The following is a 63728-nucleotide window of genomic DNA, read 5'->3' as shown; positions in this document are numbered from 1 at the left end:
AATATAAGATCTAAATATTGTGCTTTTTCGAGAGCATTCATACAAATATAATAATATTTTTTTTCTCTACCTTGATGAGAGCACTCTTGCTGATAACGTGTTATAAATTTAGTTGGGGGAAAGGAGGAAGAGAATGAAATACTAGAGAAATGTAATAGAGAAAGAAGAGTCTACAATATATAAACTAAACACCTCTATTTATAGGGTAGAGAGATTAGTATAAAGAAAGAAAAATCCCAATCAAATCAATCAACTACAAATCATCTATATATAACATTGCTTGTTTTTTTAGAATTATAATGTGGTACAAATGAGATTACAAATTGGATCACAAAAAAATCCTAAATACACTTTTGAAATATATTTTTTTCAAATAAAGTGTAGGGATAATTTTGTAATTTCAATTGTATTTTGTAATCAAATTTGCAATCTCGTTGTACATATAACATTTTTTTCCTTTTTTTATTGGGGTAATTGCCTACATTACCTCTGTGAAATAACGAGATTGTTAAAAATCATCTATGAAAAAATAATGATCTACTAGCTCTCTGTGTTTTTTAATCTTGAGTGCATACCTCCCGTGTTTTTAAAATTTGAGCATATAACTCCTTGTCCTTGCGTATTTTTAGGGGTATTTGTGCACAAAATTTGAAAACACCGGGGGTTTATAGTCTTAGGGGGTTTTAGCAATCTCATGATTTCACAGGGATAGTATATGCAATTATCCTTTTTTATTTTGTTTCTCTAAGCCTTTGGTACGGTGTGAGATATCTTTTTGGTATGTTGCGATCATCCAAGAATATATGAAATCACTGGAATTAGTAGATTTTGGGCGATGGTAAGACTCTTGGACGAGAATATAGGGTTACTTTAATTGTAAACGGGTCAACAACCAGACTCCTGATCCGCCGTCATGACCATGATTTTCTTAGGTCATTGACGTGCGTTTTCACGTCATTAAAAAAATTTTAATTTAGGTTTAAAATTCGTGTTTTCCCTATATTTGGTTTTTTTTTGGTCAATAAATCGAACTATGAAACTCGGAATTTCATTATGTTAATTGCTTCTTCTTCTTTTTTTTCTTTTTTCGTTCATTTTGGTAAATATTTCCCTTTTTTTATTAATGTATGTAAATTTGTTCTATAATACGGGCATAATTTTGATGTAAAGAGTAAAGACCATTAATCATATCAAATAAAATATATTGAGTGTTTTTTCGATAATTTTCGAGATTTCCTAACATTTTTGTATAAATCATCATGGTAATTCTTTTACTATGTCTCTTCTTTTTTCTTTTTTTTTGTGTAAGTTTAGCCCTTTTTCTAACATGCATGATGCTGATGTGGAGCTGTCGTGTAGTAGCCCGGTTCCATTTTACAAGATTAAGTGATTTTAAACATGTTAGAAAATGATATATTTTTTTTAAAAGTGTCAAAACATGTTTAAGGAGTCCTTATTTGGTAAAAATAAGTGGAAAATCATATCCGGAACGTCCGAAAATGGTCGGTAGGTCCCGGGGGTCCAAAAATGACTTCGGAAGGACCAAAACAGTTCGGAGCACACGGACCACTTTGGGCCCTCCGAACCACTTCGGGTCGTCCGAACCCGAGTTCGGACCGTCCGAACTCCGCAGGGTCCAGGTGTCTAAACGGCTTGGACAAGTGGCAGTTCGGACCGTCCGAACTCCGCCTATAAATAGGCCCTCCGAAATTCAGAATTTTCACACCAATTTCCAACTTCTCTCTCGATCTTTAGTGTATTCTAGGGGTTTTTGGGTGTTTCCAGCCTTCCTAGGTTTGGTCCGGAGGTTGGCCAGGCGCTCCGGGGTTGCGGCGGAGCGGTGCCCAAGTTCTGGGGCAGTCGTCATCAGCAGGCTGACGACGGACGCAGGTATAACTCTGGCTCCTTATAGTAAATAGGAAGTATATTATAGCGTAGTTAAGGCTTTTAGAATAAGATTATAATGCATGAGTACTTTGCATTGTAGTGCGGATTATAGGCTTGGACATAGTGCTGGTCTAGCTTGAATAGTTTATGAGGTACAGAAGTATTATTCGAGATATCCAGATTGAGTATGCATGTATTATGTGTTTGCATGGATTATGTGATTGCATGTTTTATATGTCTTCATATACAGCATGTCATGACTGTATGTTGCATACATGAGCATATTGAGCCTTTATCTTAGAGGTATCCTATAGTAGGGCGCTCACCCTACAAGTTTGTGTGGATGGTTGGATACGTAAGTCTTGTGTTAGGTCACCTTTATGGTTGGACACTTGTACTAGTATCAAGTCACCATTATCCACTAGGTATATGAGCCACCTCCTGATGCGACGGCGCAGTGTGCTATATACCCTGAGCCCAATCTATGAGCTAGTTTCTTGACCTGAGAGTCTTGGTACCCTGTACACTTGCATACATGCACACATAATACCATATACTCATACTCTTGTACTGAGCTTATCATGCTCACGTCCCGTACTTTGTTGTATCTGGACACCCTATTCCATGGGGCAGATCTGCGGTTGGACGATGCGGGTGGTTCCAGGAGAGCTTAGGCGATGGAGGACCAGCAGGGTTATTGTCTAGGCTTTTGTTTTCTGATGTTTTTGGGTTAATACGCTGGTTTATTCGATATGGTTGTAAACAATATTTTATTGTAGTTTAAGTTTTCTGCTGTTTAATTTTTGATTTATTTAATTAAGTTAAATGCATGTTTAAGCTTCTGATTAGTAGGTGATCACGGTGCGGGTCACTACATTTATGGTATCAGAGCATGCATAGTAATCTTGGGATTTAGATTGTTGGAATTGGGTTTAACCTTTGATCATCATGTAGATGACGGGTCATGGTGACGAGAGTAGTCACGGTAGCATAGGTGGACGCTGGGGTGATCAGGACGATCGAGAACATCGTCGGGGCCGTCATCACCATCGCCATGATGATCGTAGGCGTTTCAGCATGCATAGGTTTATGCAGATGGGTCCAAAACCCTTGGTCGGAGGAGAGTCACCGGAGGATGCGGGAAACTGGATACGACGTATGGAAGTTTGTTTTCGGGAGTTCCGATGCAATGAGGAGCAGCGGATGGAGACTCTTGATTTCCTGGTCAAAGGACGAGCTCGGAAGTGGTGGGATTCTACTTCTGCGCCTTTTATTGCAGCCCAAGGAGTTGCTACCTGGGATGAGTTCCGCACGGCTTTTCATAAGCTATATTTTTCTCCTGCTCTCCGACAGGCGAAGGCAAGCGAGTTGCTGGGTTTGCGTCAGGGATCAATGTCGATCGAAGAGTACCAATTGAAGTTCTTTGAGTTGCTGCCTTATTGCCCCCAGATTTCCGATAGCTCGGAGGCAAAGTATAATCTGTTCCTTCAGGGCCTTAATCCGGAGATTCATGACTGAGTTGTTGTGGGAGATGACATGACTTACGAGGTATTAGTGAGTCGATGTCACCAGGCAGAGGACAACATCCGCCGTAACAGATCCTTCTACTCATCTAGACCCGCGAGTTCTTTGGGTCCCCGTGCTCAGTCGTTCAAGAAGTCTGGTTCTACTTCTTCTTCCTCAGGATCCAGAGATGTGATGCGTTTCGGAAGAAAGAATCAAGGTCCTTGTAAGCATTGTGGTGGGAATCATCCTGCCAACAGGTGCCGGAAGGTTTCAGGGGCGTGCTTTCGATGCGGAGAGATTGGCCACCTGAAGAAGGATTGTCCACAGGCCGGGGAAGCTGGTTCTGGCTCAGGTTCTGGTTATCAGGCTTTAGTGCAGCAGAGGCCACAGGGACAGTCGACAGGGGGTTCTAATTTGAAACCGCGTACTTCCAGCCAAGTGTTCTCCTTGAGGCATGATCAGGCAGTGGATGAGAATGAGAAAGTTATAGCGGGTACGTTCTTGTTATTTGATATACCTGCTTTTTCACTCATTGACACTGGTGCATCTCATTCTTTCATATCTGCACATTTTGTTAAGAGATATAAGTTGCCATATATTTCACTAGACACAGTGGTTATTGTTTCTACCCCGACGGGTCAGTCTGCGTCAGCTAAGCGTCTAGTGATGGGTTGCCCTTTAGAGTTCGAAGGGAATGTCTTGATGGTGAATCTCATGATATTAGCAATGGAGGATTTTGATTGCATTTTGGGAATTGATGTGTTAACTACATACCGAGCTTCAGTGGATTGTTACCAGAGATTGGTGAAATTTCATCCGATTGGCGATGATAGCTGGTTCTTTTACGGTGAGGGAGCGCGACCTCAGATGCCATTGGTATCAGCTTTGAAAGCTTGTCGAACTTTGGAATCTGGCACGGAAGGCTACCTCATCTATGCAGTTGATACATTCGCCGAAAGTATTGGTATAGAAGCTACTCCTATTGTGAATGAATTTCCAGATGTATTTCCAGATGAGATTCCAGGATTTCCTCCAGTGCGCGAAGTTGAGTTTGGCATAGAACTGATGCCAGGGAATTCGCCTATTTATCGAGCACCGTATCGTCTGCTCCGTCAGAGATGCGTGAGTTGAAGCAGCAGCTTCAGGATCTGTTGTACAAGGGTTACATTCGTCCTAATGTTTCTTCTTGGGGAGCACCTTTTCTGTTCATGAAGAAAAAGGATGGGTCTATGCGTCTGTGCATTGACTATCGCCAGTTGAATAGAGTAACAATCAAGAATAAGTATCCTTTGCCTCGTATAGATGATCTGTTTGATCAATTGCAGGGTACTTCGATTTACTCGAAGATTGATTTGAGATCTGGATATTATCAGATGAGAGTCTGAGATCAAGATATAGCCAAGACATCATTTAGAACCAGGTACGGACATTATGAGTTCTTAGTAATGTCATTTGAGTTGACTAATGCACCGGCTGTATTCATGGATCTGATGAATCGAGTATTCCGAGAATTTTTGGACAAGTTCGTCGTTGTATTTATTGATGATATATTGGTGTATTCACATGATGTGAATGAGCACGCATATCATCTGAGACTGGTGTTGCAGACTCTAAGGGATAGACAGTTGTACGCCAAATTGAGTAAGTGCGAATTTTGGCAGGATCGGGTGGTATTTCTTGGCCACATTATATCCAAGGATGGAGTGTCTGTAGATCCGAGCAAGATTGAGGTTGTAATGAATTGGTCACGTCCGACGACGGTAGCTGAGATCCGTAGTTTTCTGGGTCTAGCAGGATATTATCGTCGTTTTATCACAAATTTCTCGCAGCTAGCTCGACCTTTCACACAACTTACTCGAAAGGGCGTAAATTTTGAGTGGTCCTTAGAATGTGAAGAAAATTTTTGTGAACTTCGTAGACGGTTGACTTCTGCGCCTATGTTGGCTTTATCGTCTGGGTCTGGAGGGTATGTAGTGTACACGGATGCTTCTCTTCAGGGACTGGGATGTGTCCTGACTCAAAATGGGTATGTGATTGCATACGCCTCTAGACAATTAAAAGTTCATGAAAATAACTACCCAGTGCATGATCTTGAGTTAGCAGCTATTGTATTTGCGTTGAAGATCTGACGTCATTATCTTTATGGAGAAAGATTTGAGATCTTCACAGACCACAAAAGTCTCAAGTATTTGTTTACTCAGGCAGAATTGAACATGAGACAGAGATGTTGGATGGATTTTCTTAAAGATTATGACTGTGAAATTAAGTACCATCCAGGAGCTGCTAATCTCACTGCTGATGCTTTAAGTCGCAAGGTGCGAGTGTCTGCACTACAGACTTGTTCTGTGGCAAGTGCAATTGAAGATTGTTGTTCTTCAGGATATACCTTCAAGCATAAAAAAGGTATGCAGAGTATCCAGATGTTTGCTATCTTATCTGAGCCTGCTTTGTACTCTCAGATTCGAGACGCTCAGATGGCTGATCCGAAGACCCAGCGTTTGGCTCGTTTAGCCAAGGATGATAGTTCGTCTGGATTCCACTATCATTCAGATTGTTTTCTTTGTTTATCTGGTCGTATTGTTGTTCCGGAGGATGATACTCTGAGGGAGGAGATTTTATCCCAGGCTCATCATTCTAAGTTGAGTATTCATTCGGGGAGCAACAAGATGTACAAGGATTTGCGTACTAGGTTCTGGTGGAAAGGAATGAAAATGAGTGTGTATCAATATGTTTCTAGATGTTTGGTGTGTCAGCAGGTCAAGGCAGAGCACCGACCTGGAGGGTTGCTTCACAGTTTACCTATTCTTGAGTGGAAATGGGAGTTGATCACGATGGACTTCGTGACCCATTTACCGGTGAGCTCGAGAAATTGTGATGCTATCTGGGTTGTGGTGGACCGACTCACCAATTCAGCACATTTCATTCCTTATAATCGGGACTACAGTTTTGACAGGATAGCACGATTGTACATCCAGGAGATTATTCGATTGCACGGAGTGCCTGTGAGCATTGTCAGTGATCGAGACCCCAGGTTTACTTCCAGGTTTTGGGGGAGTCTTCAGCTCGTTATGGGTACTACTCTTAGCTTGAGTACAGCAAATCACCCAGAGACTGACGGACAGTCAGAGCGCACGATCCGTACTCTTGAAGACATGTTGCGAGCATGTTCTATGGATTTTGGTCCAGCATGGCAAGATCAGTTGCCATTGATTGAGTTCGCGTACAACAACAGTTACCATCGCAGTATTGGGATGTCTCCGTTTGAAGCTTTGTACGGGCGACGATGTCGTACTCCACTGTTCTGGGAAGAAGTGGGGGAGCGACAAGTTGAGGGACCAGAGTTAGTCCAGCAGGATATTGATATTGTTGGACAGATCAAGAAGAGAATTAAGGTTGCGCAGGATCGACAGGCTAGCTATGCAAATGTTAAGCGCAGACCTTTGTAGTTTGAGGTGGGTGAGAAAGTATTCTTAAAAGTCTCGCCATTTCGCAGGATTTTGAGATTTGGTTTCAAGGGTAAGCTATCTCCTAGGTATATTGGTCCATTCAAGATTCTGGAAAGTGTTGGAGATCTGGCTTACAGGTTGGCGTTACCGCCGTATTTGTCAAGTATCCACGACGTGTTCCTTGTTTCACTGTTGCGACGATATGTGGCAGATGAGTCTAATATCTTACAGCCGTCTGAAGTACAATTGGACTCGAATTTGACCTACGTGGAGAGACCTTTGCGTATCATAGGTCATAAGGATAAGGTGTTACGCAAAAAAACTATTCCTCTTGTTCTAGTTCAGTGGCAGCACCGAGGCACTGAGGAGACTACTTGGGAACTTGAGAGTTGTATGCGTACAGATTATCCAGAGTTATTTTGAATTGTCGTATTTTCATATTGTAACTTGTAAAATGAATCAGTTTGAATAAAAGATGCTTATTCAGTATTTTACTGCATTCAATACTTAATATTGTTCGAGGATGAAATATCTTAAGTAGGGGGAGAATGTAGTAGCCCGGTTCCATTTTACAAGATTAAGTGATTTTAAACATGTTAGAAAATGACATATTTTTTTAAAAGTGTCAAAACATGTTTAAGGAGTCCTTATTTGGTAAAAATAAGTGGAAAATCAGATCCGAAACGTCCGAAAATGGTCGGGTAGGTCCCGGGGTTCCAAAAATGACTTTGGAAGGACCAAAACAGTTCGGAGCACACGGACAACTTCGGGCCCTCCGAACCCGAGTTCGGACCGTCCGAACTCCGCAGGGTCCAGGTGTCTAAACGACTCGGACAAGTGGCAGTTCGGACCGTCCGAACCCAGTTCGGACCGTCCGAACTCCGCCTTTAAATAGGCCCTCCGAAATTCAGAATTTTCACACCAATTTCCAACTTCTCTCTCGGTATTTAGTGTATTCTAGGGGTTTTGGGATGTTTCCAGCCTTCCTAGGCTTGGTCCGGAGGTTGGCCAGGCGCTCCGGGGTTGCGGCGGAGCGGTGCCCAAGTTCTGGGGCAGTCGTCATCAGCGGGCTGACGACGGACGCAGGTATAACTCTGGCTCCTTATAGTAAATAGGGAGTATGTTATAACGTAGTTAAGGCTTTTAGAATAAGATTATAATTCATGAGTACTTTGCATTGTAGTGCGGATTATAGGCTTGGACATAGTGCTGGTCTAGCTTGCCTAGTTTATGAGGTACGGAAGTATTATTCGAGATATCCAGATTGAGTATTCATGTATTATGTGTTTGCATGGATTATGTGATTGCATGTTTTATATGTCTTTATATACAGCATGTCATGACTGTATGTTGCATACATGAGCATATTGAGCCTTTATCTTAGAAGTATCCTGTAGTAGGGCGCTCACCCTACAAGTTTGTGTGGATGATTGGATACGTAAGTCTTGTGTTAGGTCATCTTTATGGTTGGACACTTGTACTAGTATCAGGTCACCATTATCCACTGGGTATATGAGCCACCTCCTGATGCGACGGCGCAACGTGCTATATACCCTAGGCCCAGTCTATGAGCTAGTTTCTTGACCTGAGAGTCTTGGTACCTTGTACACTTGCATACATGCACACATAACACCGTATACTCATACTCTCGTACTGAGCTTATCATGCTCACGTCCCGTACTTTGTTGTATCTGGACACCCTATTCCATGGGGCAGGTCTGCGGTTGGACGATGCGGGTGGTTCCAGGAGAGCTTAGGCGATGGAGGACCAGCAGAGTTATTGTCTAGGCTTTTGTTTTCTGATGTTTTTGGGTTAATACGCTGGTTTATTCGATATGGTTGTAAACAATATTTTATTGTAGTTTAAGTTTTCCGCTGTTTAATTTTTGATTTATTTAATTAAGTTAAATTCATGTTTAAGCTTCTGATTAGTAAGTGATCATGGTGCGGGTCACTACATGTCGTCATGTATAGTGTCACATCAGCATTTTTGATCAAAAAAAATTATTAAAATTGTCCAAAATCATAAAATGTATGACTAAAACTAAAATTTGGAAGCATAGAGATCGAAATCACAAAAAAAAAAAAACAAAAACAAAAACAAATATATTAGACCAAAAATGTTGTTGTCCCTCCTATTTACGAGCTAAACACAATCGATAATGAGTGTATATTTTTTTGGTGCTTTTTGTAAAAGTAGCAACGGGACAGAGTTCTTTTGGAGAATAAAATTGTGGTATGAAATATAAGCGTCGAGTAATTATTATCTCGATTTTATTTGAGGTGATAAAAATATTGTTTCTGACAACCATGTGTATACTTGTGTGTGTATATAGGGAAAAGTGTATTTTGATCCTGTAATTTTTTTAATTTGTAATTTTAGTTTTTTATATTTTCAAATCCAAATTTTAGTCCTGTGTATATAAATTTTTGGCAATCTTAATCTTTTTTCATAGAAACACTGACGTGGCACAATATAAGTTAGCTCCACATCAGCACCGCATGATTGCCACATCAGCGTCACTTCGAAAAAGACAAAAAATTTCAAAGAAAAAACAAAGATAGCAAACTAAAATTTAAATTTGACAATATAGGAGATCAAAATCGCAAAGAGATAAACATATAGGACCAAAAAAACAATTTTCCATATATATATATATATTCAAGTTTTTGATAAAAGACAAAAACTCATATGAGACGGTTTTCATGGGTCAATTTTTTGAGACGAATCTTCTATTTATGTCATTCATAAAAAAATATTATTTTTTATTGTAAATATGAGCAAAGTTCACCCGTCTCACGAATAAATATATGTGAAATCATCTCGCAAAATACATACTCTGGATAAGTAGATGGAAACAATGCAAGGCAATAAAAATGATTTATCTCTAAATACAGGTAATTAATCATATTAATTTACAACCGTGACAACCTATGTCCGTAGGATTTTTTAAATAATTATTATATATTTAAAAACAATTTAAAGAAATATAACAAATATAAATATTTTAAAAAAAGACAAAAACTCCTATGAGACGGTCTCAAGGATCATTTTTTTAGAGTAGTCTCTTATATGAGTTATCAATTAAAAAGTATTACATTTTATGTCAAAATTATTACTTATTATTATACATATATATGGATAGGGTTAAACCGTTTCACATGAGTGTTACTCTTAAAAAAAAAAAAAAAAGTGGGGTTATAGACCCGCTTTATAAGAGGAGTCGGGGTCTCAAACTTGTGTCAGATCGAGTAAGAGCACCCACAATGGATGTTAAATGGGTGATATTAACACCCACCCAAGAGAGAGAAGGACTGGGCGTAAGTTTTTTGAATGCTCGGCCCTCTTTTTTTTTTCAAATGGCACGTGCTTGCACGCGCCGAAAGTCGCGTGCAGCAAGTGCAAACACAGGCCCCACGCGTCTACACCTGCATAATTTTATTTTTTTAATTTTTTTAAAATTTAAATATTATAAATTAAATTAATTTTATTATTATTATTTTGTGTTAATAAAATTAAAACTAAAAAAATAAGATTAATATTTAAAAATAAATATAAATTTTAATATTTTAAAATATATTTAAAATGTATTTATTTAATATAAAATAATTTTAAATTATTTAGTGAACTGTGAGATCCATAAATAATGAGTATTAATGTTAAAAGGATTGTGAGTGAAAAAATTATGTGTTATTAACAATGAAACTCATGCATTTAAATGATGTGGAAGGTGTTATTGGGTGTTATTAACATGCTGCATTGCGTATGTCTTAATTACAACCTTTTTATTGATGCAAATCTCAACTTTTAAGACACAATTTAAATATAAAAAATCCACTATTATCGATACAAAAATAATTTTATATATAATAATATTAAATAGTAGTAATATTAAATTTTAAAATAAGAATATAATAAATTAATAATCAATGTTTTCATAATTAGTTCGATGATTAAAGATGGAGCCAACGGGAGGTCAGTAGTTTCAATCGTCACCCTTCAACTTTGTCTTATTTATAGTATTCTATCTTTTATATTTACAACAATAGTTCATTTTTTAAATAATTTATTGACGCAGTCCCTATCATCGAATAAAAAATCAATTTTGATATATCTGAATTGAATTTCCTGGCTCCGTCCTTGTCGATAATCGTATCGATTAATCTTTCAACAACATTTCAAGCGTTTCGACAGGTTCAATTGGACAGTTCGATCGATAAATTAATATATTAAATTAAATTATAATATAATATAATAGATAAATATATTAAAAATTTTAAAGATCTTAAATATGTTTATAAATAATAAATATATATATTTTACAAGTATAAATTCAAACAATAACATACATATAATCAAAATATGAAATATAATTATATATTTGTTTAGAAAACATATAAATCAAAATACACTTAGATACTACTATAAAACAACATTTCTAACAAATTTTAAAATCCAAACAATCACATATTTAATAAAAATAAAATTTTAGATAAAATAAATAAGTTTTTTTTAAACAATAAAAAATAAATACTCTATTCGTCCCAATAATATTGTCCATTTTTTCTTTTTTGTTGTCCCAAATATATAGCCATCTACCATATTTAGTAATATTTTTTTACACTTTTTTACTAACTAGTAAAAGTCACGTGTGTTGCACGTGGAAACACTTTTTATTATTGATAAATATTGTTAAATAAATGAGTTGAGATGAGAAGAGAAGAGATAAACATGCAATTAGTTAATAATCTTCATGATATTTTAGTAAATATTAAATTCAAAGTAATATGATATTTACAACATTTTTTTATAAAATGAATGTGAAAAATCTTTATTTAAAGAGTTTATATGTTACAAGTCTAATTGAATTCATAGACGTTATTGCAAATAATGGTTGTAACAAATACTATAATTTTGTATAAATTAGACATTGAGAAAATTTTATAATTTGATGTCATGAAATATTTAATAAATAAAATTTAAGAAAAAAATATAACAATAAATACATAGTGTTGAAAAATCATTTTGCCACTACTGATTTTGAAAAAAATAATATAATAATACAGATAATGCATTCTAAACTTTAAATTAAATTACACCGTTTTTTCTTTTTTTACATAACCATTTTTTCTTCTTTCACGATTTTTTCGTTTGTCATCCATTATTTATTCTTTAAAAAATAATTTTCTTATTTTTTCGATAATAATTCTTGTGATGTTTTCTCTATCAATTATTTTTATTTTTATATCTTTATTCTTTGATTCTTTTGTTGAAAATGCTGAAATAATTTTTTGCAAGAGTATAAATAATTTCATTGTCTCCAACCTCCATTCTTGTGGTATGATCTTCTATTACTTGTAAGTCAATATCGTTAATAATCAATGTGTTATTGGACGGTTTTTTTATTTTTAATTTCATGCTAAGTTGTTCGAAATCTACTATTACAATAATTTTTGTTACTAAATTTTTGCTCGAATTTTGAATGCTTTTGATTAAAAATGTTAACATTTCGTCTTGTATTTCAATCGTCTTATCCATTTTGAGAATAAATGTATATATATTTTTATTTAGTGTCTCTAAATCTTGTAATATATTGAAGCGATGTTGTCCTATAAATAAAAAAGATTTTATTAATAATTTGTAACAATATACAGGACCGAGCGCTTGCTGCTTTATCAAAAGCTATAACTGGTGGTAATAATGCAACTCAAATCTTTTAAACCGCACATCAGCCAAGCGTCATGATTCGATTATTTTACCCAACAAGGACAATTATTGCACTCAAAAATCTCAATTGCATTGTACTCAATGAAAATCAAACTCATAAACTTAGCTATGATACCAATTGTAGGACCGATCGCTTGTCACTTTACCAAAAGCTTACAGTTTTAATGTTCATCACTTACAGACATCGTTAATTCCTTATTATATAGATATATATATTAACAGTTTAAAATAATATATTATCAATAACTCATGTTAGCCTATAGATATAATGATTAATATAGTTTTATTTTGGCACAATATTGATATTGATTCTTATGCAATTATTAACTCGAGTTTTCATCATTTGGTTGATTAATATTGAGCAAATATGACATGTTTGGTACCATGCATTTGTTTTATTTTCTTTCTTATGTATTTATGCTCTGAATCGATATGATTTATTATGTATTTGCTAATAAGTGAGATATGTTAATCAAATTAAATAAAATATTTATTTTGTAATGTTCTAATTTATGTGTTAATTACTTGTTTTACGAGTATTGATTTATGTTTATATAATAATAATAATAATAATAATAATAATAATAATAATAATAATAATAATAATAATAATAATAATAATAATAATTAATAATGATGCATTCTAAACCTTAATTTAAATTATTAATAAATATTTTTTCCTCTATATGTTGAATTTTTATCTCTTTTACGAATTTTTTTTTCATTTATCATGTATTATTTTTTCTCTATGAAAAAATCAATATTCTTATCATTTTTATTAATAGAAATTTATATGGTGGGTCTAGCCAAACATGAAGACTCATCCGGACCTGTTTGTGAACACGTTTGGGCGAGTCTAAACTCGTCTCTTCGGGGCGGGTTTAATACTAAGCTAAGTTTAGACCTGGTCCATTATCATCTCTTTATTTAAGTGTTGTTGTTCTTTAAATAAAATATATTTTATAATAATTGGTAATATATATATATATATATATATATATATATATATATATATATATATATATATATATATACTATTTGAAAGAAAACTATTACATGTTTAGTTATGAAATCAATATAATATTTAACATTGCAACTAATAAAAAAATTTGCAATATTTTTGAACAATATAAACCTCGAGTTTCAATATTAACAGTTTAGAATAATACATTATCAATAATTCATGTAAGCTTATAAATATAGTATTTAATGTAGCTTTATTTTGTCACAATGTTGATATTGAAACATATACAATTATTACAGTTAGTGTTTTTTATTGTTTTCTTGATTAATTTTGAGCAATTATAGTTTGTTTCGTATATTGAATTCGTCTTATTTTCTAACTCATGTATGCATTCTTTCAAACAATATTATTTATTTTGTATTTGTTAATATGTGAGATAAGTTAATTAAATTAAATATTTATTTTTTAATTTCTTATCTTTTGTGTTGATTATTTATTTTGTGACTATTGATTTATGGAAAACAAATGTAATATGGAAAATGCATTGTAAACCTTAATTTAAATTATTGCGCAATTATTATTTTTTTTTATATTTTGAATTTTTCTCTCTCACTTTTTTTTTCATTTACCATACGTTTTTTATTTCTCTGTGAAAGAATCAATTATTAACTCGAGTTTCCATCATTTGGTTGATTAATATTGAGCAAGTATGATATGTTTGGTACCATGCATTTGTTTTTTTCTCTTTCTTATGTATGTATGCTCTGAATAGATATGATTTATTATGTATTTGATAATAAGTGAGATATGTTAATCAAATTAAATTAAATATTTAGTTTGTAATGTTTTAATTTATGTGTTAATTACTTGTTTTACGAGTATTGATTTACAAAATAATAATAATAATAAAAACAACAACATATATAATGCATTCTAAACATATATTTAAATTATTAATAAATATTTTTTCTTCTATATGTTGAATTTTTTTTATCTAATTCGCGATTTTTTTATTTATCATGCACTATTTTTTTTTCTATGAAAAATCAATATTCTTGTCATCTTTATTAATAGAAATTTCTATGGTGGGCCTCGCCAAACGCGAAGATCCACTCGGACCTGTTTGTGAACATGTTTGGGGGAGTCTAAACTCGTCTCTCCGGGGCAGGTTTAATACAAGGCTAAGTTTAGACCCGGTCTATTATCATCCTTTTATTGAAGTGTTTTCGTTCTTTAAATAAAGTATAATATTTTATAATAATTGATAATATATATACTATTTGAAAGAAATTAAAAACTATAACATTTTTAGTTATGAAATCAATATAATATTTAACATTGCACCTTATAAAAAAATTTACAATATTTTCGAATAATGTAACCCCCGAGTTTTAATATTTTCATCATTTATGGTCATCATTATTTTATATCTACATTAACAGTTTAGAATAAGATATTATCAATAACTCATATAAGCTTATAAATATAGTAATTTAATGTAGTTTTACCTTGTCATAATGTTGATATTGAAACATATGCAATTATTACAGCTAGTTTTTCTATTGTTTTCTTGATTATTTTTGAGCAATTATGGTATGTTTTTTTTTTAAATCATGAATTCGTCTTATTTTTTAACTCATGTATGTATGCTTTCAAGCAATATTATTTAGTTTGTATTTGTTAATAAATGAGATAAGTTAATTAAATTAAATATTTATTTTGTAATTTCATACCTTATGTGTTGATTATTTATTTTGTGACTATTGATTTATGAAAAATGAATGTAATATAGATAATTCATTCTAAACCTTAATTTAAATTATTGCGCAATTATTTTTTTCTTTTATATTTTGAATTTTTTCTCTCACTTTTTTTTTCCATTTAGCATCCGTTTTTTTATTTTTTTATGAAAGATTCAATATACACATCATCTTAATAGAAATTTTGTGATGATGTCTTTCTCCATCAATCATTTACATTTTGATATCGTTATTATTTTATTTTTTCGTTGGACATAATTTTTTTATTACTAAAAATTTTTAGTTACAAAATAGCAATAATTTCATCGTTCCCAACTACATTCTGCTATGTATCGTTTTCTATTACTTGTATGTCAATATCGTTAATGATTGATGTAATTGTTGGACATCATCTTTTCTTTTAAATTTATTGTTTTTTAAAATCTAATTATTTCCTTTTGCTTTTAATATTTTCGTTGCTGAAATTTTTGATTGAATTTTAAATGTCATTAATTAAAAACGCTTATATTTCATATTTTACTTCAAATTTTTTTTCTATTTGAGAGTAAATGGATATTCTTATTTATTTTGGTATATTTAATATTCTTTCATTAATTGCAAGACTATCTCATAATTTTTTTAATGGTTTTAGCTTTTATGAGGAGGAAAATTAGTTAACTTTTTTTAATATCAACTTATATATATATATATATATATATATATATATATATTGAGTCTACTTGAATTGATTTATTTCAACATGAGTATGTAATTTAATTAACACACGCATATATATATATATATATATATATATATATTAATAACTTTAAAAATTTAATATTTTTTTATATTTAAATATGATCTAATGATATAATTATTTATCTCAATAGGTCCTTACACAAATTAAAATATATAAGATTTTTTTTAAAAATATATATGTTTATACAGTCTACAAACAAATAAAAATCAAATATCTGTGTTTCAATCTTTTAGTATTTAATTAAGATTTTTGTGAAATTTTTTTAAAAATATTTTTGGAAAAATATATACACTTTATCTACAAGAAAATAGAAAATAAAGTATTTTGATATTTCAATTTTTTTGAAAACTAAATCCTTATCTAATATGCACACACTTTGAATTTTGACCTTATCATAAAGAAAATAGAAAATAAAGTATTTTGATATTTTAATTTTTTTGAAAAAAGAATCCTTATCTAATATGAACACACTTTGTCAATTTTGAACTTATTATAATAATCAATTTTATATATAATATAAATATTGATTTACGTTTATGCCCTGCCTAAAATGTTGTTTTTACTATTATAACTCTATATATTTTTATATGGTTTTGCTTATAGTATAAATAAAAGGAAAAAGTTGTTATTTCACAATTGTAAACTTTGACTCTTTATTCACACTTTTATATAGGTATAGATATAGATAGATAGATATACCTATATTAACTACACCTTGAAAATTGTGCAATCATTTTTTAATACATTAAATAGGGATAAAATAAGAAGTTTATATAAAATTTGTTTTTCCAATAAATTTTTCTTAATCTGTGTGAAAAATAAAATATGACTATGTAATCGGGACGGAGGAAGTATTTATAAGACAATTAAGTTTGATCGTTAAAATACTTTATGACTTGATTGGATCGGACTATCACAAGTTCTCAGTCTAAATCGATTGGTACGATGTAGTTTAAAAATACTGCTGACAATAACGCGTTCACGATAATTTTATCTGAAATTTTATTTAATGAATTTAAAACATTAAATAAGTTTATAATAAAATCACCCAAATTAATACCTTCAATTTGTCAGAGTTTTGAGGTGTGAAACCCCAAATTCTCACAATAATTTGTGAGAATTCAACTTTGAGAACTCAAAATTTCTTCGTGCAATTTTTTTATTGTTTGAATTCAACGATTGTAATTTGATTTCATTCAGATTAACAAACAAATTGTATTTAAAAAAAGTTCGACCTATTCACCTTTTTTTAAAAAAATAATTTGTTTAGAATTTGATATTTTCTTATATATTTTCCAAACAAAATATTTATTTTATTTGAAATTTGAAATTTTATTTTTAGTTATATATATATATATATGATTATTTGGATTTAAAATTTGTTTTTGACAGAAACCTTGTAATTTTATTTTATTAATGAAGAATGTCATTCATTACAAAATTAATCTGTAAAATGATGTAAGTCATTACATAATCAGCCAATTATGGAAAATCTCAGGCACCGAACAAAGAGATGTAGGGGATGAACAAGCAAATTTTGTCATGGAGTGAACCACAACATTGAAAGATCTTCGAACATTAAAAAATGAGACTATATTAATAATATTTAAGTTTATTTGATTTATTTGTTGTTGCTTAAATTTTAACTTTGTTAAATTTTTTTTTATTTTTATACATTTTTAAAATATTTAAAATTTTAAATATTTTATCTACTATATAATATAGTAATTTCTGGTCGGACTGTTCAATTGAATCAGACAGACTGATTGAATGTTTTTTGAAAAATCAAGGGTAAATTAACATTCCCTGAACCCAAACACATATACATGTTCAGTTCCTTGTCAGAAAAAATATAGTTTAAATTTCCTAGGCCAACATAATTTTTTCGGATAAAATTCGGTAAAAAAACGTTGAAAATATGATACGAATACATGATATTCGATGACTAATTATACTCAAAATCTTATTTTTATACTCGATCTTGAACAATTAGTGCTCAAATATCATGTATTTGTACCATATTTTCAAAATTTTGTACCGAATTTCATTCGAAAAAATTATGTGGGCCCAGAGAGTTTAAACGATATTTTTTCTGACAAGAAACTGAGAATGAATTTGTGTTTGGGTTTAGGGACTGATATCTAATATGCAGAAAAATCAACCGATTTGATTATCAATATGATTATGAAAATATATAAATTAATTTATTAGTTTCTTATTTTAAAATTTAAATATTATTACTATTATTTAAAAATATTTTATATATTTATATTTTTTGTGCAAATTGCTCAAAAATCCCCAATGCAAACATGTTTTGCTCTGCACTCCTTAGCCACTTTTTTGTACCGCATTTTTTGTTAATTTGTACCACATCTTATATGGTTTTGTACCACATCTTGTATTGTTTTGTACCACATTTTATGACTAGAGACCTCAAAACAAAATATGTTTGCATTTGGGGATTTTTGAGCAAATTGTCCATATTTTTTTCGATATTAGCATGTTTTTTAGTTTAATTATTCCTTAAGATATACAATTGTATTAAATTATAAAATATTGTTTTGTCTTGTTACTTTTTCTGACACAGGGTGATGATTCGGAAAATGTAATTAATATGTACTCTCAATTTATTGTCTAAAAGGTTTTTAGTTTGTTGAGTAAATATTTTGAGGTGATTGCTAATTTGTGTGTAGGAGGGTTTTCATTAGACATCCATCTTCTCTAATGCAAATCATGCCACAGGTGACAATCCCTAAATTCATCGGTGTGGGTATTGAAAGAGCACATCATGTCACCCAAATTGAAATGTTTATTTTTTTGTAGTGATTTGTTCACCCAAATTCTCTAATTTCAGAGGTAACGCGAATTTTCTTACGGCATCATCAGTATTATTTATTTACAAATTTAATATGTTGGTGGTGATGATGAAGATTGTCACAATAAATGGTGATGGAATAGATAGTTGTGCGTGTGGCAGGGGAAACTAGTGCAGGGCAGCGGGCAGCCACTGGTCAGTGCGTTTCATAGCCACAAAAATTTAGTGAGGACCAAAATAATTATGACCTCTATACTAGTGCTGTCCATTTTTCACACTACTATATATATATATATATATATATATATGACATATAATCCTTTCATGAAATCTCAATATTTTTAAAATTGATGACATATAATCCTTTCATGAAATCTCAATATTTTTAAAATTTTTCTATCTCGGTATACCTAATTAAACTCAAAAATCAAAATACAAATTGTAGATATTTTTAGTTTCATCACATACATTATCATTATTATTTTTATGAAATGATTTGTGTAAAATTGTTTTGGTCAACAAAAATGGCATTTCAGAGCTTTGGTTATTATTTATTCAACAAGTTGTTCACTGGTTCAAGTTGCAAGAAATAAATACTCCACGAAAAGGGGATCACATAACTAGCAACTATAAATGATTTTGTCGTTTTAGTGTAAAATAATTCAAATGTACAACGAAAAAAAAGGTTGATGGCGTCAAATTGTTAGACGCTCGAAAAAGATATCAATTGAGTACTTAAACAAAATAAGAGAGAAAGCAAAGAAAAGAAAAGAAAAGAAAAAAGGCATGCATAGCGTCGAAAAATTGTTGGTTATGCTACCATATGGATAAAAATTGGAAAAATATCGAATTTTCGGCATATCGAGATACGTTATCGAAAAAATACTAAGTTTATCGAATTTTTGGTATAACGAAGATTTCGGTACAGTACGGTAATTGTATGAAATTTAAAATTTTCGATATATACCGGTGTACCGAAATATCAAAATAATATAAACAAAATTAAAAATATATAATATTTATAAACAATAAATTTTAAAAATATAAGGGTTTTTTCGGTATACCGTAAAATTTTGATACGATCAGTTGTTTAATGTGTGCAAAGTGATCCGAAAATTTATGGCCCGTAATATTTAATAAATTATAGTCCAATCACTAAGTTTTTAAACTTAAACACAAATGAATTTTAAGTTTTTTAAATCTAAAAACAAATTGTTGAAGCAAAAATTGTTAACTTACAAGCTTGTGATTTTGAATTTTATTTTATCATTCGCAACAACTGCATTGAAGAAAAAAAAATTTGCTGAGAAGATTATTACGAATATTAATTAATTATACTGAAATATTTATATATATATATGTATATATTAGTTTATCGATGAAGTTATTATTAATTGTTTTCAGAAATAAAATGTCGTATATTATTTAAATAAAAGTACTATATTTAAATTTTGTTATGTGATGATTGTGTGTATATATATATATAATCTTTTATTATGTCCGGCCGCTCCCCTTCATAAAATTCATGGATCCGCCACTGATACCACCCCTACAGATAATGACCCGACTCTTGATTCAAGGATTATAAAGGGACACATTTGTTTTTGTTTTTTGTTTTTTTTGTCTTTATTTATGTGGAGGTTACGTTCGGGGTCATGTGGAAAAATAATTGTAATTGAACCCATTGATGAAGAGTTGTGATATTATTCATGTGGTAGCCGTAGCATCGATACAGTTGAAAGAAAGATTTGGAACGACATGCCAATCTTTAATGTGGATATTGATTAAATTGCATGAACACAAATGAAATTTAAATGATTATCAAATTTTGTAATATCTTTTGGGAAAAATAAATTAGAGTTTTAATGTTTATTGAATCATAGAGTTATATTCAATGATAACTATGTAACCCAAATTTTATTTGATGAAATATAAAACATCTCAAACTTCATCTTCTGATGTTGAAAAAACACAATACAACGTGAAATTGTTGTTACCTAATATTCCTCTTAAAATATATGAATGATCGACCTAACTTAGTCTTTATAAAAATCATGGTAAGAATTACGAGAACTGAACAACTTACATATTATCGAAAATAATAATTATTGTTAATGATATATATAACTCATTTTTCTAAACTAAAAAATATTAGCAAAGATGTAGCTTTAATTTAAAAATAATCAAAATTGTACATAAAAACTAAGGAGAAATAATTAACTCAAACCTGTTAAAACATAACGTCATTTGGCGTTTCATTTCATTACATATCAATGATATCATATATCAATTCATAAGATAAACAATTAGAATTTAAACTCCCTCATGCTTGATGTGTATTCACATTGACAGAGTATGCGATCGTTTAATCAATAATCATAAGTTCGATTTCTTCTAGCAATTAACACTTTATCATATGAGTTTGTTGCTCCAAGAGTACTCTCGGTAGCACTATAATTTACTAAGTGTACTAGCATCCATGAGTTCTATCGTAAAAATATATAATTGTATTTAAATAATTATAAAATGAGACATAAAATAGCTCATTTTCATGTCATGATATGTATTTTTTTTTAAAAAAAAAACCAAAAATACATTTTTTTCCCTCAAATGACAAATATTATATTTTTATTGATATTATAATATAGACATAAAGCATGTTTTAGTAAATTTGTATTATATCCATATTTACAATATTCTAATAAAATATTTATTTAATTATCTTTATCTATATTTTTGGAATTTTAAATTATATAATCATATAACTTATAACATAAAACAACATTATAAATGTTTCTAAATTTTAAATTTTATTATATTTCGAAATTTTAAAAAAATTATTTTACATAATTTTTTTAATATGTATGTGTGAAAATGCACTAGTCTAAATAAGAGATTTTTTTTTTTTTTCCATTAACTTGTCAATTTTTTTGTTTTTGTCAATTAACTTTTTACAGTTTGATTTTGGTATACTAAATTTTTATTTTCGGAGATTTTGGTCCAATTGATGGCATGAAAACGTGAAACTCATCATTTTCTCGTACCACGTCAGCATTTTCTCGTGTCAAGTCAGCGGTTACTAACAGTTAGTGTACCAAAACCAAAAAAAAAAAAGATAAGTTAATGAACCAAAAAAACTATTTTTTCGTCTAAATAATATACTTACGTGGGAATTGAGACAATAAGCACGAAAAAAAAGTATCTTATAAAATAATATCATAGATTTGTATCAATGAGAAATGTACTTCATACTTATAGTAAAAAATAATATATTTGACATAAAAAGTAATATTTTTTTATGGATCGGATTGGATATTCATCTTACAAGATTGACTTATAAGACGTTTTTATAAGAGTTTTTGTGAAAAAAATATATGAAAAATTGTTTGTTTAAAGTAAATTAATTAATGTGACACTAAATTCAATTTATTTTGCATAAAGGAGCATCTGTTTCTTCCATCTGTGAACTTTAAATAACTTTGTGGGTTAAAAAACAATATAAATAAAATGAATGTCCTGAAACATTAAAACAGCGAGTTTCCATCAGTTAAACCACCATCAAACCAATAACACCACATGTAACATACAAATACATGCAAATTTAAGCTCTTGAATTGGTGTTTGACTGTCTGAGTTAGTAGAATAGATGAACGTTTGATCAATATTAATGTGTTCGACCTTCAAACATTTTTCAGATGTGTCTGTCGCATAGAACTTGTCCAATATGATTTACAAGACTAACGCGATTTTCATGCTATTGCGTAACTCGTGAGATTTTACCTGTCACACCACTAGGGGGTTCCAAGTAAAAAAAAATTACAAATTTCTCTCTTTAATTCATCACCAACCGACCCATTTATAAACTGGGATCCCATTTGCATCAATTTATTTTCTAAAAAATTTAAAATTTTCGAAATATTTTTTATATAATTAATTATTTAACCCATTTAGGTAGTGTTTTGTAGAGTTTCTGGTAAGCATTTCTCAGTTTTTTTTAACAAAATTTGTTTGTAGAGCTTTTAAGAAACATTTCTCAGCTTTTACTTAACAAAATTTTAGAAATAACTTTTCCTTAACAAAATTTTGTAAAATTGCTTAGAAATGCTTTCTAAAAGCTCTACAAAATACCACCTTAAACCACGGAGATTCGAGTCCGAGTTAAAATTGAATATATAGGACAGCATGCCCAGGCCCTAGTTCATATAATTCTCAGACATAAGAAGCCAACCTGTGGCTGTAACTGCTGAAATTATGTTGTTCGCAATTATGCGGACACATCGTGGATTTACAGAAGAGTACGTTTGAGTTTCGACTACGAGGTAGGGGGAGGCTTCTTGTCCCACTACTATATTTGCCTTGCACTTTAACCGAAAAAAACTCTGGTGAAAACCATTTTAATTTGAGTCAGGTATCTTGTTTTATTCAATTTTAAAAATATTATATTTTATATAAAAATATCATTTTTAAGTCTATATAAATCGAATCGACTCGTGTCACGTGTAAAACCATACCTACCCATAAGAACACTAGTCATTTTTTCCTCCGAAAATACTCGAATTCATGAAAGAAAACACCCGCTCTCCAGGAGTCACATCACATGTGGTCCGAAGGGCAGAGAACATGTGTCCAAAACTTATATTTCATGACTGCTCATGGATGCTTCAAAAAGATGAAACTTTTGAAATTAAACAAGTATCTCAATTACAAAGTAAAGTACGTGTAATCTTCATTTGTACTTGTAAAGTAACTCGAGATGCAAAGTGACACAATACATACGCGTTTGAAACTAGGCCAAACAATGAGAAAAGAAGAGTAGAAACAAGAGAATTACATGGGGTTGCATTAATGCATTCCCCTTGTGAGAATGCATGTGGTGGTGACTGGTGAATGTATTTTTGATTAGGCCAATAAAGAAAGAAAGAGAGAAAGAAAGAAAATGAGTCACATGGGAGGAGTCTGACAGATTGAACTCCTATGTGTGTTCCCTATCAATGGAAAGGGATATTGAACTGCTGGTGAACTGAAGGGCTGAGACTGAATCGATTTGAATTGCCTAGCAAAAGGATGCTCTCCATTTGTTCACTAGTCAAGACTTCTCGCTATCGTCTTCATTTCGTGGGGTCGGTGTCTCTGAGTCAAACCAAATAATAGAGATGGTTTCTTGTTTCTTAAATTAAAAACCTTGGTTTTAGCATGTTTTTCTAGAGGGAGCAATGATTCTGTTCACCACCTATCTTGTACACTGCTCCCTACGGGGGAATTCTTGAAGTAGGATTCGATCTATATCTCAAGGGCAGTTGCTCTGTTATTCGAGCATTTAAGTTTAATAACTTAAATCATCCGTTTTGCCCGGTGCATTATTCGACGGTGTTAAATGTGCTTAAAGACTCCGACCTAGATAGAATTCAAGAGCTGCTGCAGTCTTTACTGCCACTGATTCAATGCGTTTTTCGATCGGGAATCATCACCTTCAAGAGGGAGATGCTTGGACATTCTGAGGGTTGTTTCTGTCATGGAAAGGTTTTCAGAAAGTTCGAGGGGGTGGGAGAGGGAAAATATAGCTCTGCCTAGTGAGAAGTCTGATGAAATCCCAGAAAAATATGGCCATTCTGCATGCTCATCTGACTGTAATTTCTGTCTATACGGTAATGAATTAGGAATCTGCTCGTTTTCTATGCGTCCCAAGTCCGAATTCGCCGCTGTCGATTCCACGGATGGTTACTGGAGACTTAGTTCTTTGCCTCTGCACAGCAGGAAGATAGATGGTACTGTTTCAGATTATTCTGAGGCGCGGGTCTTCTCTACTGAGCCAATGCATATTGGTTTAAATCTTGGAAGACCAAAAGAATGTGGGGATAATTTTTCTTCTCTTATGAGTAGTCAAAGTTTGGTTTCTACAATTCCTGTATCGGTTACAGCCTCGAAAAGATCGAGGGTCTATTACCCAAACGTGCAGAATCCTTTCTGTCAAGTTGATGGGTGTAATATTGACTTGACCTCGGCAAAAGACTACCATCGTCGCCATAGAATCTGCGGAAGCCATTCCAAATGCCCGTCAGTAATCGTTTCCGGGAGGGAACGGCGCTTTTGTCAACAATGCAGCAGGCAAGTATATATGATAGATATCGTAGTGGCGACGTTGGAAATTTCAAAAAAATATTTAGTATAAAAATTTATACTTTCAAGATTCGGGGGTACCGGTGATACGAATTTCTCGATCCATATTTGATTTCTGACAGTTGCTGTTTTAATGTCTTTCAAAGGTTGCACGACTTGTCTGAATTTGATGAGAAGAAGAGGAGTTGTCGGAGGCGACTCTCGGACCATAATGCCAGAAGGCGAAGGCTGCCACCAGAATCTACTAAGCTCAGTTCACCTGGAGTAGTATATGGTGTTCTTTCAACCCTTTCAAACACATATCTTGCTAACTTCACATTTCTTGAATCCTCACCAAACACCGTTTCTTCGTTGAAATTAGCAGATCAAAGGCCACATGATGTTTTAGCGGACAGGCCTTCAGTCCCAGACCCAGTTTTGAATCAAACATGGGAAAATAATAGCTTTTCCGCAGCAGCTCCCTCAAAAGTTGGTGGACTCGAAGAGACAATATGTTTTTCTGGCAACAAGATTCATGATTCTGATCCCAGTATGCGAATTGACCAAGGGATGCTATGGGCCATCCAGATTGCTAGTCCTCAGAATCTTGATCAATGTATGTCAAATTCTACTCCTCGTCTGTTATTTGTTTATGCTCTGTTCCCTCTGCTCCTTTGTAACCGTCACAGCTCGTGTAACATAAAAAACATCAAAGTTGTTAACTGGATAAGCAACCATAGTCCACAAAGTACCTACTTTGAATGACTTTTCTTTACACCTGATTTGCATGAATTGTATTAGAAACCATTTTTCCCAAAAGCTCGGAAAGTGGTCCAAACAATAACTTGATGTTTCGATAATACTTCCCTTCAGCTGAAAACTTTCAATCATATCAAGTTAGTTGACACATGAGTTATGGAATCTGTTCAATAAACTTAAATGTCCCAGGTTCGAATGTACCTCCGGCGAATCCTCAGGCAACACCAGATCTTCCGAGCGTTCACTCTCTTCTGTCGTGTAATCCTTGGATATCAAACGAAGCCATTCCCGTTCCTACAGCGCATTCTTCGAATCATTACAATCCAGAAAGACACATAGATCCACATCAGTGGGCGGCGCTGGTTCACTCGAGCAACAACTTTTCCACAGAACAAGGCCGGATTCAGGTTTCCGATCGGTTGCAAGGATTTCAATTGTTGAGTGCCGATTATGAATCTGGCTGCTATCACTCCGATCAAAGGGTTTTGTGAGTCGATTCGAAACTCGTTTCAACGGGAAGAAAATAATAGTTTTCGTTTTTAAATTGTTCTTCCCACCTTGTATTCGCCTCTGTTTTTTTCAGGTAACCTAGCTAATGAAAAATTTAAAATGTAGGTTTAATTTGATCAGTATTTCAATATTTTAATTTTTATATATAACAATAATAATTATTATTAAGGGTGATTTATATATAATATGACTACGATTTATATCAATACAAATTTTTTTAAGTGTGTTTATTTTTCACACGTATCATGAGAAGTTTTTCGATAGGTCATCAATTCCAAAATTACTCGATCAATTAGTCAGACACACATAATTTTGAAGTTTTTAAGTTATGGTTTACCGAAACGAAAATGATACTGATACATCTTGTTTATATAATTTGAGAGTCTACTTCCTTCAAAAAGGATGATAGACTCTTGGCTCGGTAGATAAGAACTTTAGCTTCTTAGCACCGGATCCTCTTTTTTTCCCCTCGGAATACTGAGGCAATCACTCTTCCTTGCTTGAAAAAGGAAAAGACCGAGTGATTTTTTCCGACTCTTTTCGCATTCAATAAATGTTGGTTGATTATATATTTTCAGTGTACTTATATATTTTAGGTAATCTCCAACTGATCTTTATTTTGGTTTTTCACTCCATTCTGATGCAAAACATCACTAAAATCGAGCGTCATTTCCTTCGCTAGTTTGGTACACAACTACAATGCTGCACCAAATTTGGCACAACACTATAGCTACGCCATCTTCTTTTATTTTTTCTTTTTTTTTATTGTTTCTTTTCTTTGTCAATTAAATTTTATTATATTTTTTAAAACACTTAAATAATAATTAAATTTGATTATTTATTTATTTTTAAATAACCAATATTTATACTTTAAAAAAATTATAAAAAAGACCGGGGATCGATAATTATACTAATTATTATTAAAAATAAATTTATTAATTAAAAAAATTATTTATCCAATAAACAAACACAAACGATATCAAACATAGAGAATATAAAATGATATGCCTTCAACATAACATAAATTAAAATAAAAACAACTATATTAATGCAACACACATAAGTTAAAATAAAATAACATTAAACATCTAAAAATCCGGTAAGTCGAGCGCAGATCCTCAGATATCTCCAAAAAAATTTATAAAATTATTATCATTTTTTCACGTTCAATTTCTTCTCTTTTTCTCAAAACCATGGCCTGTTCCAACCGAAATTGCTCACATAGAGATGGATCTTCGATAGATATCAGATCAAACATCAAGATTTGTGTAGGGTCATTATATATACCTCGTTCCATTTCTTTATTCTTCATTCCCATTTTTTTCTTCTTAATTTCAATTTTTTTCTCTTTCGTTTTGTAGACGTCCCAGTTAGATCTGATTACTATGATGCTTGCCAATAGATCCATGCTTCAACCCATCCAAAATTTCTTGTCGTTCTGATCTCAATGTTTCAATCATGTGTGAATAATTATTATCTTTTTTTTTCATTTTTTTATTTCTTCACTCCAAGTGGTCTCTGCGATGAACCATTAATATTTTCATCACTTAGATTTAATTGAAAAGAAGACAAACCAGGTGATGTAAAAATTGGTGAATTCATTTATTGTGCATCTGATTGTGATGAATTTAGAGAAATAACACCATGTTCAACATTTTTTCTTGAAGGGTTGACCTTGGCTGTAAATTTCTCCATGCCTTTCATAACAAACCACAAATGATCAAATTTGAATTTTTTTTGTAAACGATTAATCTTGCGCCATTAATTGCCTTGCTCGATTCATCTGTATCACATTATCAAACAAATATTAGAATTTTAAAGGTCATATTCTAATTTAAATATTTAATGAATATATATACTCACAATATATTCTTCTAAAGCTCAGCTTGGATTTAGTTGTTTCACTTGTCGGATGCAAGATATGAATTTACTAACAACTGACATTATAACACTCATTCGGCATTGTAGGATCTTTTGTTACGTTTGAAGTAAAGTTTGAAGTAGGTGGATTGTAGTTGAGTTTTGATTTTGATGCAAAAATTACACTATTTTGTTGTAAAATTTGTGCTAAAATAGTGCAATGAGTTGGAGATACCTTATTGTTAAATAAATTGTTCAAAATCTTTTGTCCTTACTAGGACTCAATGAAAAACAACTTTTAATAATATCAGCCCAAGTATTAATTACACGACCTTGACTATCAACTACCGATTGGTTGAAATTGAATCGTTTAGGTGAAGCCATAGTGCTGGCTAATACATAAAGCAATAAATAAGATACTCGTCACTTAAATTGTTGATCATGTATATTGGTGTTACAGTAACTTAACTAAATAAACATTTCAAACTAAAATCTCATGTAGCGGGTGATAATATATTTGAATTCAAGATCATTAGAATCTAATCCTTGTCACTAGAGCAAGAGAAACTTGGGGCTATCAACTAGTTTATTAAGGTTGAGCTAGAGTAACTAATTTTGATAAGAGGTTATCAAATCATGAATTTCAATTGTATATGGTTAACTAGAAAGATATGAAGTAATTGTTTGCATTATAGACATGATTTGAGCGTGCTTGAACTTGAGACATGTTTATCTCAAGTTAGGAAAACTACCTGCAACCAGCGTAAATTGAACCTGAGACCAACTGATCTCAGTGCCTCAAACTTAGCCATTGAGCTAAGTTAGCTATTGAGTGTGCGTGGACTCGAGACATGCTATCTCGAAGTTAAGAAAACTATCCGCAACCAACGAGAATCGAACCTGAGACCAGTTGGTTTCAGTGCCTTAAACTTAGTCATTGGGCTAAGACCTCATCGATTACTTATTTACACATTAGCTATAAAAAGTATAATGAATTTCAATGACACGATTATTAGGTGGACATGAAATCGATTTAAATTAATATGAAATATTATATAAACATAAAAATAATGGATTTGAAGTTTATATTGTTACGTTTTTAAACGACAAAATTATTATACTTAAATATATTTGAAATTCACTCAAACACAATCTAATTTCATTTCATAAAAAACTTATTTCATTGAATTTTTGTCATATATATATATATATATATATATATAACTAGAAAGGCTAAAACCCAACAAAAATGTAAATGCTAAACTCCATGTCGCGACAAAAAATATATTCGGGATTTAGTATTTGGGCCTATATACAAATTAATATTATTTTCAAAAATATAGGTTAAAGTACTAAAAAAAAATATAGGTTAAAACTATTAACCGATTTTTTAGAATAAAAAACTTAAACTGGACCAATTTAATTGATATTACCAGAAAAATAAACCAAAATTTCAAATTAATTCAGTTGATTGGTTAATTCGGTTTGAATGAGTTAATACTTATTCAGTATTTATACTTGCACCTTAGTAACATGTATTTTCTATTTGATATACTGAAACAAAAAATTACAATTTTGAACTTGTAAATATATAATTTTTTCACTTTTGGTTATTTTAATAATAAATTTGCATTATCAATCTCATAACTCATATTGTTTTTTAATTTTGGCTGTTTTTTTAAACTAAAATATAGTCTGTCAGCCGACGATTACTTATGTAGCGGCTATGGATTCTGACATTCATTTTTGAAAGTCACATAATATTTTAAAAAATATATGGCATGTGTAATTTTTCTCCCAAAAATCCTTATCAGCATCCACGTTCGCCACAAACAATATTTAGCATACACGAAATATCCCAATAAAAAAAATGAAAATAAAAATACAAGTTACATGATTATAAATAAAATTCAAAATTAATAAAATCAAAAATGAAAAAAAAAAACATGCATGTTACATGAGTAAAAACACAAATTTTCTATTAACATTACAAAGGAATTACAAATTACAGAATAAAAATATAATTATTTATGAGTTGAAAATAATATAATAATATATGTACTTTAAAAATATCCGAAAACATGTTTTGACATCTCGAGTAGGGGGCACTATGATCCACCAGGTGTGCTTAACTCGATGAAATTTTGGCCATTCTTTGGGCTTGGAATCCACACAAATTGTGTGGATCCCGGGCCCAATGAAAGGCAGATGCTGCACCGGGTGAAGCACACCCGGTGTAGCATAGCCCGGGCCCCTCGAGCATGGGGAGCTTAGTAAAATATATCAATATTTATTATTAAAATTATTTATACATATACATTATTTATACATTAAAATATATTAGGGATTTATACATATACATTACTAAGTATATAATTAATTTTGATTTGAATTTTTGAATTTTTTATTTTTGGAAATGAAATTGATTTGATTTTAAAAAGCCTAAAATCACAGTTTTTTTGTCGCGGTATGAGTGAGCTAATCTGAAACCCATTGGTGTCCGTTAATTTTCAAACCCTCTCCCGCGAACATTTTTGTTTTGGGTTCCAAAATTTCCTCGCTACTTCAAGAACACACCAATTCTTTGTGAGTAATTGCGAATTTTCACAAGCGTGTGCATGATTTCAGTTCTGCCCTTTGAATTGGGTTTCTGGTTGGGTCTCAAATTTCTCGCCTATTCTACTTCTTTTGATTCGAGCTCACTTTAATTGGTTGATTTTGATTCGTCTGATGGAAGATTCTAAGCAACAGAGACTCGATCGATTCACCCCCCTTTCATCTCCTGGTTTGTTCTTATTGTACATGCATTGATTGTTGTACTTGTGTGTTTTTATTTCTTTATGCGTGTTCAAAACCAAGAATCAGTCTTTCTATTCTTGAATGTGATTGAGAATGGGGATGTAGTTGAATGTTTAATATGGAAGATTTCTTTCTGCGAGGAATTGGATAACTCGAGTCTGGAAATTAAGGATAACTTTTCTGAACTTGCTTTTCTTTTCTGAAAATAAAGAAATTTGTTTGAACCAGTTTCGTGTAAAATATTTAGGCAGGGTAGTTTTCTGAAGCTTTCGTATTTATTGTATGTTAAATTCCTGATTGTTTGAACGTTTGAAGCCTTATTAATGTTTGTAATGGCGGATTTCTTCATGGTGGTCGAGTTATCTGCATAAGCAGGAACACTCATCCCGTGGTCCCATTTTGTTGATTCAGTCTTCTGAATTTTGTACTTCTTAAAGTTTATAAAGTGGCATTGTCACCCCTGTGTCAATTTATGCAGTGAAGGTTTCACCGATTTATTTTAATTGGAAGGCATTTCTGAAATTTATTTCCTTGTTTCATTCGTCCAATTCTTGCTTGCTCTGACCTAATCATGTAATGTGTATTAGAATTGCCGAGTCTTCTGCCTCATTGTTGGTCAATATGTCCATTTGTTGACAGCAAATGATTAGGTCTTTACTCCACGACTTGAAAGAAGAGCAATCTCGACCGAGTTTATGTACAACATGTAGCAATTAAAACTTGAGCTACAAATTTCACGTACAAATATTAAAGTGGCTGGTTGACGTATTGGGTGGCACCAAGGTGTCCTCGACAAATTTATGGTATAGAGCATTAAGCTGTGAAGTGAAGAAATCATGTTAGGCATTCTGTAGTGAAGAAATCATGTTTGTTATTATTTATAATTTTATATTATTGATGTTTCTGCTTCATGTTGTTTTTATTCCTGATGATCTTGCTTTGGGCCAGGTTTTGGTAACGGTAGGGGTAACTGGGTTGAGCATTCAAATTATTACGATGCCAAAAATTTGTGTGTCATCCCGGTGGGTATCGATAATTGTCTCGGATCTGGATAATATTTCCTCAATAGAGAATATTCATAGACTTAACTGTTTCTTGTCTTGTTTAAGGCAATGTGCAATGATAGGTCTTCGATGTTCTTTCTTCCTGAGTATGTCTCTGACAACCAGGCAGCATATAAACAGTTTACCCTACTGACTAACCCTCAATATAGAAGAACAAATGGTGGTCAGCTATTCTCTCCACATCAAACACCTGGTACTCCTCCTTACAATTAAGCTGCAGTATCACCTGGCCCGCTCTATGTTACTTCTGTGCTAACAGCTTCACATGCTGAATTGATTCCATCAGGAAGTGGTAGTCAAGAAAACTTTATCGACGGTAAATATTTCGGACCAGGACCTTTCGGCAGAGGGAATCGCTCTCGAAATAGTGTCCGCGATCGTTATAAATTCACTAGAGAATATGGACCTAAAGAAGCTTTGCCAAGTTGCCCATGTTCCTTAGGTACCAGCAGGTTCATATCACCATCGAGTTCTGGATCTGCATATGCTCAACCAATTGACATGAGATCAAATGAACAAAATGTTGCAAAGGTTTGTTTAATGTTTCCTACGAGCACATAAATTACACAGTTCATGGAACTTGATTACAGCTCACTGCTAGATAAATAACATATTTTTTCTCATTGCTGTTGATAATGATTGAAGCTTCCTTTAAGTATGATATTTGCTTAAAAACTTGAATGTATTTTCCACTCATGCAGCTATTACCTTGGCCTGTGGCAGTATCCAATAACAAGCATTCACAAAATTACCGTGGTGCCATCTCACTTTTCTGCGCAGAACATATAATTTGCACAGTCACAGCATAGGGAAGAATAAAAGGGATAACAATAGCACCCTTCGATTTTTATGTGAAAAATTTATTGGCCTTTGCTTTCAGTTCACATGTTATTGAATATGGGCTTGATTGGGATCAATTATAACACGCTAAATATGAAAATGTTTTAATTTTACAATGTCAAACTGTACAACTTTTTGTTACTTCTGCCCGTTCAGTTTTTTCTCCTGTTCTATTTTATTTTTCTTTGGATATATAATGCATGCATAGCATCTGTATGGCTAGGAAATGATGTTGAATAATGAAAATTTAATATATCTAGAACCAATTTAAGGCATTCACTCACAAATCCTTTCACATTCCTTGAATTCTAATATTGTACTGGAGGGCTCAATTTCAGGGCTTTGGATTGACTGCGAACTCCTCACCCTGGCACCAGGCTAACCAAAGAAAAGTTGTATCTAGTTTTAATCGAAATCAATTTGCTCAAGACAAAGGTGGAAGACGTAATAGGGATATGAATTCTGTCAGTGTTTCTGCTGATGCACTTGGTTGCTCAGGTAAATGGAACTGCAAATCAATGGCTTGGAAGCCAAAAGGCAGGAGTTTGCTTGACAAGGACTCTTTATCAGAGATTAAAGATGTCAAATCTCCTTCTGCAATTTGTGACGACATGTTTAACTTAGAAGATTTCAAGACTGACTACAAACATGCGAAGTTTTTTGTCATCAAGTCTTTCAACGAAGATAACATCCATAAAAGCATAAAATATGGTGTTTGGGCTAGCACAAAACTCGGAAACAGGAAGCTAGATGCTGCCTACAGAGATGCAAAGGAAATGGAAGGAAGTTGTCCACTCTTCTTATTTTTCTCAGTAAGTTAATTGAACTTCTTATCGGACAATTGTTGCATGGGAGACCCTATTTAATCTCTCTCAAATGAAAGTAGGTATTCCAAAGAACCAGAGGTTGACATGATGAATAACTAGTTATCAATGTGCGCTGATAAGCTCAATGCCGTTGTCTTGGTCTGGAAACTGTTTCAGTGATTGAAAATAGCCATCAATGGCTGTATAATAGTTGTTCCCCTTTCCTTAGCACCACTAGGTGAATTGTAGGTTATTTCTGGAGTTGAACAGCGGCCCATAACTAGATATGCAAAATATCAGTTTTTGGGTGATAATTTGATATTTTAATTTTTTAACTGTTGGGACCAAATCATTTTCTGAATGCCAGTTTTAATGTGATGCAATTGACAAATCATCAGCTGATCATAGAAAATTAAGGAATGGAGATGAAATTATTATTTTTTTTTTACCTCAATCATTATTTTTTTCTCAACAGAGCATTTAACATTTTGATGCATGTTTTAATCGCATCAATTCTGATTTTTTTCCAGATGTTTATGCGAATGAAGATGCCACAGATTTAGTAGTTAGTAATGTTATGGTGAAAGGAAGGGAGCGTGTTGAAAATATTTCTGCATTTGTAGCTTTTGCTGAACTAAGAGATGTACCTTGAAATTTTTTCCTGCAAGTAGTGATGCTACATTCGAGAAAAAAAATACCTTGGAGTTATTTTCTATGCGGAGACTGGAGAGGTAGATGATGCCATGTTTCTTTGGGGGCTCCTTCAACCTTTCCCCATGGGTTGCAGTATTATGCTTTAGTCATGCCAGTCATCTAAAAATGCTACTTTGTGTGGTAAAATTTTAGCATGTGACGTCATTTTGAAAATTTAACAATTACTTTGGTGGTATTAATCAGGTTGCAAACTGGTGATTTTGGTGTATGATTATCTTATCCACCCGTTTGAAATGACATTGTACCTATTTTCAGGTAAATGGCAGTGGACAATTTTATGGGGTGGCTGAGATGGTTGGACCTCTTGACTTCGAGAATGATGCTGATTACTGGAATTGGGGTAGTTGGGGTGGGCAGTTTCCTGTAAAATGGCATATTGTCAAGGATGTACCCAGTAGTCTCTTCCATAGCATATGTCTGGAAAATAATGACAATAACTATGTTACGCAGAGTCGAGATTCACAAGAGGTACTGGAACCACTGTCATCTATTTTTTTTGCCAGGCTGAAAGCAGTTGCTTCCCAAGTTTTGCTAACTGATAAAATTCAATTCAATTCAGAAACCACAGGATTTTCATACCCATGCTGCCCAAAATGACTTTCATTCTTGATTTGTTTCAATTCTTCCAAGTTCAACCTTTCAGTTGTATTTGGTCTGCAGTTCCTATTCTAATAAGTAAAGCAGCCACTTAATATAAAATGGCGGTTGAATTTAATAATTGGATGAGTGATTGTGTTCGACTCAAGCTGCATACTATGAGGCAAGTATGCAAGAAAAATACTTCAATGAAGCCATATTTCATGCAGGATGGTTGTCAAATGGCATAATTAGATTAATCATTAATTTTTACTTCAGCATATATCGATGTTCCGTTTTCCTAATTCATTTTTAGCATTGAATTCTTGCTTACTTCTTTTATATTCATTTGAGTCCTTAACGTAAGTTTACTACTGAATTCTCTGCATCTCCTGTTCACACTCCATATACTTCCATTTTCTGCCACACTCAGTGGTTGTGAGTTCATATACCTTTCATATTATCTTCTCTGTTAAAGTGTTGAACCGCGAACATGCTAAAGAGTTCTTCATTCTCGACTCATCCACCCATGATTCCTGATTTCAGGTGGACCTGGAACAGGGAATTAAAATGATCAAAATTTTCAAGAAATATGATGCCGAAACGTCCATCCTCGACGATTTCAACTTTTTCGAAGGACGGGAGAAAGTGATGCAGGAGAGGAAGGACAAACAGCGATCTAGTTCAACTGCAAAGACATCAGCTTATCCTGCCACCAAACAGATAAATCAACGATCCGATTATTTGGCTGACACCCTGAATCGTAGACTCGTATTGCAGTGAAAACCTGTCGTAGATTGATTTGGAGTGAATGCCGTGTATCTCACGTGTAGTACACAGACTGAAATTGCATTTAGGATCTGGGATTCTCAAATGGAAGCCACTGACTATATAATCACTGAGGTGATGGTTTCATACATCTCATTAGTATTCAATGCCCTCAGTAGTTTTGTTTTGTTTTTTTCCCCTTATAAAGGTGGGTGGCGCTAGGCACCGGAGGATTGAGCATTTGAGAGCCATTCTATTTACATACAATTTTGTAACTACCAATACATGATTTGCGGAAATGAGATAAAAAAAACTTAGCAACATCTTGAAATATGGATGCTTTGTTTTCATTTATTTCTCGTTTTAGAACATGAATCAGTATTTAAGACTAAAAATTTGAACGATGTATTGGTATGGTCGATGAGATACCACAGTGAGGTATTGTATCGTTTGCAGATCAATGCTCGTCACTTGACACGTCCTCAAGGTAGATTGAACTAAACATATTACTCTAAACAATTCTGGGGGAAAAAAAAAATTGTGTGCGTTTGGGATACTGTCGGTTGCACTAAAGGGTGTCTGGTTTCAGGTTTGATTGTTGTTGGATAATGTTGAATGATACAAGACATACGTAAAATTCAGAATCATAATTAAAGTTTTGAAACAAATACTAATACTATATTACATAGCATATATATTTAATTTTTCTAAATTGAAGCCGACAAAACTTGCTGCGTGTTTAATCGATGGGATTGATTTGCCAATTATAGTAATGTGGATTAAAGGAGCAATTCATGAAGCACATGCATCGTTTACTGGGGTGGTTAAGAAAAATAGTTTTTTCTTTTAAATACATTAATTTGACTAAACAAATGCTTCAACAATCTTTGCTCTTCTAAACCTGACCAAGGGTCAATGTTTGATCCACCCTGACTCGTGGTTCATGTGGGTCAAAGGAGCCGACCCGTCCAACAACGGGTAGTACTTCATCGGCTTGGTCGATTACAACTCGTGGAAAGATTTTGACCCGGAAACCGATGGTTTCGACCCATGCTTGCATCTACTCTTCTTAATTCAGGAGATGCATGGTCTAATCTTCTTAATTTGAATGAATTTATTTACTGATGAAGAATGTCCAATCTTGCATTATTTGGTTAAATACATTTTAAATTAAGCATAAAACTTAAAATCTTTGAATGAATAAATATGGAATTATATAAATATTTTTATTTACTTAATTTGAAGCACGACAATAGCATTAGGTGTGCCCTTCATTTATTATTTCGTTCACCAACTTCATTTTTCAGAAGTCGGAGATAGAATGATTCCTTTTGTGACCAATGAATGAAGTTCAAATTTGAGAATTACGAGAAATTCCTCACTAGATATCACATTTACACTTGCATTTTATTTATAAACTTGGCCAATTTTTCTTTGATACAAATAAATTTTACTATATAACAATATTCAGTTGTTCATAATTACGCTTGAAAAATGATCAAGTTATATGTTCTATGATATCCATATCACACAAACGTAAGAGAGGGCTGTTGGAATAATTAGTTTCAAGAATGTGTAAAGATCATTTAAATGATAAATTATTATTCTTTACAATATTTATTTCTCTCTTACCTCAAAATTTTTACAAGTTTTGTTAATCCTATCTCGTAATACATATATATGTGTGTATTTATGTTTGTGTTTTGTATTTTTAATTTTATTGTATCACTAATTATGCAATTCTATTATTAAAAAAATATGTAATATAATTAGGGATAATCACGATGCAATTTTGCAGATTTATAAGAAATTCAATTCGAATAGCCATGTTCGATCGATTAATTTTATTTCATTTTTTTTCCAAAAAACACGGTTTACATTTAGAGTTACATTTGCACTCGATATATTATGGTACAATTTTAATTATTTTCCTTAATCATAGTTCTTTCAAAGTTATACATAAAAAATCGACGCGGTGCATTTTGACAATAATTTAGAGGCTAAATAAATTAAATTTGTAATAAAAAATTCAAATTAATATTAATTAATTAATTAGTTATTAAAATTAAAATTAAAATTAAAATTAAAATTAAAATTAAAATTAAAAATTTGGGTAATATAATTAACACAAGGGTTCGTTTCCATTTTCCCATTCCATTTCCAGCTCCCTTCATTTCATCTCTTTCTCTCTCTCTCTCTCCGTTGTCTGGTTGCTCTCTCTAAAACGGTCTCTCTCAAGGCATCGTTCTTTCTACTACATCTTTGATTCTTACCGTGTACAGCTGAAGTTTTGTGTGGACGAGGGGCAAACTTGTCAATTCGCCAGTCTTCTGCGGTATTGCATCGCCTTTGGCTGACCCAAGCCGACGAAAAAGTGAAGTCAAGCCCTCTTGATCGAGCTGTATTTTTCTATTTCTCGTGTATTTTACCATCGGATCACTGAAATTTTAGCGTATTCGGAGGTTTTGTGGGCTTGTTCTTTTGTTTATGTGTGATTGTCTGGGGTTTAATTTTGGTATGTTTTTAGCTGGATTGAATTTGGGTGTTGATTTTTGCGTGTGATGATTTCATCTTTTGTGGGGTTTATTGCTAAAGTTTGAATCTTGGTTCTATTTTTTTGGTTTTGGGGAGGGGAAATTTGGAGGTGGGATTTCTAGTTCTGTTGTCTGGAACGAGTCTTCTACTCAAGAAAATGGGAGGCGAATGAGTATCTATAGCATGAGCATTTCGATTATGTTGAATATCAAACTAGATGTATCTTAGGAATTATATTTTGAGCTCAACGAAGCTAGTTTAGCTTTGCTTGTGTACAGTTATACGGATTTTGGCGCTTATTATATAATCTTGGTTTGTGTTTTTGGGTTTTACTAGAGCCTCTTTGGTGGTTTTGAAGGTGTTATTAAAGTTTTGATGATATAAATAATTTTGGTGTTGTCAATTGGATCGACTATCCTCTATTGTCATGAATTACTTTTTTATAATAAAAAAGATATAGATGGAGCCATGGAACACTATTTGAAGTTATCAGTTTTTTTTTCATGTGTTCTTTATAGGTATTTGGTGAGAGAGGTTGAGTTGGAAATGCTTAAGCATAAAGGATAAAGGGGTTTCAAGGTTCTGTTTGGTTGAAAATACTGATAAGAAATTCGAGAAAATGTTGGAGGGTCCGAAATTTACTGGAATCATAAACCTAAACCATAACCACGATTATTACGATTTTTCTCAAAATTTCTATCGCAAGCTCAATGAGGGATCAAATATGTCGGTAGATAGTTATGGGAGCTTGCAGTTGAGCAACGGTGGAGGCTCTGTTGCCATGTCGATGGACAGCAGTACTGGATCGAATGGTTCCAACACTCGTATCTTGGGCCACCAAGGCCTCAAGCATGTACACAACTATTCAGGCGCTGCTAGTGTCAATCATGGGAGAGCATCTCATGGGCTGAGTAATGATGCGCTGGCTCAAGCTTTAATGAACCCTCGGTATCCAACACAAGGACTTGGTGACTATGATGAGTGGACCATTGACCTGCGGAAGCTGAACATGGGGCCAGCTTTTGCTCAAGGGGCTTTTGGAAAGTTGTACAGAGGCACGTATAATGGTGAGGATGTTGCAATTAAGCTTCTCGAGAAACCAGAGAATGATACAGAGAGGGCACACTTGATGGAGCAGCAGTTTCAACAAGAGGTAATGATGTTAGCGACTCTGAAGCATCCAAATATCGTTCGCTTCATTGGTGCATGCCGCAAACCCATGGTCTGGTGTATTGTGACTGAATATGCCAAGGGAGGTTCAGTGCGGCAGTTCTTGATGAAGCGGCAGAACCGTGCTGTACCCCTTAAATTGGCTGTAAAGCAGGCCTTGGATGTGGCAAGAGGTATGGCATATGTGCATGGGTTGAATTTAATCCATCGAGACTTGAAGTCAGATAATCTTTTAATATCAGCGGACAAATCCATCAAGATTGCGGATTTTGGTGTAGCTCGCATTGAGGTACAGACTGAAGGAATGACACCAGAGACGGGCACTTATCGTTGGATGGCACCGTAAGTTAATTATTATTGTTTTGTTTCTCTTCTTTTATGTTTTCATACATTTTCAATCTATTTGGTCGTAACAGTTGTGTGCTAATCGATTGTATTTTATTTCTCTTAACATACAAATTCCCCGTCCATTAGTACTCACTATTTTTGCTGCCTAAATTAATTATTTAAGACATTCCATTTCATCATACATTCAAGCTGTTTGAAACACTGAAAGCCTGTAGCATGCTTGTTCTGCATGATTTTTTTTTTTTTTTTTTTTGTTGAGCTCTCATCTCTTATCTAAAAATCTTTAGGTAGTGTTTGAGAGAGCTTTTAGGAAACTCTTCTCAATTTTTCTTTCACAAAATTTCACAAGAAACTCTCCCAAACACTACCTTAGTTTTCTCTAAATTCAATCATTGATGTTGCTGTTAAAATAGTTCAATTGTGTTTGATACAGATGATTTGAGACTCCAAGCTGTTTCTGTGATTATTCTTTTTGTTTTGATTTTCTTGTGGTAGTAGATTTTTTTAATTGTCTTTTGGTGGGATATTTGTGGAATTGTTCTTAAATTTCAGGGAGATGATTCAGCATCGGCCATACACACAAAAAGTCGATGTATACAGCTTTGGAATTGTGCTATGGGAGCTCATAACTGGGATGCTTCCATTCCAGAACATGACTGCCGTTCAGGCTGCCTTTGCAGTCGTCAATAAAGGTGTTCGACCGACAATCCCCAACGATTGCCTTCCGGCCCTTGGTCAGATCATGACTCTTTGCTGGGATGTTAATCCAGACGTGAGGCCATCTTTCAGTGAGGTGGTCAGAATGCTCGAGGCTGCAGAGAACGAGATCATGACGACTGTTAGAAAGGCTCGTTTCAGGTGCTGCTTGACTCAACCGATGACTACAGATTAGCAAGCGGTAAGAAAATAGCAAAGAAAATGAAAAGGAAAAAAGGTGATTCTGAGTCCGTCGTGTGTATGTATCTAGGTTTAATTTCTTGAATCTTGCCCGCGGACAGACATGGGGAGGATGCTTATTACTATGAAAACTGTTGTTTTGTGGTTTTGTTTTTCGTGTTTCTGGATTTAAATTCCAAACGATCTATAATAGTTGAGATGCTATCTATGTGTATTCATGCGTTCGCATTGTCCAAAATATTAATCACTTTGATCAATATAGCAGGTGACATTGAAGTCACTCGAGTCCAGTGCGAATCGAGGTCCGTGCCTGTGTCCGGTTCATCTAGCTATGTACCGTCGCGTAGAGTTGGTTCATACATTTTGATTTTCTTGGATTATGATATACGATATGACATTTGTGATCTATTGTGTTCTTGGTTCATGGAGTCTGGAAATCTGAAAATATTTGCAGCAAAGATTTTAATATTTTTTTGCAACTTCTTTGGCCTTGTAGTGTTATGCGAGTGAAGTTGTTCAAAGGTTGAGTTCTGAGGATAATTTTAATTTTTAAATATTATTTATCTTAATATTATTTAATTAATACTTTCTCGAAAAGTTGAGATGTATTATTTAAAAACCAACAAACACTTGCAAATTCAAAAATTTTGGTTCCGGTTTGGCTCTTATTTCATTTATCAATTAATAAGAATCAAAACGTAAGAATTAGTTTCGATTTCGGTTCTCATTTCTAGTATTCGAAAGATTACTTCACTTTTAGTTTGCGATTCGATCGGTGTTGAAATTAAACGTAAAACATAAAATTTGAGTAAATAATTTGTGAGACGAATTGATGCTATCAATATTTAAAATAAAAATAATATTTTTCATAAGTAGATTAGAATAATACATTATCATACATACAATTATACGTGACAAGACAATTCTTGTCTTTATATTTATATTATAAACGAAGAAACAGCAGATGTTTCTTGATTTTTGTGGGGTTCTCTTTTATTTAGTTTTATCCAATAAATATAATCATGACCTTCAAATATTTTAGTTTGCGATTCCATCGGTGTTGAAATTAAACGTAAAATATAATATTTGAGTAAGTGTTGTGAGACGAATTGATGTGATTAATATTAACAATAAAAAATAATATTTTGAATAAGTCGAGTAGAATAGAAGATTTTTTTTTAAAAAAAATGACCCATGATACCGTCTGTCTTATAGAATTTTTGTGATAAATCTTTTGGCTATCTTAATTTTCCGTTTATTTGCTCATGTTATATACTTTAATTTTATTGAGAAATTTATGAAATGAACGACTTCAATGTTTATAATTACGTTTGGAAGATGACCAAATTATTTGGTTGATCGTATAATATCACACAAATGCCCGTTACTATACTGCAAGGAGCTGACCTTGTTATAGCTAATTAAAATTTTAAATAGTAGTATAAAATGTACAGGAAACTAGGGGTGACAAAATTTCCGAAATCTCGACCCTTCGCGAATCTTATTACATTTTCGTCCCGAAAAAATTTCATCCCGGCATTTTCCTAATCCGAATTTTCGGGATTTTTTCCATCCAGATTAATATCGGAAAAGGGATCGAAAATAAATCCTTATCCCGATGGGATTCCGAACCTGTCCCGAATTAATATTATAATATATTTTATTAATAATTTTATTAATATATTGAGCTAAATATTATTGTGTTTCAACTCATATAATAATTAAGCTATAACTTAATTCACGTAATTGTTTGTTGTTGAAACTATCGAATAGTAGAATCATGAAATGTCATTTTATTTTTGTGTATTTTTTAAAAATTAAATTAATAATTTAATTAATTCATATTTATAATTATCTAGTTAGAACAAATATGAATAAGAGATGTAATTTGACAATTTATTTAATAATATATTTTTTTTGTTTTTTTAACGAAATTTTAAAAATAAAAAAAAAATCGGGATTTTCTCTCCCTATCCGACGGGATCCCGAATATTTGGGTCCCGAAATGTGTCAGATATAGGATCGAGAGAAAAAAAATTTCTCGATTGTTTTTCGAGACGGGGATTGGGTAGGAGAGGTACGAACGGATCCCGACCCTATTCCAAGCCTATACAAAACACACATATATGCATATTTGGTATACACATGTACTTATAAATAAACATAAGAAAATATGCGGATGATTTGTTGCTCTTCTGTCATTAAGATCTCAAATTTAGGAAAAAGTCTCGGGTACGAGATCCAATTATAACAATATCCTTTCTCAACAAAAAATAATAATGAAATATTTTTAAAAGAAAGCTTTTGGAATAATTAATTTTAATATTTTGAGTATGTGAAAATAAAAAATTAATAAATTTATGAGTTGTTAATCTCATCACCTATATTAATTTTCAAAAAAACTCATAGGACATTGTCTTATATATCAATTTTGTTAGACGGATCTTCTACCTAATACGTTCCATAAAAACTAGTTTTTTTTTTTTTTACATCTAAAGTATTATTTATGTGAGTTATAGTGTGAAGAAATATTGTATAATATATGTATATTTGAATGAAAGGTATTCGACTTGTGAAAAATATTGTTTTTTATATCCAAATTATTTTTTTTCATTATAAATGTATCATTTTTTTATTGGTTTAAATATTGATTTTTATGGCAAAAATATTAATTTTAACGTAAAAATACTATCTTTCACATGTTTGGCACAAGATAGACACATCTCATAATTATATAGATCCGCGAGATCATTCCACAGAAAATTAAATTCTATTTTTGTGTATTTTAAATTTGATTATAAAAACAATAAACTATATAACTGTGCAATTATATATTACATAATATGAGACACTATTTCGTATGAATGATAAAGAAATTAAATTACTGTATATCATTATTACGCCCAACATTTGACTTAAAAATATATAATTAATTTGAATCACGCATCATTCTATTATTTACATATATATGTATTTACATATATATGTATTTCTATTATTATTATTATTATTATTATTATTATTATTATTATATATATAAACTTTCTCTACCACGATAAAAGCACTCAATTGTTGTACTTCAACATGTTAAATCGACATGTTAAATAAACAAAATTTCATGATAATATAATAACGTATAAATCACGCTAACTAATAAAAGTATACTAATTTTGTGGGACAAACATCAAACTCGTTTCGGAAAATATATGCAGAGGAATGGGCAAACTCTATTTTTGGCATTAGTTTAGTAAGTATAATAAGAAAAAAACTTTAGGTAACAATATATATTTTTTTCTTTTGAAGTAAACTTTAGGCAACATAATTAATTAACACAACACAAGGGTTCATTTTCCATTTCATGTCCGTTCATCTCTCTCTCTCTCTCCATTGTCTGGTTTCTCTCTCTAAAACGGTCTCTCTCAAGGCACCGTTCTTCCTACTCTATCTTTGATTCTTACTGTGTGCAGCTGAAGTTTTGTGGGGACGAGGGCAAACTTGTGAATTCGCCAGTCTCCTGCGGGATTGCATCGTCTTTGGCTGACCCAAGACGTGGAAAAGGTGAAGTCAAGCCCTCTTGATCGAGCTGTTTTTTTTTCTATTTCTTGTGTATTTTACCATCGGATCACCGAAATTTTTACCTACTCGGAGGGTTTGTGGGTTCGTGCTTTTGTTTTTTTTTGTGTGATTGTCTGGGGTTTAATATTGGTATGGTTTTTAGTTGGATTGATTTTTTAGATGTTGATTTTTGCGTTTGAAGAGTTCATTTTTTGTGGGTTTGTTGCTAAAGTTTGAATCTTGGCTCTATTTTTTTGGTTTGGGAAGGGAAAATTTGGAGGTGGGACTTCTAGTTCTGTTATCTGGAACGAGTCTTCTACTCAGGAACATGGGAGGCAAATGAGTATCTATAGCCTGAGCATTTCGATTCTGTTGAATATCAAACTACATGTATCTTAGGAATTATATTTTGAGCTCAACGAAGCTAGTTTAGCTTTGCGTGTGTACGGTTATGTGTATTTTTGCACTCATTATATAATCTTGGTTTGTGTTTTTTGGTATTGCTATAGCTTCTTTGGTGGTTTTGAAGGTCTTATTAAAGTTTTGATATCGTAAATATTTTGGTGTTTTCAATTGGATCGGCTATCTTATTGGCATGAATTACTTTTTTTTATAGTAAAATATATAGATGGAGACATGGAACTTTATTTGGAGTTATCAGTGTTTTTATGTGTTCTCTATAGGTATTTGGTGAGGGAGGTTGAGCTTGGAAATGATTAAGCATACAGGATAAAGGGTTTTCAAGGTTCTGTTTGGTGGAAAATATTGATAACAAATTCGAGAAAATGTTGGAGGGTACGAAATTTACTGGAATCATAGACCTAAACCATAACCATGAAAACTACGATTTTTCTCAAAATTTCTATCGCAAGCTGAATGAGGAATCGAATATGTCGGTAGATAGTTATGGGAGCTTGCAGATGAGCAACGGTGGAGGCTCTGTTGCCATGTCGATGGACAGCAGTACTGGATCGAATGGTTCCAACACTCGTATCTTGGGCCACCAAGGCCTCAAGCATGTACACAACTATTCAGTCGCTGCAAGTGTCAATCATGGGAGAGCATCTCATGGGCTGAGTAATGATGCTCTGGCACAAGCTTTAATGAACCCTCGGTATCCAACACAAGGACTTGGTGACTATGATGAGTGGACCATTGACCTGCGGAAGCTGAACATGGGGCCAGCTTTTGCTCAAGGGGCTTTTGGAAAGTTGTACAGAGGCACGTATAATGGTGAGGATGTTGCAATTAAGCTTCTCGAGAAACCAGAGAATGATACAGAGAGGGCACACTTGATGGAGCAGCAGTTTCAACAAGAGGTAATGATGTTAGCGAATCTGAAGCATCCAAATATCGTTCGCTTCATTGGTGCATGCCGCAAACCCATGGTCTGGTGTATTGTGACTGAATATGCCAAGGGAGGTTCAGTGCGGCAGTTCTTGATGAAGCGGCAGAACCGTGCTGTACCCCTTAAATTGGCTGTAAAGCAGGCCTTGGATGTGGCAAGAGGTATGGCATATGTGCATGGGTTGAATTTAATCCATCGAGACTTGAAGTCAGATAATCTTTTAATATCAGCGGACAAATCCATCAAGATTGCGGATTTTGGTGTAGCTCGCATTGAGGTACAGACTGAAGGAATGACACCAGAGACGGGCACTTATCGTTGGATGGCACCGTAAGTTAATTATTATTGTTTTGTTTCTCTTCTTTTATGTTTTCATACATTTCCAATCTATTTGGTCGTGAGTTGTGTGCTAATCGATTGTTTTTTATTTCTCTAACATACAAATTCCCCGCCCCCGCCCATTAGTACTTGCTATTTTTGCTGCCTAAATTAATTATTTAAGACATTCCATTTCATCATACATTCGAAATGTCTGAAACATTGTAAGTCGTGTAGCCAAATTTATGTTTGTCGTGCATGATTTTTTTAGCTCTCGTTTCTACCTAAAAATTATGTGTTCTCTAAATTCAAATATTGATGCTGCAGTTAAAATAGTTCGAGTGTGTTTGACAGAATATTTGACAATCTGAGCTGTTTCTGTGGTTATTATTTTTATTTTGATCCTTCTTACAGTAGTTTATTAATTGCCTTTGGTGGAATATTTGGGATATTGTTCCTAAATTTCAGGGAGATGATTCAGCATAGGCCATATACACAAAAAGTCGATGTATACAGCTTTGGAATTGTGCTATGGGAGCTTATAACTGGGATGCTTCCATTCCAGAACATGACTGCCGTTCAGGCAGCATTTGCAGTCGTCAATAAAGGTGTCCGACCAACGATCCCCAACGATTGCCTTCCGGCTCTTGGTCAGATCATGACTTATTGCTGGGATGTTAATCCCGACGTGAGGCCCTCGTTCAGCGAAATTGTCAGAATGCTCGAGACTGCCGAGAATGAGATCATGACTACTGTTAGAAAGGCTCGTTTTAGGTGCTGCATGACTCAACCTATGACTACAGATTAGCAAGTGGTAAGAAAATAGTGAAGAACTGGAAAAGGGAAGAAAAAAAGGTGATTCTGTGTCAGTTGTGTGTATGTATCTAGGTTTAATTTCTTGAATCTTGCCCGCTGATAGACACGGGGAGGATGCTTATTTCTATGAAAACTGTTTGTTTTGTGTTTCTGTTTTTCAAGTTTCTGGATTTAAGATTCCAAACGATGACGATAGAGGAGATGTGATGTGTATTCATGCATTCGCGTTGTCCAAAAGATTATTTATTTTCGATGAAATATAGCAGGTAACATTGAAGTCAGTCAGTCCAGTGCGAATCAAGCTCTATGCCTGTATCCGGTTCATCTACCGTCGCATGAAGTTGGTTTATACATTTTTAGCTTCTTGGATGATGATAATATGATATGATACTTTTGATCAAATGTGTTTTTGGTTAATGGTGTCTGGAAATTGGAAATTTTTTTGCAGCAAATTAAGATTTGAATATTTTTTGCAACGTGTTTGGCCTTGATTGAAGCTGTTCGTGAGTAGCTCGGTGGCTGCGTGGTTCGAATTCTTAGCTTCATTGAAATATTTTTAGTATAGTTTTCAATGTTTTGTTCAAAGTTTGTTAAATGATATTATGGACAATCGTCTGATTCTAAAATAGAATTTTAACAAAAAAAATTAAAAGTTAAAGCTGCTGTTGATGTGCCTCTCTACGTTTTTTATTTCCTTTTTTGGTGATGTTAATTATGGATTTGATGTCTTATTAGTCACGTAACTTATATATTATTTTTATTTTTTTTTCCTGTGGTCTTTGTATTGGATATTAGTTTGATTATTTTTTTTAAAACACATATCTCATCAATTAATAACACCATACCATATTTATTGCATATATTTCAAATATTTATAAATCATGAAAACTTGTAAGAACATTTATCCTGTATTATTATGATAAAAAAGAAAACACGCATGACGAAAGAAAAACACTAGTATAATTGTATAAATTTAGATAAGAAAAAGAATACATGATATACATTAACATGATCAGATTTTATAATTCAAATGTTTCATGCCAAAAATTATGTTTCAAATTCGAAAGAGATACATAAGGGAAAATAATATTTTGGTGCATTAATTTTTTCACTTTTGAATTTTAGCCAATTAACTTTTCAAAATATGATTTAATCGATGCTAATTATTTTTAATTTTTTATGCTTTTAGAATAAGTAATGTGATTTAAGTCAATAATTTTTTGATGTCACAGTTCGTAAGCACTCTGTTGAGATCATATTAAAAGCTAAAATAGATCAAAATTGCTGCACCAACCAAAAACTTATCTTCCCTCTGTATGAAAAGATTTTTTTACGAAGATCCCTTTCCATCATTGTGGCGACATAGCTGCTGAAAAACATCTGCGGTTCGTCATCTTGTTTACTTATTTTTGTCGTTTAAATAATGTATGTAATAATTCAGTGTATCTTAGTCTATAACGTGCGAATTAGAGAACCAAAAATTAAATTATCCCAACTAAAAAAATTGATTGAAATCATTGAAGAGTTATTTTATACAACAAAATAAAAGTGATCATCACAAGTCATAGAATGCAAATGAATACTAAATTGTATGTGATGATCATAAAACGTGAGTCAATTGATAGAGTTATCTTGGTACACTTAGGTGTATTTCAATATTTTTTTATGGGGAAAAAATATTATTGTTATTGTTATTATTATTATTATTGGTATAAGGTGATATATGTCCTGTGTCCACCTTCCACCACTAAAATTTTAAAGATATTACAACAATATTATTTCAAGATATGAAGTCAACAAAGTTGGTTGGTGTAAATGCAAGATGGATATACCAGTCAAGTCGCATTAATCTGTAAATAATTTAAGAAATTTAGAAATAAAATTATAATCATTTCAAACTACTTTTAGGCCCTTTGCAACACAAAAGTTCAAAGGTTTGGAAATACCACTCCATCGTTTCAAACTACTTTAGAGCCTTTGAAACGGTAAATGCCGTGTGTGTTATATCGAGTGATTTTTACCTATTAATTAATGTATTATTATTGGACATTAATATATCTCCCACACATTATAATGAATGGTCCAGATTTATTGCGTGAATTTTACTGGCTTATCAAGTCATATCCACTTTGAAAATGAAACTCACACACACACACACACATATATATATATATGTATTTTTTTTTTTTTAAGATTGAATTTTTGTGTTACCTAATTTATTGAACTTTTTTTCGAAAAAAATTTGTAAAATTTTAAATTTCTGATTTTAGTCTAATTTATTAAACAATGTTTACATTATTACATATACCAAATGGTACTATATATTATTATAACCAATACTAAATAAATAATATAAAGCATGCTTTCTGAAAGAGCACTATCATTGGGGTCCTCATAACATAATCATACATATATATAAATCCCATTCCATCATATCATTATTTTCATACATTTCATCATGACTTCTCAAACTAAGGATACTCTCTAAAATCAAATCACAAAAATAAAAAACCCAAGAGTGGAACAATTATTAGAAAGAGAAAATTACAATAGAAGCCCTTAGATATTGAGTAGTTTTCTTCGATTGCGAAAAGGGCACAATAGTAATTCACATTTTATCATGCCTTGTGGGGATATAGGCGGATGGGCAGTCCCTTGGCCGGAATAGGCATCGGGTTCACCACAATCTTTTCATCGGCAATAATTTGCTCCCACTTGAATCTCTTCACAAGATGATGCATGAATACAAGTATCTCTAGACGTGCATACTCTTTCCCGGGGCACATTCTCGGGCCTCCGCCGAACGGAACAAACGTGTACGGGGCCGGTCCGGATCCATCGAACCGAGATGGGTCGAACCTTTTCGGATCGGGGAAGCATTCGGGGTTGATGTGTGTCGAGTTTGCACTCCAATATATCTGTGTCACGAAAATACATAAGGAAACTTTAGTATATGATATATATATAATTCGAAATCGGAATAATTTATATATATGTATATATACCTTCCAACCCTTTGGAATAGAGAAACCATTGAACATGAAATCGGAGATTGCTTCTCTAAAAGCTCCTTGGAGAGGTGGTGCAAGCCTCAACACCTCGCACGCAACATTCCATGAATATTTCATCTTTTGAATGTCATCCCAATTCAATAATTCGCCGGGGGCCTTTGAGTTTGCGATTTCCATTTGTTCTACACACCATAAATGATAGATTAATGGTAAGACGAATTATGTGGGTAGTAGGATTATATTATGTTTTGAATCTTGATGTCATGAAATAGAATGATGTTAGCATCTTAGAGTCATAAGTTGAAATATGGAATTATCTTGAAAATAATTATATGTGAAAATAAGAAATTGAATTAGATCCTTGGTAGGTGGATTCTGACTTGGTAGAAAAATATTTATTAATATGTAGTACACATAAGTGGCTGCCGATTGTTGACATGTATGTATTAAGTCAATAGTACACTACAAGAAGTCTCCAATTCGCACCTATTCAATTTATAATTTTCGAATAAAAATAAAATAAAATGTTCGGATCAAACATATAGCAATAATTTTGAGAAATTTAAATACTCCCTCCATCCCATTCATTTAAATTTGTGTGTTTTCAAACAAATTAAGAAATTATTTTGAAAAGTATATATTGTAAATTATTTTCTTAATTTATGCAGAAGATGTGTGTGTGCCAAAGGATGAATGAGAGGTCACGAAGGACGAAAGATACAAGCTTATCGTTTTGTGACGTACGTAAAGCCAAAATTTAAAGGACTAGAAAAATTAAAAAAAACAAACAATTTTTAATAATTCACGGGACAAATTTTCAAAAGTTTCACAAAAATTTTTATGATATTATCTCACAAGCTAAAAAATACAAAAATACACATTCTAAAATAAATAATTAAATTAATTTTGTTTTATAATTCTAAATTTAATTGAATAAAATAATCAAATTTTAGTTATATAACTATCAAAAGTATATATAATTATTTTATTTTAATATTTGTTACATGTGAAATATATTTTAATAGTAAATTTTATTATTACATTAAATTAAGTAATAAGTTTAATTATTTTTAAATAAAATTTAATATTTAAATTAATTAAAGTGGTAGTATAAATAAACTTAATTGAAAATATAAGTTAATGCATTAATATTTTAATTTAATTTTTCAATAAAAGAATTCAAAAAGAGTTCATAAAAATCATTTAAAGGCAGTTCAACCATTATTTAGTTGAAAAAAGGTGCATGTATGTTACAGATCTAGAATCACGGGATTATTAACTAAAAAAACTAGCAAACTTACGCTTTCACATTGGTGATATATGTCATTTCTCTAATAATTTATTAGAAACATTATCGGTAACAAAAATTCAAACTTACTAAAGGTATATCATTTTATATATTAATATGTTTGGAAAAATCAACGAAATCTTCCTAAAACTAAGTGTTATTACTCTATCGGCATCCGATGAAAAGGGCCACATAAAAATAAAAAAAAAAAAAAAAAAAAGAAAGAAAGAAAGAAAGAAAGAAAAAGACAAAAAGTCTTGATAGACGGATCAATTTTTTCTATGCCAAAAATTTTACTTCTAATTTTTATACTTATAATCTCTCTCTCTTTTTTTTTTTTTTTTAATGTATAAACTCGTTTTACCACATTATAAGTCAGTAGCGAAAGAAACTTTCAACGGATTAGTAGTAACCCATAAATATAATTAGGAAAAATGAAGACTCAAAATGCAACAAATGTTTAATGAAATCGTACGTACCTTTGTAGACTCCCTCGTAGATCTCCGGCAACTCCCCGAGATATTTGACGACAAAAGTACATGCAGAGCTAGCCGTATCGTGGCCACCGATGAGCAGACCCAATATCTTGTCCGCGATTTCCAATTCACCCATGAATCTCCCGCTTTCATCGCTCGTAAGCAGCATGTGCGACAGTATGTCTTGCGTAGCCGTGGCTTTCCCCTCCGCTAGATCGATTTTCCTCTGCTTGATGATGGAGGCCAGCTCTTTCCTTATAAAGTTCGACGCCTTTATCGCCTTGTAAAACGGCGTTCCGGGCAAGTCTATTGGGATGGATATCAAACCCGAGGCCAAAAGATTGAAAGGGTCCGCGAATTTAGCCACGTGCTTGGGATCCTCGATGCTCACGAAGAGCCTACACGCCAGCCAGAAAGTGTAGTTCTTGGCCAGAGGGAACACCACCACTTGGTCTTTGTTTTCCCACCCGTCGGAAAAGTGTCTTTTCGCTATATGATCCATTATCCCGACGTATCTTTGGAGAGCCTCGGGCTTCAAGAAGTTGGGGAGCATTTTCCTCATCTTGATGGCTTCTTCTTTGGAAGAAGAATTGTTGGAAGAAGGGAAGACTTTGTCGACGGAGCTAGGCCACCATGCGTGAACGAGCTTGTTCTCGTTGGAGAACAAGAACTTGTTGCCGCTGGCGCCGCAGAACACGGCGGCGGGTTCTCCCAAGAGATGAGTCCGGAAAACCTGGGAAGAGTACTTGGATATCCTGTCGAAGATGAACTTTTCGGGATGACCCTTCCAGCCGGTGGAAAGGAACTCGAGGCTCTCGCCGACGACGGGCCAGCCGGTCCTCCCCGGCGGCAGCGGAGATCCGCCGTGGGTGGATTTGTTCCTGTAGAAGAGGAAGTTGAGGGAGAAGAGAACCAGGAGGAGGAAGGCGGAGAGGAGAGAGACATAGAAGAGCTCCATGTTGTTTGTGTGAGTGAGTGATTTTATTGTGGGTAATTTTAGTGTAGGAGTTTGGGGCTCATTTATAGGGACATACGATTGTTGTTTGCTTCGAGTCAAATTTTGGAATTTCCATTGTGCTTTTGCATCTGATCATTTTTGGGTCACTATGCATTATAATTATATTATATATTTTCAGCCACTTGATGTAACAGTGTTCAAATTTGAAGACGTACATGTGTATAGCAATATATTATTGGATTCATATGATCAAAAAGATAGGAAGGAATTTTAATGTAATTTAATGTTAAGAACTTATGATTATGTCCATTGACCATTGTTAATGTGTTAAATTTGTTTTGGAGATATGGATGTAATATTTTTGTGATATTCTAAAATTGTACAAATATTGGATAAATATGTTACTGGGATTTGAAATAAGTTTCAAGATATTTTATAATGAGTAATTTTATTATGAGACAATCTCAGTTATATTCTGTGTAATTTTTTTTCACAGTCACATGGGATGTCAAATTATTACATTATAAAAACTAAACAAAGAAAAAAAAATAGTAAGTTTTTTTTTTCTTTTTTTACAATTTGACATTTATCTACGTGGATATTAAACTTACCGTCGTACTATATTGTAATATATATATATATATATATATATATATATATATATATATATATATATATATATATTTATACATATATATATCTATTATATCACTTCACTTTTTCTTTACTATCTAAAATAATAAACGAATAAATAAATATAATACGGAGTGTGATGCACCCAAAAATTGATATTACTTGATCAGAAAAAATCTAGGTAATCTGAGAAGATCTGGGTGGCCGGATTAGTACTCGGACAATTCCAAACAATGATTCGTAAATTGGTATCATGTATCACAAAGTAAATTCAGTGTCACCGGAGATTGTTGACGAAGACACTCCGACACTCAAATCGATATTTATCCAAAAAACGTTTTAGAGAACTGGAGCATTTCACTATATTTTGATAGTATATCTTAAAAATGAGGTGACTTGAGTTATTATAAATATTCGGAGATATAGTTGAATTTAGTCATGACATATTATAGGCCCCCACTCTCGAGCAAGTTGCGTTAAAGGAATGACTGAGACCAAAAGTAGGAGTTTTCGAAGTAGTCTGTCAGTTAAATTGTAGCAAGAAATAATAAAATTGGGTCGTAATCCGAGTGCATGATTTACTGATTTACAAAGAGACATGCGTCGGGCAAATTTCCATCCACAACTAGAGGTAGACATGTAGTTTGGCTACATTGCTATAATAAATTATAATGGGCCATTCTGGGAAGCAATTTGGTGAAAACATTAAATATAAAGTCGGAGATAATTGGACGTGGGAATCTTGGATGCTGACATGTGAAGATGGAGATTATTGTCTCCATTAAATGTTAAGATTACCAAATTAATTTTTTAATAAAATTAATAAGTATATGTTAATAGCAAGATAAAATGATACTAGATATTACCGAGATTGTACATTTGTACGTAATTTGTCCGCGCGCTTAATTATGCATGTAGCTGGCTATAAGATCCATATTAGATACGATTCAATTTGAAATAATATTATCATTTTTAGTGCTAGCAACACCATTTTGGATATTTGAAAAGGTGTGTGAGAGGACGACTGATATAACATTCTAAAATATGTTTATGGGAATATCTTATAGCGTTTGTGAAATGTCTAACAACAGATATTCAACTCATATATATATTACGGAATCAAGATACCCCATCGGAGAATCATTTTTCTATTCAATTAATAAGGTTGAACTCGATAATTATCTCAGTGGTAGTCGATGTGTTTACCTAATGGCTCACAATTATAACTATAAATTAATCTTGACTCGATTAGTTGGTGATCCATAGTCATGACCATATATAGCTATTTAATTACTAAACTCTAGTTTCTAATTATTATCATATACATCTTTAATTATTTACAGGGAAAATTATTTTTTGGTTTTGTATGTTTGTCACTTTATGATTTCAGTCATTTATATTTTTAAATTTTAGTTTTAGTCCGCTATCTTTATTTTTTGGAAATTTTAGTCATTTTTCCGACGTGGCGCTGACGTGGCACCAATTCAGTGCTGATGTGGAGCTGACGTGTATAGTGCCACGTAAGCATTTTCGAATAAAAAAGATCGAAATTTCCAAAAATCGTAACCTGCAGGACTAAAAGTGAAATATAAAAATATAGAGAATCAAAATCGCAAATTGACAAATATACAAGACCAAATTTGCAGTTTTCTCTTATTTACACGAGGAAATATACATATATATATATATATATATAATTTTGATACGATGAACACCTATCGATAATAAATACTACTTATATGAGTACCGATCAATGCTTGAGGTAATATCTTGTATATTTAATTCATGAACATCATATCAGAAATGCATACGACGAGCACCTATTATGGATATTTTGTGTGTTTTATGTATAAAATGCAGTAGCATGGAAGTATTTTGTGGACTTAATTACTAATTAACCTCCCCAAATGTTAACCACAAAGTCTGGCCATATGACGTCTTTAGGCTGAATGGAAGTTAACGCTGGAAGTCAATTCAAGGTAGCTCAAATTTAATTAATTCAAAAAATATCAATAAAGTCTTAATTAATTTAATTTGGTGGGCAATCAAGAGTAGGTTGCTAATTTTTTGAAATCGTGTTTCACGTTCCCATTAGCACACTTTTTGAAGTGTGTCGCCAGCGCATGTGAAATCGAATCCATCGCAAGAAAATCCAATAAAGACGTGACAACTGACAGTACTTTTTATTTATAATTTTATGAAAATATTAAAAAATTATGTTCATAATAAATATCCGAAAATTGACGCCCACAAAATTTAAAATTTTAACTAAAATATTTATTTATTATTTTCTTTTCACTAGGTGCATGATTGATTGTAAGTATTAATAATAATTTGGCTATTTGTTTGGTTGTGGAAAGAGTTACATCTTTTTGCATTTAAGATGCATTTCCCGCTTAATTACTCGAAAAAAAATAAATGAATTTCCCGCGAAGAGATACTCACTATATAAAAATTATCTTTTAGGAGTTAGGACCACAATTTTGAGATACAATATATCACTACAAATCTTGATATCTATTGATCACAAAATATTAACTTTAAACTTTCTTCTGTGATTTGACTATAAAAAATATCTCGATTCACAGAAATTTTCGAATATGCAATTCTAAAGTTTAAATTTAGAAATCTAAATTCAAGATTTTATTCTATGTATAATTTGGATTTATTCGTATTTGATTTACAAATTCAAAAGTTGAAGAACAAACTCCAAGAATAGTGCTAAACTTATAGAACTTAAATTCGAGATTAAATATCTTCCCGTGACCGGTTGGAAATAAGGGTATATAAAGTTTATATTATAATGTATATAAGGCCGAAAAAGAAAAGTTAGAAAGAAGAATGTTATATATGAAACATTCTTCTTTCTAACTTTATATATATATATATATATAGAGTTCTTTTATGATGCCCAACTCATATGCCCAACTCCATGCCCACCATGTACAATATGTGAGTTGACCAACACAATTGATGAGTTGACTTATCATATATTGTACATGGGCATGGAGTTAGACATATAGAGTTGAGCACCATAAAAGAACTCTATATATATACTATTTGAAAAACATATACGATAAAGTTTCAAAAACAAAAAGAAAAACATACGATGAAAAACAGAAGAAGAAGACAAGTTATTACCAAAATAAGCTCACGGTAATTAACAAGTAACAAAAATTCATATGAGATTGTTTTAAGTTAATTTTGCTAAATTAATTTTAAATTCGATCTGATTCATAAAAAAATGCTATATTATATTTTAAAAATATTATTTTTTATTACAAATTAAACCGGATCAACTGATTTAACATATATATATATATATATATATACTTTAAATAAAATACGAATACATGATGCTATTTTTCCACACTAGCCGGCTATAAATAAAACACGCAATATTTTATTCTTTATTACATCAAATTAAGAAAATAATTATATGGTTTGTCTCAACTTGGGGAAAAAGTCAATGAAAATGCTTCAGTTCGCATTATGTGCCGATCTCTTAGAATATTTTGATAAAGAAAATATAATGAAAAAAAAATATAATTTCATTATATTTACCAAAATTTATATATATAATATATGAGGGTCAAGTCAATTCGATATTGAATTTACTCGAGATGTTCACAATAAAGTACTTTCATGTCATTTATAAAATTTAAAATATTATATTAAAAAAATAACTATAATTATTTTTTAAAAAAATATAGTTTTTTGAAGAAAAAATACTAAAGCTTGGAAAATTCTTCCATAATATTCTCATATGCACACAATCAAAGAGACAAAGACAATTTTTGTAATCTCTAAAAATAAGTGATTAGAAAATGTTTTTTAACAAATTTGTGAGAAAAAAAATTCATAATTACTTATATTTAGATGTTGCAAACACTATCAAAAAGACGCATACAACTAGTTTGACCAATATAATTTACTTGAATAGCGTGATTTATAGATTATTACATCAATTCGCAGATTAACCCAATGCACATCGAAGTTGTTGCATGTATGAATCCATCGTCATAAGAAATCACATTCAAAACATTTCTGAAATCAGTGGTGACAACGAAATCGTGAGTTAATTAATTTATCGATCACACTATTTATACATTAAGGGCCCGTTTGGTAGGGAGTATTAGGGCAGGATTAGTTTTTAATCTGGTTTTTGACTCAATTTTCAGTCTTCGTTGGATAACCTAAGGGCCCGACATTACCTGACCATCTACGCCTGAAATTCTCGGATAATAAGTCCATGGTAGGGAGCAAGCATTGTGAATCTATTGTGAATAGTACTTGAGATTGTAGAGTGCTTTTACCCGTTAACCCCTCGCCCTAAATAATTGGCTTTTGTCTCCATTAGTTCAAGCGCGCAGCAGAGAGGAAAAACCAGTATTTTGCTCCATGAAAACCAGTATTTTACAGGCACCTGAAGCTTTCCTCTGATATCACTCATAAATTCGTTGAATAAGATTTTCAATCTTCGAATCAACGGTCACGAATCTGGTAAATATGAAACATTGAGCAAAAAGATGACGGAATCAATATTTTGCTCCATGAATAACCTATCTCGGTAAATAATTAAATATATATCTACATTCTCGGATACACTCACCTGTTGCGTTGTCTTCTCTCGATCTGGAAACTGGATCTAGAGAAGAACAAGCCGACAAGATTTGGAAATGGGAAATCTGGTTTTGGAATAAAGAAGACAGAAGACACGCTGTCCTAGCCCAGTTTCATTTTACAAGATTAAGTTGCTAATCATGTTTAGATTTAATAAATCAAGATTAAGGGATTTTAATTAGATCTAACGAACCAAATATTTGGGTCCAGATTGCCCGAAAAATGGTTAATAAAATTATTGGGCTCGGGCAGTTCGAAGGATCCGAACTGGGTTTGGAGGGTCCGAACTTGGACAGTTCGGGGGCACGAATTGGGTTCGGATTCAGAGTGAGATCGGACGACCCGATCAAGGGATCGAACGATCCGAACTCACCAAGGGACAAGTGTCCAAATCTCGGGTAGGGGATGACATCATTGCTGACATCACATGGCCGAATCGGATGATCCGATGTGTAGGATCGGACCGTCTGATGTGTCACCAGGACAAGTGGCAAGAAGGGTTGTACAAGTATCTCGGACGATCCGAAGAGGGATCGGACCGTTCGAAGTTTCATGCAGGGCGACGTGGAAACCATGCAGAGATTGGACAATCCGAACCGGGGATCGGACTTTCCGATCGATGCCTATAAATAGGGGTCCGAGGGCTCACTTTTGAAATGCATAATTCCTCTCATCTCCCGTAATGACTCTATTTTAAGGGCTTCGGGACTCTTTCTTTAAGAGTTGGAGTAGAAAATAATATAATTTATATAACGGACAGTGTCCGTAGTAGCGGTCAAACGACGGAGCTCTGGCGAGGCGTCCAGAGGTCGTAGCTAGGCTATGCCCAGACTCTGGGGAATTCGACATCAGCGGACTGACGATGGACGAAGGTATGGCTTTGATTTCCTATAGTAAATAGGGAGTAGGCTATAGTTTCAATAAGACTTTTAGAGCATGTTAGTTGATGTTTGACGTGCTAGATGATACATGGTATTTATGTATTGTAGTGCTGCATGATAGACTTGGACTTAGAGGGGAGCTTCTAGGATCTGCCTTAGAGAGGTACGGAAGTGTTATTCGAGATATCCAGATTGAATATGCACGTATTATGTGTTTGCATGTATTATGTGATTGCATGTTTTATATGTCTTTATATACAACATGTCATGACTGTATGTTGGATACATGAGCATATTGATCCAGTATCTTTGAGATATCTTGTAGTAGTAGGGCCGCTCACCCTACGAGTTTGTGGATGGTTGGATACATAAGTCTTGTGTCAGGTCACCGTGATGGTTGGACACTTGTACTAGTATCAGGTCACTGACCGCTTAAATCGGTGTCTACTAGCAAGTATACTAGGTCAAGTAATAGTAAAGTGGACAGAGAGTCCAAGTGTCGAACCCACATGGTCTGTAGTTAATTCTCAAGATTTAATTATTTATCTTAATCTATACAGAATAAAAAAAAAGGATGCGAAGAATTAAATAAAAATTTAATTATTTAAACAAATAAGAAATAAAATAGCAGAAAGATAAATTTAATTAAAACGAGACAACCAAGACACACGAAGGTACCAAACAAATTATGCAAACAAGTGGCAAATCTAGGATCCAGATTTAATATTAAATCACGGCGAATCCTGCTAATTTATTTAACAATCTATTTTTAGAACAATTAAACATATTAAAATATTTACGGATCAATATTTCATAATTCAAATCAAATTCAAATGCATTCGGAATTGTGAGAATCCAGTTTTCACCTAATGCCGCACAATAAAATCGAATACTATTTCTAGTCAATTTAGCCTTGTGTTTATTAATGGAGCGATCAAAATCAATTTCTCACCTTTTGACTCGAAATCGATTAACATGCAAGTAAATAATTGATCAAATTATTCACAAGAACAAAATATAAATCCAAAAATCAATAATCTAGATAAAAATCCAAAAATCCCAAATCAACATCCACATGTTCGACATAAAATTGTTTGGCCCAATCTCGTCGTCTTGGTTGAAAGGAACTACTCAATAATTGAAAATATTAATTCAAAAATAAAAAGAAGAAGAAGAAACTAGAATGAAGTGTTCTTCAAATCTTCAAGTCTCCTAGCCGCCATCCATGTTCCTTTGATGCGATCCCCCCCTGATCTGATCTTTTATCTTCTATTTATATGGCTTGAAAAGCCCACGAAATAAAGCCCGCTAAAATAAGACTTTTAGTTTTCGAAAATTCTATTTTTCTGCTCCGCGATCTCTCGCTTGAGCGCATAAAGTTGCGCTCGAGCGAGCAACTTTATGCCCGTAATATATTTTTTAAGTTTCTCTCAGCTCGCTCGAGCGCATAAATGTGCGCTCGAGCGAGATGATTTCTGCCCGAGATTTCTTCCAACACGGCATCAAGCGCAACTGCTCAATTTTTAAACGCAATTGCGCTTGTTTGTTTCCTTCACTGCGCAGATGCGCCTTCCCAAAGCGCAATAGCACTACTTTTGTTTCTTCTTCATTTATCTCTCCTAGAGCTGTAGCTCTACATTTAGAGCTATAACTCTACTTCTCCAAGCTCTTTTCTTTTTTGTTCTTTTATTTTCTCTTTTTCTTGCCCTCAAAACTCCTTTAAATTCCAGTTTTCCTACAAATAAAACCCAGAGTGTGAAATGCACACACATGCAATAAAACACATAAAAACAACATAAAACAATATGAATGAATGCACAATAGACATAAAAATAACACGAAATAATGCACACAAAATGCACTTATCAATTTCCCCATACTTAAAACCTTCCTCTCCCTCGAGCAAGACTTATGACAAACAAACACAAAACACAAACAAAATTAGTAACGATTCATGGCAAGTGTCAGCCTCAGAAAAGTTATATTGTCAACTAAAAAACACGAATGCTCTCAACCATTCATAATACACCTTCGGTTTAGCGTGAACGTGCGTGTGTGAAATGTTATTCCAGTTAAATGGAACTTAGAAAGAATCAGTTTTAAGACTGCTTAGCGACCTAATATCACATTAGTGCAAGTGTCACTCGCATGCACTCATTACTTCCAATTACCTATAACAAAACACACCTTCTTTGAGATTATTTTTACGCACCGTCGAATTTTGCACCCAGCTTTTTAAAGCCCCAATAAGTACCCGCAAACTTAGCTATAACTGTGATAGGATTTGGATTTCAATCCTCTCGTCTATGGCCCGGATGGAGCATCAACCCCATTGAATCCGCAAACTTAGTTTCAGACTAGGCGATTAGGATTTCAATCTCTTGCCCGAAACCCAAATGGAGTTGAATTTTTCAAAAATTCGTATCAATTTTAAATTTTTCAAAAAATTTGGTGAGCCCAAGATCATAAATGCAATTGGTAGAGGATTATTAGAATTCACAGGACACAATTAAGATCACTAAACACCTAGTGCTGTGCAATGGTCAAACATACACAAACTTCATCAAATCTTTCGCTACAATTCAGTGGTCTAACATGAGTGCTTAAATATATTCACGATTCAACATACGGTTTCTCATGTCGAGTCAAGAGCAACATTTTCACAAAAAATTCATTTTTCTAACTTTATATCATCATTGGCTGCCATTTATCATCCTACTCAACACACATGCAGACAACTACTGAAACGAACTAGACACAACAAACTAAACGATTACGAATGCAACACACACATGACAAACAATGATATAAACTAGTCTACCCCCATACTTATCCAAAGCATTGCCCTCAATGCTTAAGAAACAATGAACAATATGCAAAAACAACCAAACAAATGCAAGACGAACAAAAAACACAATGAAAACAAAAATAACACTCCCCTGGTTTATGATTCGTCCTCTTTCTCAGGCTATAGAACTCCATAAGCAACTTCTCTTAGCGGGGCAACATACTGCACATATAAAGGCGACGAGTAAGGCATTTGATTATGAAAAGATAATAAAAAATAAACATAAAAAGAACAATAAAAAAGAATATAAAGGAAAAAAAACACTGGGTTACCTCCCAGTCAGCGCTAAGTTTATAGTCTATTGCCCGACATTCCAGTAGCAACCATCAAAGAGAGGTTGTTGCCCATAGTAAGAATCATACGACACTACGTATGGGTCTTGATTTCCTACGCCCTCAAGATTGACGTGATATTGACATGGAAAGCTTGTCGGTCCAGCAATACTCGACATGAACTGATTATTTTGGAAAGAGACTCCGAATCTAGGCTTAAACTCATGGAGGATGTAATATTGTGGAGTTGACGTCAATGGAAAGAATGTATCTTCTAATGGTGTACATGGAAAGACCATTGACGAGGTCAAATCATTCGCCTTGTATATTTCTTCCTCATCTACTATCACTTTTGGATCCTCTTCAATTAACAATTCTTCAAATTTTATTTCTTCTTGCTCTGGCTCAATTACTTCATTCTCTTGACAGATCTCAGAAAATGGTTCTATAAGAAGTGTTATATGTTCATCCAAAAACTCAAAGAACTGATGCGGATTTCTAAGAAATTATTTTTATCTGCCTACTTTTTCACAATGTTCTCCAATTGAGCCACATGATCCTCAAAATGCCCTATACACTCTTGTTGGGGATCGATAGCGTGTGTACAGGGGGAGGGGGTGAATACACACTTATGATAATCTTTAATTCTAATGCAATGTGATTGAGCAAATGTTAGTTTACTCAATCGATTTTCTGTTTGCTTGCTAGACGTATAAGAGCTACTTAAAATAGTGCGGAAACAACTCTCAATATGCTAGTTGATAATAATGGAATATAGTAATGCAGTAGCATAAATAAACACATATATGTTTCTGGATGTTCGGAGCTCAATCTCCTACATCACCCCTTCTTCCACCTCGGAAGGATTCACTAGAAGACTTTGGTTATTACAACGTCTGAAATACACCCGATCCAAGTTAGTACTTATCCAATGCCTAAGATGGAACTTCTAGATTCACATTGATAAGATTTAAAGTTCTTATCAAACTCTTCTTCAGTTGATGATGATGAATGTCTAAGTTTCTTGACGACTTAGACTCTCAAATCTTTTGTAGCAGATAGTGTTATTCAAACAACAGGATTTGAGTGACCCTTAAAGAGATCTCCTTGTAGATCGGATATTCTTTTTTTGGCTAAGGGTTGAATGAGTGGTCGAGTATTCAAAGTAGATTCAAGAGCTCAAGTGTGCGAATTCTTTGTGATTGCCGGACTGTTTTCTTGTACAGAGATTCTGATATTTATATTGATCTTCTCCAACGTATTTCTCTTCTTTCAAAGGTAGGGAAACGTCTGTTGTCAGATATAATAGTATCTTCTGAATATCTCGTAATGGGAGCGCCTTTAATAGTCTATTCAATGTGTCGCTCACATTAAATGCTATTTATGGATTTCTCACTTTATCAGACGGCTCCTTAAATGCTTCGTCCTTTTCATTGAAAGTTGTCTTGTCAACTTTCCGAGACCTAGGAATCTGTAACTTCTAAATGTAGCGTGTAGCTGACCATCTTTGAAGTTCACTAGATATCTTAGTCGGTAGATATGTCTAACTCGTTTGACAAGTAGCGGTTGATATGCTTTGATCAGCTGAGACTGCTAATTCCAGTTGATATCTCTTGGTCAGCTGGTGTCTTGACGTCGGTAGATGAGCTGTGCATACAAGTAAATGACGACCGTTCTAACACAACGATGTATTGTTTTGTTATCACCAAAATTCAAGATTCAACAAATATTCTTGATGCCCAAATGGTTGGTTCACAAAATTTGTGGAGTTGAATTTTGGAGAATATTGGTGACTCCAACCCTGTATTGAGGATCACAATGCCAATGGTAGTCTAAATCTGCTATATCATTTAACAAGTGCATAACACTATTATAATCTCTTCTGAACAGGTGAATGTTAGTTGCCAAAGCTCCATAATCCACCCAATGTCTTGTTGTCGCATCCAAACCACCATAAAAAATCTGAACGAGAGTGTAGTTCGAAAAATCATGATATCGACAATTGTTTGTCAAATCATTGAATCTCCACCAAAAAACATAGAATAGCTCCGAGTATTGTTGGCCAAACCTTGTGAACGCTTATCGATGATCCATCTCCAAGTACCTCACAAGTA

The 63728-nt window shown here is 33.0% G+C and overlaps 6 protein-coding genes across 13 annotated transcripts; 5 read left to right on the top strand and 1 right to left on the bottom strand.

The window, feature by feature from the left end:
• The first annotated feature begins 2982 nt into the window (after positions 1–2982).
• On the top strand, positions 2983–3405 carry LOC140889651 (uncharacterized). Its single transcript, XM_073297371.1, has one exon. It carries the CDS (start codon positions 2983–2985, stop codon positions 3403–3405), a length of 423 nt encoding a protein of 140 aa, XP_073153472.1.
• Positions 3406–23653: 20248 nt separating this feature from the next.
• Positions 23654–26309, top strand: LOC140892347 (squamosa promoter-binding-like protein 2). Of its 2 annotated transcripts, XM_073301200.1 has the most exons (4): positions 23654–24950; positions 25109–25236; positions 25327–25557; positions 25890–26309. In XM_073301200.1, the coding sequence occupies exons 1-4, from the start codon at positions 24358–24360 to the stop codon at positions 26189–26191; spliced, it is 1254 nt and encodes a 417-aa protein (XP_073157301.1). In that variant the 5' UTR covers positions 23654–24357; the 3' UTR covers positions 26192–26309. The 2 variants fall into 2 exon arrangements, with proteins under 2 accessions (XP_073157301.1, XP_073157300.1); XM_073301199.1 differs by having other exon boundaries at positions 25109–25557.
• A 4250-nt stretch (positions 26310–30559) lies between these two features.
• On the top strand, positions 30560–35926 carry LOC140892945 (uncharacterized). Its single transcript, XM_073302008.1, has 7 exons — positions 30560–30855; positions 31818–31891; positions 31979–32126; positions 32220–32464; positions 33112–33585; positions 34549–34761; positions 35416–35926. The coding sequence occupies exons 1-7, from the start codon at positions 30801–30803 to the stop codon at positions 35650–35652; spliced, it is 1446 nt and encodes a 481-aa protein (XP_073158109.1). The 5' UTR covers positions 30560–30800; the 3' UTR covers positions 35653–35926.
• Positions 35927–37802: 1876 nt separating this feature from the next.
• Positions 37803–41031, top strand: LOC140886651 (serine/threonine-protein kinase STY13-like). 5 transcript variants are annotated; one of them, XM_073293353.1, is made up of 4 exons: positions 37803–38038; positions 38691–39684; positions 40243–40588; positions 40853–41031. In XM_073293353.1, the coding sequence occupies exons 2-3, from the start codon at positions 38792–38794 to the stop codon at positions 40580–40582; spliced, it is 1233 nt and encodes a 410-aa protein (XP_073149454.1). In that variant the 5' UTR covers positions 37803–38038; positions 38691–38791; the 3' UTR covers positions 40583–40588; positions 40853–41031. The 5 variants fall into 5 exon arrangements, with proteins under 5 accessions (XP_073149454.1, XP_073149455.1, XP_073149450.1 ...); XM_073293354.1 differs by having other exon boundaries at positions 40850–41031; XM_073293349.1 differs by lacking the exon at positions 40853–41031 and having other exon boundaries at positions 37803–38011; positions 40243–40801.
• A 2887-nt stretch (positions 41032–43918) lies between these two features.
• Positions 43919–46903, top strand: LOC140887191 (serine/threonine-protein kinase STY13-like). Of its 3 annotated transcripts, none has more exons than XM_073294279.1 (3): positions 43919–44145; positions 44826–45820; positions 46277–46903. In XM_073294279.1, exons 2-3 carry the CDS (start codon positions 44928–44930, stop codon positions 46614–46616), a joined length of 1233 nt encoding a protein of 410 aa, XP_073150380.1. In that variant the 5' UTR covers positions 43919–44145; positions 44826–44927; the 3' UTR covers positions 46617–46903. The 3 variants fall into 3 exon arrangements, with proteins under 3 accessions (XP_073150380.1, XP_073150381.1, XP_073150382.1); XM_073294280.1 differs by lacking the exon at positions 43919–44145 and adding an exon at positions 44164–44244; XM_073294281.1 differs by lacking the exon at positions 43919–44145 and adding an exon at positions 44170–44292.
• Positions 46904–49019: 2116 nt separating this feature from the next.
• Positions 49020–52408, bottom strand: LOC140886605 (beta-amyrin 28-monooxygenase-like). Its single transcript, XM_073293273.1, has 3 exons — positions 51403–52408; positions 49630–49817; positions 49020–49542 (listed from the first exon to the last, which is right to left on the bottom strand). Exons 1-3 carry the CDS (start codon positions 52355–52357, stop codon positions 49243–49245), a joined length of 1443 nt encoding a protein of 480 aa, XP_073149374.1. The 5' UTR covers positions 52358–52408; the 3' UTR covers positions 49020–49242.
• Between the last annotated feature and the right edge of the window lie 11320 nt (positions 52409–63728).

Source organism: Henckelia pumila, chromosome 3 (assembly GCF_033568475.1).
Source record: "Henckelia pumila isolate YLH828 chromosome 3, ASM3356847v2, whole genome shotgun sequence".
Classification (NCBI taxonomy): domain Eukaryota; kingdom Viridiplantae; phylum Streptophyta; class Magnoliopsida; order Lamiales; family Gesneriaceae; genus Henckelia; species Henckelia pumila.
Note: the sequence above shows the minus strand (reverse complement) of the source record. Positions and strands in the feature narration are given on the sequence as shown.

Bases quoted from the DNA above. Each gene is read 5' to 3' on its own strand.
- LOC140889651 (XM_073297371.1), top strand. From the start codon at position 2,983: ATGGGTCCAAAACCCTTGGTCGGAGGAGAGTCACCGGAGGATGCGGGA.
- LOC140892347 (XM_073301199.1), top strand. From the start codon at position 24,358: ATGGAAAGGTTTTCAGAAAGTTCGAGGGGGTGGGAGAGGGAAAATATA. The intron at 24,951-25,108 runs GCAAGTATATAT...TGTCTTTCAAAG, and splicing joins TTTTGTCAACAATGCAGCAG to GTTGCACGACTTGTCTGAAT. The intron at 25,558-25,889 runs GTATGTCAAATT...TAAATGTCCCAG, and splicing joins TCCTCAGAATCTTGATCAAT to GTTCGAATGTACCTCCGGCG.
- LOC140892945 (XM_073302008.1), top strand. From the start codon at position 30,801: ATGGAAGATTCTAAGCAACAGAGACTCGATCGATTCACCCCCCTTTCA. The intron at 31,892-31,978 runs GTGGGTATCGAT...GTCTTGTTTAAG, and splicing joins AAAATTTGTGTGTCATCCCG to GCAATGTGCAATGATAGGTC. The intron at 33,586-34,548 runs GTAAGTTAATTG...ACCTATTTTCAG, and splicing joins CACTCTTCTTATTTTTCTCA to GTAAATGGCAGTGGACAATT.
- LOC140886651 (XM_073293353.1), top strand. From the start codon at position 38,792: ATGTTGGAGGGTCCGAAATTTACTGGAATCATAAACCTAAACCATAAC. The intron at 39,685-40,242 runs GTAAGTTAATTA...CTTAAATTTCAG, and splicing joins ACTTATCGTTGGATGGCACC to GGAGATGATTCAGCATCGGC.
- LOC140887191 (XM_073294279.1), top strand. From the start codon at position 44,928: ATGTTGGAGGGTACGAAATTTACTGGAATCATAGACCTAAACCATAAC. The intron at 45,821-46,276 runs GTAAGTTAATTA...CCTAAATTTCAG, and splicing joins ACTTATCGTTGGATGGCACC to GGAGATGATTCAGCATAGGC.
- LOC140886605 (XM_073293273.1), bottom strand. From the start codon at position 52,357: ATGGAGCTCTTCTATGTCTCTCTCCTCTCCGCCTTCCTCCTCCTGGTT. The intron at 49,818-51,402 runs GTACGTACGATT...TATGGTGTGTAG, and splicing joins CTACGAGGGAGTCTACAAAG to AACAAATGGAAATCGCAAAC. The intron at 49,543-49,629 runs GTATATATACAT...TTCGTGACACAG, and splicing joins CTATTCCAAAGGGTTGGAAG to ATATATTGGAGTGCAAACTC.